Genomic DNA, 72,089 nt, shown 5'->3' with positions numbered 1-72,089 from the left:
GCTGATATATTATTTTTAAAAAAAAAACTTATTTTCCTGCTGTTTTTCCTCTGTGGGGCCCGCATCAGGTGGATCCGACCCAACCATTGGTCGCTATGGCTCAAGACAAGCCAAACAAGCCCACTATTCAAGGTGTTTTGGTGTACAAAAATGCCAAGGGGTATTTCAACGGTAAAAACTCTATTTGCTATGCTATGGCCCACCAGAAAATCGGATCAGCTTCATTTTTCGGCTCAACGCCTAAAATGATTTGGTAAATGGGATGGACGGCATGGATGGGATCCATACGCCAAGGTGGGGCCTGCATGATCAACCCTCTCCAAAGCTTGAGAATCATGCTAATATTTTTGTTTTCCCAGTTCACGTCCAACGTCCCTGGCGCTGGATGGTTCAAGCATAAGACATACATTTGAGGTGGGCCCCACCTATAGACTTGGGCCACCAAAAGGTTGGATGGCGTGAGTAATACGTACATCAAGATGGGGTTCATCCAGGTGGGCCACACGGCCACATCATCACATAACATCCGGGTGGGCCACACGGCCACATCATCACATTAAAAAATGAAAAAGAGAGGGAGAGAGAGAGAGAGAGAGAAAGAGAGAGGGACACGTGTGATGGAGGGCTCCGCCACTATGAGCCCTCCCTTACATTCAATCATACATCAAGTGGGTCCCAAAACATGTGGGCCCACCAAATCAAAGATCAACAGTGGAGATTTCTTCTCCACCAAAATGGAAGGTCTAGATGACTTCTATTCATGCAAGGAAAAATAAACACCATGATGGGATCCATGGAGAATGGCCCCATCATGGTATGATTATGAGAACTAAGGTGGGCCATCAGCCACACCTAAGGTCCAAAATGAGATCCATACCATCAATTGGCAGGCCTCACTTTGCCCATCATTAAAACAAGAAATATAGGCCTATAGAAACACCCACTGTTCGATCTTCTTGATCTGATGGAACGTCGATCTCCTTGTGCTTCACTTTAATGGAGGGTGATGAGAGATGAACGACTAAGATGAAGGATTTTTAAGATGGGAAGTGGGCCACACACACTCGCTTTCTCTCCTTAGAATGCATGGACGTCTACCACTCTCTTTGGTCTTTGTTGCTTGAAAAATGTGAAGAGAAGGAGAGAGAATGGGTGGTTGTAAGAGAGGTGATGTGTGATGGGGTGATGGGCATATACTTGACATGTATGGGTGTGTAAGAGAGAGAGAGGGAAAGAGTTGACTTTGGGGTTGCTTTTAGGGATGGGACATGTACTTGACATGTGAGGTGATTGATTGGATTGATTTGACATGTCGTAGAGATTCTCTTGGGATTGCAAACGCGTGGTGTTTCCTCAAACTGAACGTGGGTCCACATCTCCCTATCAGGGTATTGGATCGGTATGCAAGATGCGGCGTTGGAACCGCGGTGACAGTGCAGTCGCAAAGATACAAGTTTCGAGTTGAGCCGACTCTGATATATGGGATATGACTTAGGGTCAAGCGCAAACGTTGATCATCGGTCGCAAGTTGCCGGAATTTGACGGGAAGGATCGCGGGAGTCTATGGAACAGTACAGATTAGGATACGGGCCTTGCATTGGTTGTGAAAGGGTTCCAACAAAAGGCATGCATCGACTTCACCAAAATATTTTCACCAGTGGTGAAAATGTCTACGATTCATATAGTCTTTAGTATAGTGGCTACAGAGGACTTACATCTAGAGCAGCTAGATATTAAGATAACCTTTCTTCATGGGGACCTTGAAGAAGAGATATATATATATATATATATATATATATATATATATATATATATATATATATATATATGCATCAGCTAACAGGATACGTAGCCCCAGGAAAGGAGAGCAAGGTGTTTAAACTGAAGAAGAGTCTATATGGCCTGAAGCAGGCCCCGAGGCAGTGGTACAAGAAGTTCGACAGTTCCATGTTGGGAAACGGTTTTAGGAGATGTCATGCAAACCACTGTTGTTATTTGAAGAAGTTTGATACATCCTACATCATCCTTCTTCTGTATGTTGATGATATGCTTGTAGCCGGTTCAAGCATAAATGACATCTCATATCTCAAAAGACAACTGTCTAGAGAATTTGCTATGAAGGATTTAGGAGCTGCAAAACAAATCCTAGGCATGAGGATAAAGCGTGACAAGGAAAATAAAAAACTAGTTTTGTCACAGGCAGAGTATATAGCCAAGGTACTTGATCAATTCAATATGGGAGGTGCTAAGCCGGTTAGCACTCCATTAGCCAACCACTTCAAGCTTTCTAAGGAGCAAGGTGCAAAGACACAGGAGGAACGGGACTACATGGCTAAAGTCCCATACACGTCAGATATTGGGAGTCTCATGTATGCTATGGTGAGCACGAGGCTAGACATTGCTCAAGTAGTGGGAGTTGTTAGCAAGTTCATGAACAACCCCAGGAAGGAACATTGGGAAGCTATGAAGTGGATCCTCAGATACCTGGTAGGTACTATGGATATAGGGTTGTACTATGGTGAATCGAAAATTAAGCTACAAGGCTACATAGATTCATATTTGGCAGGAGATATCGACAGTAGAAGAAGCACTACAGGTTATATCTTTACTCTGGGTAGTGCTGCAATTAGTTGGGTCTCTCAGTTACAGAAGATAGTATCTATCAGTACGACGGAAGCAAAATATGTTGTAGCTACAAAAGCGTGCAAGGAGATGGTGTGGATGTAAGGTTTCATGGTAGAGTTGGGTAAGAAGCAAGCAAATTGCAAGCTATATAGTGACATTCAGAGTGCAATACACTTGACTAAGAATTCAGTCCTTCATTCAAGGACCAAGCATATTGACATCAGATATCACTTCATACGTTCATTACTAGAAGATAGATCGATTGCTTTGGAGAAGATTCATACAAGTGAGAATCCTGCGGAAATACTGACCAAAGCGGTCACACGGGAGAAGTTGAAGCATTGTTCATCTTTGATTGGTCTTCAGGTTTGAAGACGGGGAGGTGGTGTACTCTGGATATAGAAGACGAAGGTTTATGGTGATGTGTCTCCAAGTGGGAGATTGTTGAGATGTGGAGCCACATCTGGACAGGGCCGCTCGACCAGTCGAGTGCCCTACTTGACCAGTCGAGGGCTGGCTCGACTCAAAGTCCAGTGAGCATCAGTTTTTTAGTTCTGAAGTGCTTGACCGGTCGAGGCCCATGCTCGACCAGTCGAGGTTACACAGATTCGTTTCCGAATTTGATACGGACTGCGGATTTTTGAGACGGATTTCGCAGAGGTGCGAAAGGGAAGTTACCTAAACTATAAATAGGGGTCCCTATAGGTTTTCTAGGGTTATGGGAGTTATTCTAAATTGTGGGCAAAGGGTTTTCTCTATACATCCAAGGGAAAAGGTTAGTATATTGCTTGTAATCTCGTTTTCTTCTTCATAGTGGAAGTTTACACCCGTGGCTTTTTACCCTTATTTGGGGTTTTTCCACGTATATCTTGTCTTATGGTTTGTTTGGTATGCTTTGATTCTACTTCTAGATTATATTTCTTTCTGTTTATCGTTTGTGGGTGAGACCAGAGATTGGATCTCGGTTCACTGTGTTGGCGTGCTCTGCAACAAAGAGGCCTTTAACACTCATAGATTTCTATGCAGGATAGAAGTGGGACGAGGAAGGACTTGGGGATGGAAAAAACTCACCTTATTGGATATTCTTTACTTGTTATTTTACAATGAAGACCCCTATATGTATATATAGGCCCTTGAGGTCCCTTCTACATATTTCTTTACATTTAATGAGATTCTACCTATTCCAACTATTCATGTCATTTTCCATTATGAAGCTTTTCGGTGATTTTCTTGAAGCTTCTACTCTTACACTATTAGTTTACTGCACCATAACAATTTTACAAAATTTATATTTATTTCTCAACATACTTTGTGAAAGAACCAATTCTTCAAGACATGGAACAAGAAAAGGCCTTTTCGATGGTCACATGGATGGTGAAGTAAATGAAGAAACTAATGTGTTGAAGAGTCTTTTCGATGCTCATGGGATTCATCTTAGATTTAGATTAGCTGCTTCCTGCTTATCACTTTGCACTTTTTAACTCTCAAATGATCGTAGGGCTAGATTAATTTGTGTATGTTCACCATTTTATGTACACGTGCAAATAAAGTTAACTCAGATTGTCCAAATTGCATGCACATTGTAGATGGAACATCCCCTGAAATTCACATTGACAAGCTAATTTATCCATCTAATATTGACAGTTGGTATTAGGGCCACTAACCCTTAACTTTTTTGTCGATCCATCTTATTGGCCCCAATTGTATGGGTTAGATCATCAAATTAGTTTAATTTTGGGATGTGCTCAATTAACAATGGAAATCACACTTTAGACCATCTAGACCATAGTGAAAAATATCATTTTTGGCAATTTCTTAGCCCAAGAATTTCCTAGGAGATTTTCAGATTTGACGCATTTTTCTTGCGATATTATAGGGAAAGTTTCACTGAAAATAATTTATTTAAAAATACTTATTATAAATTAAAAAATAAATTTAATAACTAATTATACAAGAATGAACTGAATTATTTCAACTTCTAAATAAGTTTTTTGACAAAGTTTCGAAACTATAGAATTCCTGAGATTTTGAAAATTTTGTTGTGATATCATTAAATCAAATTTCCATGATTATATTGCAAGTTTTTCAAAATCTCGGCAATGTTTGTCAAAATGGTTTAGACTGACATAGATTTATGCTGACTATGGTAGATTTAGGCATTGGTGGAAAATGCAGATGTTAGTCTAGTCCATGATGGCAGGATTCTCTCTTTCTTTGATATGCTTATTGCTTAATTTGTATTCATGGTTGGAGTTTTTTTTTTTTTTCCACTAGTGCGCCATGAACCACGATGTGATTATGAATGCCAATGATGGAGAGAAGATGAGGGTTGAGGAACAACCTAACCAAGTTGCAAAAAGGGCGGTTGAAGCCATACGATAGTCATGGATGCTTCGCAGCCAAGAGGTTTATCTGTTCCAACATGGAACGGTAGATCTGGGGTGGCTGGCGCCCCATCATCTGTCTGTAAGAAGTTTGGTTCTACTGTAAATTCTCAACTTCTCAGTTCTACAAAACCATTGGAAGGTTTCACTTCAGGCAGTGGGACAAGTAAGCTTTATGGTCCAACATTCAAAAATCAAATCATTCCAACGCTCAAGTGGGCTACTACAAATGAAAGAATGATGGCTGAAGAAGATGGCAGCAGGTCCGCCATAAAGGGACCCGAAACTAGCCACATGCGCTATTCGCAGGGAACATCTCCTACAACACTTCCGCTGAAGATCTCTACAGAATATTCAGGAGATAAGGGAAAATCTTAGACGTTTTCATTCCTTCAAATCCCGGCTTGAATCAATCCTACGGCTATGGCTTCATTAGATTTCTATACGAAGAAGAGGTGAAAGCAGCACTGGATATCCTCAATGGAAAAAGGGTAGACGGAAGAATAATCATGGTGCAAAAGGCAAAGATTCAAACTCATCCGGCGCCCTCCAACCGCCCACAAGAATCCAGGCCAAGAACAATCTTCTCTACAGAGTCTTAGAGATTGCCCCAAAGGGACGACAGATCTTACTTTTCGGTGGTAAGAGGACATGATTCCATTGGCTCAGCAGCCGCTCGACGAAATGCCACAACTAATATCACTCATTCAAAAGGTCTACAACTCAACGAACACAAGGTAGGTGCTCGATAAAATGCCACTGTGGACACTACTCGTCTGGAAGGACTGCAATCCATCGAACACAGGGCAGATGCTCGACCAATTGACAAAGACAAGTTTCTAGTTAAAGCAAATAACAGAAGTGTAGCTCTTAAACTAAGGGAGCTGAAATTAACCCTAGTGGCTCACGCAGAGAATTTAGAAGTTCCAATGATCAAAGTTACACAGGAACTAAAATTCTCCGGATACATGTCCTCCGCCGCAGTTATCTCGAGAATCGGCCAGGACTGATTCCTCATGATCTTCAGAATGAGAATGGAACTCATCTCATTCTTATTAGACACTCTCCTAAATAAGAAGATGGGCCTTCTCAAAGTGGAAACATAGTCCCAAAAGCTTGTTCCAGAGCCGCGAGAAAGATGGATCCAACTGTTTAGAATTTCAGCCCATGCTTGGATGAAGTCAATGTTCAGAGCCTTGGGTAGTACATTTGGAGAGGCTGTCGAGATAGACAAGTGCTCTCTACTAGGCCTAGTCCAAGTGGCTGCTGAAATCAGAGTACTTATTCAGCCGGGGACAGATATCCATATGCCCAGGGGGCTTGAGGTGGCAGGAAAAATCTTCACGATCTAGCCAACTGTTGAATCAGAGCACAGTTTCATAGATATAAACACAACGTTCGCAAGCAGACAGGCTGAGAATAGCGAATCCACCAGGTAGTGGGTAAATAAATTATTTTTCTACCCCCCCCCCCCCCCCCCCCAAAAGAGCAGAGCCCTGTATTGCGTCCATTCCCCCTCCATCTCAACCAGGATCAACTCATAGAGAGCTGCCTCCTCCCACAGTTCAACAGTAACTTATTCAAAAATCTCCTGTCACGCCCCAAACCCGGAGATCGGATTCACAGGAATCTCAATCGCCGACCGGTGCCGACAGCCTCCGTAGTACCCCATTCTCAGCTCCTAGCCTCCATACGCCAGATTCCGATCCTGGGATCCTACAAGGAGGATTTTTTTTTTTTTTTTTGTACATTTATCTTGTAATAAGCATAACCACAAGTAGACCCAAATCATAAAGGCAACATCATCATCACATATCCACTAATATAATCATTTGAATACAATGCTGAAAGGGAAATACATATATCGAAAATCAAACTTCAGAAGACCGCTGTACACTCCAAGCTCGACAATGCTGCAACCTAACATCTCCTACACGCATCTATCGTGCATAAGCTTATAGAAAGCTTAGAGGGCGGTGTAAGTGTGTGCACAAGATAAGTGCCAAGTATTCAATACAATGCCATCATCATACAGTACCGGAAACACCGGTAATCTATAAATCATACAATATCGGAATAAACAGATATACGGACAAGATCATGAATTATCAGAGTAAGCAGAATTACTGACAAGAGCGGGAATTATCAGAGTAAACAAAAATACTAACAAGATCATAAATCATATGATAAGAGAGTAAGCGAAAATACGGACAAGTCCATGAGTCGATCAATATCAGAATACGCAATATAGGACAGCTATGCAAATGAGGAATCATAAAGAGCCAAATATCAGATGTCGAGGATGCGATGCAATATGCAATTCCTGATGAGTTCACGAATAACATCAGCCGTACCTAGACCACATAAATGCAGAAACACAGTAATCCAAAATGCTATATGCCATGGATGTAATGCAATATGCGGTGAAAATGGAATGATCATGCTGGAGTGTGAAGTCGGGATGATAATACATAATATCACAGGCTATAAGGTCTATCACAAAGGACTTCTATCCAAACTAGTCTCATACCTAAATTTAGATAGTCAGACCCAATGTGATAGACTCCTGATCTTAGGTTAGTTGCGTGCCCAACCGAAATTCTGGTCATACGAAGGTACATAGCAATTAGTTGCGCACCACCAGCCCGAGTGGATAGTGAATGAAATGAATGTATGAGTATGCAACTCCTGCTCAATAAGTCCACATATCAGTACGGTTCCTCTCTGGGATCATCATCGGGATTTAGTACACTCCAAATGGCACTACCGCTCTCCCAGCCGCACAGTTTAAGTGAGCGTAAGAAACCTCACTATCCGCCTGGCCAATAGTCTGCCAATACCTATCCGGCACGTCGATAGCGGACCCATTCACGAGCTGGTCAAACTCAGCCTAGCAATGCTCCCGCGCTAGGGCGGGTAAGACCACACCCCCTCCCAACCGACCACGACACAGTGGGAGACGCGGCCTCCTGGTATTCGGCACTCGAGCGCTCATGTATCCACTCGGTCTCGACATTGAGGCGTCCTCTGGTACCAAGAGGGTTTAGGAATTTTCACCCAGGGACATCCATGGCGCCCGTATGCTAGAACCAACATTTTCGGTGTCCCATCTAGCTATCCACAATATGCCTATAGAGGCTACGGCCTTAATGTCGCTAGGGCACACAATGCAAGATGCATGAGTCATACAATCCAGTCATACATAAATCCTGCGCATATCGTGCACTCATGTGAGATAACCTCCGCCTATCAGGGAGTCTCATAACAGCCTGCCCAATAGCATATGCAATGGTCAACCACATCTCATAACAAACATGCAAATGATGCATATGTGGATGATCATGATGCTATGCAGTCACATACTCATAATCAGTATCAATATCCGGCATCGACAATCAATCACAACAATGTGGACATTTAACCAACATTGTCCCCCAAGGAATGGTCCTCATAGATCCTAACATATAGTAGACCCATGACCTCACACAAGAGCCACATATACAACACCATGGGCCTTACTCAAGAGCTTAATACACATCACGATGGGCCTTTCACATGGGCCTAACATACATCACAATAGGCCTTAAACACGAGCTGAATACACATCACAATGGGCCTCAAATACGGGCCGTATATACATCACATAGGTCTCGATAATCGGCATCAGCAATCAAAATCGGTCTCAACAATCGAAATCAGCCTCAACAATCGGAATTGACTCTCGTAATCGGCCTCGATACTCGGCCTCGACATACGAAAATCGACAATCGGAATCGGTAATCGACCTCGGCACAAGGCGAAGTCCATAAATGGACGGCCGATGATGGATCAAGCAAAATCAATGGAGCTTAAGCGTTTGGGTTAACCCACTCGAGAACGATGAGAATGGGCCCATCCAGGCCTAAGGGAAGGTCACAATGTGGATATTTAACCATCACTACCCATCAATGTGGACATTCAACCAACATTGCTCCCAAGGAGTGGCCCACATAGGGCAGATCATACAGTGGACCCACTGCCTCGCACCAATGCCTAATATATATCATCATCGGCCTCAATCACATCGAATGGGTCGAATCAAATGGGCCGATCAAATGGTCCATTACAAATGGGCCGATACATATGGACCGAATCAAATGGGTTGATACAATTGGGCCGATCGAATGGGTCTAATATACATCACAAAGGGCCACAACCCATGGGCCTAATACATTACGGTGGGCCTCATATATGGGCCTCAAATACATCGAATGGGTCGAATCAAAAGGGTCGATACAAATGGGCCGATCAAATGGGCCGATACAAATGGCTGAATCAAATGGGCCTAATATACATCACAATGGACCACAACCCATGGGCCTAATACATCACAGTGGGCCTTATATATGAGCCTCAAATACATCGAATGGGGTGGCCCAACAACCAGTCCAACACTTTTCTGAGGTTGGGCCCAAACCATGAATATAAGACTCTTACATTGAGGCAAGTCCATGACCCAACCCAATACACATAACCTTGTGGGCCCATGGATAGGTGGCCACTCGAACAATTGTGTAGTCTTAAGCAGGTTTCAATGGTGTGGCCCACATAAGTTTTGAATCTACTTCAGCTAAGGCCCATGCCCAATGAGCGGGACACTAGCAAGGCGGGGCCACATGATATATGAGCTGAAGAGAATGGACAGAAGAATGAAGCATTCATTAGGGTGTGGTCCACTCGTCCAAGTACGGTGGATGAATCCCACAATCACGTTGGATCTCCAGCACTGGAGGCCTTGACTCGCTACTTCCTATTATTATTACTATTATATTATTATTATTATTTTAAAACAGGTTCGGATGACCTTGGGTGGCAAATGAGCATCATGATTGGCTCTGGAATGTTTGAATGGTGGTGGCCCCTGACTACTGTCTTATATGGTATGGCCCACCTGAGGTTGCATCTGGTCCGTCCTTTGGATTTCATCCTAAAATGACTTGGAGAATGGAATAGATGGCTTGGATGACAAGTACATAATGGTAGGCCCACAAGAGAATTTCAACGGTTAAGATTTCAATGCCATGTTTTCTGTGTGGTGTGGCCTGTCCTAGCCGTAGATCTATGTTGATCTTAGGACCATTACCTAATATGAGCTGGCGATACATATTGGCAGTATGGATAATACACATATAATTAAGGTGGGTCCCACAGAAACTCAATGACGTCCACAGCTATATAGCTGGTGAGAAGGTACTCCAGCCAATCCGTATACACAGAGGTGGGTCCCACGTGGGCCCACCATATAATACTAATATATTATATTATATTAAAATATTATATTATTATTATCATTATTTTTATATACGCTGAAAGGTGGGTGGACGGTGTGATAAACACATATTGTACGGGTCCCACCGTCCCTATCTGGACGGTGGACTGCATGGATGGAACACATACATCTAGTGGGCCCCACCTCCACACGTGCATCACGTGTGGAGTGGGTCCCACACGGATGGTGTTGGATACATAACACATACCTCATACAAACCCACGGAACCGGATGACGTTGCACAGCAGCTGCTGCTGCTGCTCGTCCAACAGATGGACGGTTGGATGCAACACATACCACGTGGGCCATGTGGACGGCAAGGATATAGAATACATTCATCAAGGTGGGGTCCACGCACGTGGCCCAGCACGATCAAATGGGCGGACAGTTGGATGGAATACATCCATCAATGGTGGGCCCTGCTGCCACCGTCCAGATGGTCACGCATACAGTCACGGTAGATCCCACCCGTCCAGTGGTGTGGACGGGTGGTTATACATACATACACCAGTGGGTCCCACGTGGGGCCCACCATAATGTTAATTTTCCATCCAGTCTGTTAATAAGGTCACGCACACCTGGATGTAGAGTTAAAACAAATTGCATAATGATTTAAAACTTCTGCAACCCAAAAGGGTTTCAATGGCAGACGTTCAATCCTCACTATACCTTGTGATGTGGGCCACCTTAGCACCACATGTGACCAATTTTTGGAGTGGAACTCACAGCGAAAAGGGGCCCACCAAATGTACGGTGTGATGTCCAACGCATATCACAGTGGGGCCCACAGCTGAGACCCATGGTCCCCTGGCCATTCACACCAAGCAGCGTCCGCTGCCTGCCGTCCTCAGTAGCAGCAGCAGTGTCCGGCTGCATATAATTTCATTTTATTTTTATTTTTATTTTTCTACATGTTTTCCTAGGTGGGGCCCACATCCAGTAAATTTGACCCAGCCATTGCATTTCATGGCTCAAGACCAACCAAACAAGTCCAATATTGGGTATGTTTCGGTGGGTAGAATCATCATAGAATCATCAGGTAAGTTTTAATGGTAGAAAACACTATTTCTTATGCTATGGCCCGCCAGATAATTGGATTGGGTTCATTTTTTGGCTCAACATCTAAAATGATCTGAGAAAAAGGATAGACGGCTTGGATTAAGTCCAAACATCAAGGTGGGGCTTGTATAGGCAGCTCACCCAAAACCCACTATCAGCTCACACTTCACAGTTGCAACGTCCAGCGCCCCTGGACGGTTGCTTAAAACATACATTTAAGGTGGGCCCCACCTACGGACATGTTGTCCAAGTGGGCCACCCAAATGGTTGGATGATGTGGGTAATACACACATCAAAGTGAGGTCCATTTGATGAACAGTTTGGACATCTCATAACTCATTAAGTGGGCCACACAATCACATCTTCACACACAAAATAATGAAAAACAGAAGGAGAGAGAGAGACAGAGAGGCACCCACTATGATCCAAAGGTTAAGATCTACACAAAAGAAAATCACCCATCTCGAGATCTCTTCGTCCTTCTTCCACCAATGCGTGATAGAGTCCCAAAGAGACAATTTCAACGGTGGAGATGATCATTAGATGGTGGAGATGGGAGATAGGGAGGTGGGTCACACTAGCTCTCTCATAGTAGCCATGGACGTGGGTTGCTCCATGGAGGGATTGCTTGGAGAAAAAGAGATGAGAGACGAAGTGATGTAAGAGAAGTGATGGAAGAGAGATGGTGAGGTGATGGGAAAGTTGACTTTAAGTAAGGATGATGTAAGAGGGAGATGATTGCTTGTACTTGACTTGATGGGATGGAGTACTTGACTTTTGATATGATTGATGGGACATTTCCTTGGGATTGCAACGCGCGGGGTTTTCCTCAAACTAGACGCGGGTCCACATCCCCCTACCAGGGTACCGGATCGGTATGCAAAACGCGGCATCGAAACTGCGGCGACAGCATGGTCGCACTGGTACAAGTCTCGGGTCGAGCTGACTCAGATATACGGGACACATCTCAGGGTCGCGCGCAAACGGCGATAACCAATCGCTGGTCTCCGAAATTTGGCCGGCATGACTGCGGAAGCCTACGGAACAGTACGGGCTAGGATACGGGTCTTACATCTACCCAGATAGGCACTACCCAGAACCTACCTCGAGTTTCAACTACTGATACTTGCTACCCACCTAAACTCCCCCTCTTTCAGCAAGTATCCCAGCAAATGGAGCATCAACAGAAGGATCATCATCAGACCACTACCTACCCCCATTCCCATATCCAAACAACTATCCACCGCCCAATAGCTACATATGGCCTCCTATTCCATTCCCTCTCATCCCCTAGAAAATCTCTCTCAGAAAGTAGTAACCTACTAAAAACAGGAACTAATTTCGACGAGGACCTTGACGATACCTAGGCAGATGCTTGGAACGCGACGAGACATAAAAAGAGCCCGGCCTATGGAGGTCATCTGAAGATTGACATCTCCCCGTATTTCAAATCTAGTACCCCCATCCAAGGCTCTCCTATGTTACTGCAGAGATGCTCAGTCCTCCCGCAAGCCCCACAGGTCTCTCCAACTCTCCTACAAGCAGAGCAGCCTATCGGGTCAGGGGACAACAACCCATTCTCAGCGCCCCACTACTTTAGCAACATTCTCATTAACTCCCCTCCAGCTCAGGCTCCTTCAGTAGTCAGAATTGAGGACCCAATCCAAGGAACTTGGAGGGGTCTCTGCCTGTCAGGTACTTGGGTCCCTGGTTCTAATATAAGCCCCAGCCATAGCCATGGAGAGGAAAATGCACGATGCACAATGCACCTCAATAATTGCTGGGTCAACTCTCTTTCTAGCTAAGCAGAAGACAAAGCGGACTTACGAAGTGGAAGATGTCAATTGGTATGGCAGGCTTCAAACATTGAAGCGTCAAGGTGAGATGTCAGTAAAATTTCTCAATGAATAATATCCTTATTTGGAATGCACGCGGGGTTCGGAATTCTCCCACAATTAGAACCATCAAACGCCTTATCAGACAGTTTAATCCTGCCATTCTGGTCATACTAGAACCTATGCTTAGGGATGGGAAGCGAATCCGAACATGACTGAAGCTCGGCTATCACTCCTCCTGCTCTAATGACATCCAAGGTGGGAAATTTTGGATGTTCACAACATCCTTTCTATCCACTAAACTACTCGCAGCTTTCGAGCAGTCGCTAACCATGGAAGTGGGTCTGCTTCACACTCTGGAGAAGGTTGTTATAACCATTGTATATGCAAAATGCTCAAGAATATTAAGAAGAAAACTTTGGGATGAGCTGGCCTTCCTGAGCACGGGGTGCGTCTCCCCCTGGGTTGTTTGTTGAGAATTCAATGCAGTGATCTCTCAATCTGAAAAGCGAGGATCCGCCTGCTTTAATGCCAGAAGTGCGGCAGAATTTGTGGAGGGGTTGAGCAATGTAGGCCTAGTTAATGCTCTTTTTTCTGGGAACCAATTCACGTGGTGTAACAATCAAATGAGCCAGCCCAGGATCTGGGCCAGGCTAGACAGAGTCTGCTATAACAATCTCTGGTTGTAAAAATTCCCTTCATTTCAAGTCAAGCACCTCCTAACACAGAATTCAAACCATGCTCCGTTACTTTTGGTGTTCCCCTCGCCTTAGCCGTCAGGTCCCAAAGCGTTTAGATTCCAAAGAATGTGATGTAATCACAAGGGATTCCATGATCTAGTCAAGTCAGCTTGGACAGCTCCTATATTAGGGGATCCAATCCAAATTGTCATCTCCAAACTCGAGCTAGTGAAACTAGCTCTCAAGCAATAGAACAACGTTACGTTCTCCAGCAAATCCAAGCCACGTCTGCTAATCTCAGTCGAGCAAAGCTGCTGCATAAGATTCTGCAGATCCCTCCAGCCATCAGGGTCCAGAAAGCTAAAGACACACTCTCCCGTCTAGAACTATACGAAGAAATCTTCTGGAAGCAAAATTCTAGAGTTCATTGGCTAGAAGGAGACCGCAATACAAAAATTTTTCACAATACAGCAGCAAATAGAACCAGAAGAGCCGCGATTCAAGAAATTAAATTGGAGGGTGGAGCTACCCTCTCTAACCAATCTGATATCAAAGGGGCAGCAGTGCACTTCTTTCAACAGCTCCTACAGGAGGAGGACGCCCCTGCTTTTGGGGATTCCTTAGACTCCATCTCGATATATGTCACCAGCCAAGACAATCTCTCTCTTGAAAGAACCTAGCTTGGAGGAACTTCATGCGGCTGTCCAAGCTCTTCCAACTAATGGGGCAGCAAGCCCAGACGGATTTTCTGGGCATTCTTCCAATATTACTGGGATATTATGCCAGGACCTCCTGAAAGTAGCCTACTTCTTCAGAGGCGACATTCTCCCTAGAGCTCTAACAGCCACGCTTATTTGCCTAATAACAAAGATAAGCGCCTCTTCATCTTTTTTCAGATTTCAGACCAATTAGCTTATATAATTGCTTGTACAAAGTTTTCTCTAGAATTATTGCTACTAGGCTGGGAAATATCCTTCACGGGATAGTCTCCATCGAACAGGGCGCGTTTGTGCAAGGAAGGTCCATGGCGGAAGGCTGCGCTCTGGTCCAGGAAATCTTCAGGAATATCAACAAAAAAGTCAAGGGAGGCAATCTTCTTCTGAAACTAGACATGGGAAAAGCATACGATAGGCTCAACTGGGTTTTTCTCAAAGAGGTCCTTAAAAAATTTGGCTTCCACCAAGATTGGATAGCACTAGTAGAAAAGTGCTAGTCAGATTATTGGTTCTCATTTCTTATGAATGGCGAAGCATCTGGATTTTTCCACTTCACGAGGGGCCTCAGGTAAGGAGACTCCATCTCCCCAGGACTGTTTATTCTTGTAATAGAGATCCTGAGCTGAGGCTTCATCAGCTTGTGGCGAGTGAAAGCTGCCAGCCCTTCAAGATGCACCCCAACTGACCGTCAATCTCTCATCTTCTCTTTGCAGATGACACGATTCTCTTTGTAAACGACTCCATCAAGTCTTTGAGGAAGATCAAGAAATTCTTGAGCGACTACGAGCTATTCTCGGGCCAAAAGATCAACCCCACCAAGAGCTTCTTCATTCCTTCTGTTGGGATGCCTGAATCGAGAAGCGGGGCTGCTACCTCTATCTTTGGCTTCACTAAAGTAGCGGCCCCTTTTACTTACCTGGGGGTGCCCATCTTTCAGGGTAGGCCCAAATGTGCTTTCTTCCACCACTTGGTGGAGAAAATCCAATCCAAAATTGCTAACTGACATAATAGAATTATATCTCAAGTAGGGAGGCTCACCCTTATCAACCACGTGCTGAACAGCATTCTCATCCACACACTGGCAGCCATGGAGGTCCCGATCATTATTCTAGCAGATTTAGAGAGTGCCTTTGCAGATTTCTTTTGGCGTTGGGAAGGGCCGAAGAAAAAATGCCACTGGCAGAACTGGTGCAGCCTATCTCTTCCCAAACCAGAAGGTGGTCTGGGCCTGAAGAACCTAAAATCTTTCATGCAAGCTTGCAGGAAAAAACTTGCATGGACTACCCTATTTAGAGGAAATAGAAGCAGCTGGTGCAACTTTATCAAGGCCAAATACTCGAAGGATTTCACCACTCCCAACACGCTTAAAACCGACCCTACTCCCTCTCCAATCTAGAAAATAATAGAGAAACCTTCCCTATGCTTCGTGACAGGTCCCGATGGCTGATTGGGAGAGGTAACATGGACTTCTAGGAAGAAGATTGGTCTGGGTTGGGGCCCTTGTGAAATTGGAAGTTGCAGCACCAGGATTCTGCACCAAACAGCGTCCATGACTGGATTGGACCAATGAGCTGGACGAGAGGGCGAAGGCCTTGAGCGTCCTCCCTCAAGTTGTAATTGAGCATATCACGGAAGAAGGCATTTGTACATCGGCAACTGAGGACAGACGTATTTGGCTAGTTGCAGTGAATGGCGAACTTTCAACAGCCTTGGCTTGGCAGAGTATCATGCCATCTACGCCGAGAAAAAGCTGGACAAAAGGGGTGTGGCACCCTAAAATCCCTCCGAAACTCTCCCTACTTGCCTGGAAAATTCTCCACAACGCAGTCCCAGTGGATTCAAGAATACAAAGCAAGGGCGTGAGCATGGCATCCATGTGCAGCTGCTACATCTATCCATCCACTCCTAATTGTGAATCCATTGACCATGTCTTCGCCATGGGCAGTTGTGCCAGCAGAGTGTGGGAATTCTTCAGTGGCAGATGTGGTATCCAAGAGCACTTGCATATCTCTGCAACTGGCCGCACCATCCAATGGTGGAATGCGTCCCACACCTCCTCAACCCTGCTTAAGGTCTGATTCCCATCTTCATTTTGTAGGAATTGTGGAAGGCCAAGAACACAAACTGCTTCGATAATGGAGCCCTTAAAGCCTTAGAGATTGTTCATAGCATCTTTTACTGGATTCGAAGCGTCAATGCCACTTTTCCCGCCCCCAAAATCCTCAGCAAATCAGCTTCTGTTATGAATAAAGCCTGGTGAATCCTTATCCCTCAGCCCAACACTCCAAAATTTTCGATTGTGAAGTGGATCAGACCTCCTATGGGCTTGGATTAAACTGAACGTAGATGGTTCAGTCAGTGGGAACCCGAGTCTCTCACAGGGTGGCGGTATAGCGAGAGATGGTAAAGGCAATTTCCTGTTCGGATTTTCGCGTGGCTACAACCTTGGCTCGAATACTAGGGCCAAGATTAAAGCCATCCTAGATGGGCTCATTCTGGCGTCCCAACTAGGATTTTCTATAGTGCAGGTGGTGAGCAACTCGAACGCGATGGTGAGGGCTCTATCCAATCCCTCAAACTCTTGCTGGTCCATCTCGTACTAGAAGGTGAGAATCAATCTCATCTCCTACGACTTAGATGTTCGAATTGCTCACACACCAAGAGAGGTGAACTCGGTCGCTGACGGCTTGGCTAGGCTTGGGAGCAAAACCCAGCTTAATGCCATTTTCCACTCCCGGGATTCCCTACCAGCCCCCATCAAAGGGCTCCTATTCCTCGATAAAGTGGGCCTAGGTAACCTATGGGTTGCCTAATCCAGTCACAGTTCCTAATCCTTCTAGCATCTTTCTGTCCATATGATAAGAGGGCCCATTTCCTTTTTCCTATTGGCCCACCCCAAATGTAGCCTTGTAAGCCATTCTCGACGCTTTTCTTAGAATATAAAATCTCTTTGAAAAAAAAAAAAATTTTATTAGGGAGGAAGCCCCTGTAGTGGGGGAACTTGTAGGCGCTACCGATGAGATTCATGTCGTCGGCATTCAAGCAAGCGTCGAGCTCTTCCCAGTCCCTCTTTGGCCACTGTAGCTACGAGAAACTGGCACTCCTGCCGCCATCGAGAGAGGATCGAAGGGGAAGGGATTTGATGGATTTCAAGAAGCAAAGTGTTTGGGCAAGGTCCTTGTCTTTGACGGCTTCTTTGTATTCTTGCCAACCTGTGAGAGCTCTTGTGGTGGGACTCTTTCTTGTGGAGGATTGTGAGAGAGGACGATGGAGGTGTTGAAGAAGGGGGAGTTTTGGGGACAGATGAATGGACAACGGAGAGGAGAAGGAGAGGAACATTGAGGATATCGTCATGAGAGAGATCTGCTGAGAATTAAAAGAAAAAGAAAAAAAAAAGTAAGCTTTATGTTCTCGCGACTGGAGCCTCTATCGATAAGGCTTTATCTTTGGTTGAACTATTCGCCAGAATTTGAGGGACCCAAGAAAGAGCGGTGCGTGATGGGCTTGAACATCAGGTCGGGTCGACCTCTGATTCTAATCATCGAGCACAACCTCCAACAAATGGTGACGCAAGGAAGGAAACGAGATTGAGCACCGTCTTCCTCAAAGGGATAACTGTTTTGAATCCACGGAACTCCTCCGAGCGACTTCACGAATCCACGAGAAATAAACAAGCAAAATATAAATAAATTCTATTAAATTCATAATTTGATTGATGAATGAAATAAACGACTTCACAACCTTCCTTAAAAATAGGGATATTAAGCCATAGGAGAAGTTTCCAAATCAAACTACAACTAAAACTCCTAGAAATCGCGAGTTCCTATAAATAGTAAACTTACTATTTATAGCTGGTCATGATGTCTACCGGTGCACATGGCTTTCGGCCAAAAATAGTAAGTGTCCCATTTGGCCGAACCATGATTTTCTCCTAATTATTCTAAGCACTTTTCATGTTGGGCGCAACTCCTAAAGCCTAATGGATGTAAAAATGAAAATAAAACAGGATTTTAACCATTGATTTGATGGTATTTCGCAAATTCGGCGTGGGCAACCCAGCATAGTAGGTTGGGTGGCTAAAGTAGCTCGCCCTATCCTAAAATCATATATGGTACGTCTGATAGCTCATTCCGGTTTGCGAGATACATCCGTTTTGAATGCTGACGATCTCGATCACTTTCGCTTGTGATCGGGCCTCTTCTGGTCCATCTTGGCCATAGAACCGTCTGTGACATGCTCTACATCATATGACGGGCCATCTAACACTATAAGAAAATGGGCCTTTAGCCTCAGTTCAAAACTGTGGCTAAAAAGGTTAAAAACTGAGGCTAAAAGCCTTTAGCCTCAGTTTTGCCTCAGTTATCCAAACCGAGGATGAAACCCCCATGGCTAAAGGCTTTAACCTCAGTTTTAGCAACCGAGGCTAAAATGACTTTTATAGCCTCGGTTCTTCAAGTGAAGCTAAAAGAACCTTTTTAGCTTCAGTTTTCTCGAAATGAGGCCAAATCAAAATTTTAGCCTCCATTGTTTCCAACTGAAACTAAATCCAAATTTTAGCCTCAGTTGCCTCCAATTGAAGCTAAATCTATTTTTAACCTCAGTTCTCAACAACTGAGGCTAAAGCCTTTAGCCACAGGAGTTGCAGTCTCAGTTTAGGTAACTTAGGCAAAACTTAGACTAAAGATAGATTTAGCCTTTGTTGGCATCAACTGAGGCTAAATTCAATTTTTTACATCATTTATCAATAACCGAGGCTAAATCTAGTTTCTATCAACAAAAGCTAACAATATTATAATCAACCAATGATTGAACCTTTGCATGTTTCACCCATTTAACATCCATCAAGACAACAATCAGCACAATACCAACAAAACAATTAATGGTCTATTTAAAGTTTTCAAAAAAAAAAAACTGCCATTGCTGCTGCTGGCTTCATTGAGAAAATTTTTCCTTGGTTGTGTTTTTTTTGGAATTGCACCACATGGCACTGAGACTGGGATTGTTGGAGGTCTCCTTGGGGAAGTTGATGTTTGCGACATTTTTTTCATCATGGATTCAATTTCCTGGTCATCTAGGAGTCAATTGTTCCTGTGGCCCCAATGCGAACTGAGCCTCCACCACCCTTGATGGCTTCTACTATTTTTCCACAGTAAAAATAGTTTGCACAATAAGAGAAATTGAAGACACATAAGAACAGAAGGTTATGTGTTACATGGAATGAATGGCATCTCCAGAGCATTTGATTCCTTCCCAGCTTTCTCCATCAGGGTCACCACCAACAAAATACCATCCAGAGTGAGTTGGGGTGGGAAGTTCAGGGAGATGTAAAGGCCCTGCAATGAGAAAAGAGAAGGGGTAACTCAGGAATTCCATTTGATCTGCTGAGTGGAAGTGTTAGAATTTCTGTACTAAGAAAAAGAAAGTGTGAGAATTCCATTTGGTCTTTAGGCATTATTATGCACAGTATTCTCTGGGATTTCAGTTTCTACAAATGTTGCCTTATTTCTCTTCTTTTTTTCCCCTTTTTTTTTTTTTTGAAAGCATGATAAGTATTCCATTTCATGAAACATGAAATTTTTTGAAAGCATGATAAGTATTCCATTTCATGAAGCATGAAAGCAGAGAAGTTTCACTCAAAACAATCTTAATATGGAAGCTGTATAGTATCTTCCTCAAGAAGAGAATTCCCTCCCCTAAGTAATTTGAACTGAGGCAAAACCCAAGCACTGGTTCTCATTCAAACCAGTTCAGAAACCACAACCGAAAAATGAAAAGAAAACTACACATTCAAACCCATGAGGTATATAATATAGAGAGAGAGAGAGAGAGAGAGAGAGAGAGAGAGAGAGAGTGATGGTACCAACCCAAGATCCTTGAAATATTCATGCTCAAGTGCATTCCGGGCTGTGATTATTCTGCTCGGTCAAGCAAAGCATTTTAGAAAGAAGATCGATTCCTGCTGGTTCAAGATCTGGAACCACAGTTGCCAAATCCTAAGTTCCAGACCTTCATTTTATGGCCTGAAAATAGGCTGTCGAGGACAAATACAAAAACAGCCCGCATATTCATCTGAGTGAGGGTGTTAAAGTCTTTAACCCTTCCAAGTCAGTATATTCTCCCAAATGATCTATCAAAACTTTCACCCAAAAATAAAATACAAACAATAAAAGGATAAGCAATAAAAATATTCAAATTACCATGCAAAGGATCAGTGATTGCAGATGTTTCAGAAAACAGTACTGTCCAGAATAGAAATACAAAGAGAAGCAACATAATGTGTTGTTTGGCCATCGATATGAGATATGTGTCTATGTTTGCCTGAAAATAGAAACACAAAATTGTAAGAAGATAGACATAAATCAAGAGAGATCATACAAAAGCGTGATATACCCCAGAGATTGCACAAAAAGAAATCAAACAAACAGTCTGCGGTGAATTTAAAAGAGAAAATAAAAAAAGAAAAATCAAATGAAGAACCTACTGATTTTGAATAAAAACAGAGCTTATCAACAACTAATACTCGATATATTAAAAAATTCAAAAAAAAAAAAAAAAGAAAGAAAGAAAGAAAAAGAAAAGAAGCAGAATCATGTAAAGATTTTTGAAATTCCATTTCCAAGGAAATCAAAATATTAACAACTTGAAAGTACACTTTTGAACTTCTAAGATGAGGTATTTTTTCTTGTGCAGATTCCTCTAACATCTCTACCCACCAGGGGATTCCCCTTTTTGAAAATTCGTTACAGCTAAAATCAAACTATTAACAAAGAAGCTACTAATTGCCGGCAAATGGTTTTCGAAATTCTGTTTACAAGAACGGAAATCAAGAAAACTCAGATGCTTTGAAATGCTTCTGTCAATAGATTCTCTTGGATTCGGTTTCAAAGGACAGTAATTAAGATCGTTTGCAGCTAAAAATTGCTGCGGTGAATCGAATAAATGATTATTTTTAAAAAGAAATTATTCAAACAGAAGTATTATAAGATCGGATAATAGAGAAGTATAAGAAAAATCAATCAGTCGAGATAGCTTTCAAGAACTAGTATCTAACCAGTCACAGCTTGAAATCGCTCAAATAGATTGAAGATTATCAGTAAACCATCAAAGATCATTCAATTCAATGAAAGAAGAACACAAGTATTCCAAGATCAGATAGAAGATGGAAACAAGTATCCCAATCAAAGGTTGTCTTACATAAATCCCAACATACTAAAACAGGATGCGCTGGGATTCTAGACATAGGATTTGGGCCTCGTTCAATGATACAAACCGTTTATACAAAATGCTTGGTAAGCATAAGGTCACCTGAATCAGAAGAGCTGGCATCCACAATGGGTAGAAGCTTCTTCATCTCATTCTGGCTGATCTGGCTTTAGTTGACCTTTGTAAACAATCGTCATGCAAAATCAGAGCTATCTAGTTCTAGTAAACTCAAAAACTATAACAGCTTCAGAAAATGGAAAATGGAAGAAAAAACATAACTCCTCTTTGTTGATGTAGGTTTTGAGTGAAATAAGAGCTATCTAGTTCTAGTAAACTCAAACCCACAGTGATGGCCACTCACCCAACTTGTTGTTTCCCAAAATCATGAAGTTTTACCAATAATCCATTTGCAAAAAGACTGAATGGCTGATTACAGTGCTCATGTCCATAGGTAAACGATACAAGAATTTTTCAAAAAAAAAAAAAAAAAGAAAAAAAAAAGAAAACAAACTTATTGAGTGCATCAGAAAGACAGTGATGTAACTAACCTTTGCACACAAATTACAGGCTTGATTCCAATCTACTCGTTGATACAAGGTCATGTAGAGCTCCTTTCTCAATGACAAAATTAATGGTGTGATTAGACCAACAAACCTCTTCCCATACAAGTACGACATGGGCAGATAAACCATTCGGCAGTGACACCACATCCTTCCTGCGCAGTGAGAAATTGAAGGATTTTATAGGATGCTCTTGTAGACTTAGAAAAGAAAGAAAAGGAAAGAAAATTCGAGAAACTTTAAGTAATCACGCCTGCAAAATGTTTGAGAGTCAAAGAAAGAAAAAACCAAGTGCATAATTGGATTTGAGTAGATTTTGAGTTTTTACAGTTTGTTGTCTATTTGAAGTTAACAAATCGTTATTCATGATAACCCAATTAATCTTTTTGTTTTCTAATTTTAAATTTAATGTTCTCATTTTTTTTTTCTACTGTCCAATTGGAATCCCCAATCTCCAACCTAAATCTGATCAGACATCAAATGTTTGAGCAGTAATCAGGATTTCCAACTGTTGACGTAGTATAAGCATGAATTGCACGGAGATAAAAACTATATACAGCTGAGGGGCAAAAAATCACTATAAACGTGGATGAATATGTAGAACATAAGGGAGTAGCCATATCTCTGGAGGCAATGGATTATTGCCAGACTATTCAAATGCTCCAAGAACCTGTGAACCATATAACATGCAAGCAAAACAATATAAATGGCTTTTGTTTTTTGTTTTTGGAACCATTAATCATGCATTATAAAGCACAAAGCTGCCCACAACAGTGATGTTCACTAACTAATAAATGTACATAAAAACAAAGCCTCGACGAGAATTTTTTTTTTTAAAAAAAAGACAGGAATTTCATTTTCATACTTCAGGACAGGCTTAATGGCATCAGTGATGGTGCCTTACAATCAATAACTCCAATACAGCCACAACAACAACTTCATGGAATTAACAAGGGAGAAATATGTTCCTATGGTCGTGATAACATTTTCAATGCCATAATATGCAAGAGGGCAAGTGTAGAATCACCTGGTTGATCATGTTCCATTGCCCCACATGAGGATGCAAGTTGGACTGATGTACAGCAAGTACATATGCACGAACTGATGTTATAAATGAAAAAGAAATCTAATATGGATACATGCAAGCAATAACATGATCAATCATCTTTCTGTTTTAAACTGATTTGTTTGGCTTCTAAACTCATATGCATGTTTGGATGCACATGTGAATTGTATTGTGAACATTGAGTTTAATCAGGAAGAAATGACAAAACCTAATGTTGTTTCTGAGTACTCATACTAAGCAAGTAGCCTCAAATAAAACATTTCTTCCAGGTCCAAATCCAACTTTAAGAGTAAAACAATTGCAATCAGGAGCAAAGTCCCTTCATGTGAATGCAAAATTGGAATTTGGCTCTTTCTGCTTTACTAATAATCACAATCCAAATAATAGTGCATCCAAATGCAACCTTAAGTGGGAAAAAATACTGCTTACTACACTGCAAACAAACCATACATTGTTGAATTGTATGCCTTTCATCAAAATATTAGTACTCTGGTTCTAAGAACCAAGAAAGCATCAGAGAACCTTAACTTCAATAAAGCTAAGCCCTTCTTCAAACATTCTGATTCAGAAATGAAGTTAACATAGCCTATCATGAAAAAACCAGCTTTCTCTGTCGGTTTCTCTATTAATGGCTTAAATTTTCAGAAGTATGCATTAACAGCCTCAATCCTAAACAAGCAGTCCCTCAGAAGTGTTTGTTTGAGAATTCTGGTTTTGCGTTTGAAATACACAGCTCCAGATCTGATTTTCTACATCAAGATGCATCGACTGGGTATCAAAGGAAAATTACTCAGACCCACTAAACACCCAAAATTCATCAGAAATTTACACAAGCTAACACATTTCCAGAAATAAACGACAGATCCTAGAATAGCAAAATCGATTCAAACCACCTAAAATCAACATTATTTAAAAAAAATTTAAAAAAAAAAAAGTAAAAAAATTCCACATCGAATCTACGAAAAGCCCACTTCCAAAATTTTTACGACTAAATAAGCAGAACTCATCATATAAAAAATGAAAATTTTCACCCAGTATCAATCCAAAACCAATTTTTTCCAAATCAAACCAACATGAAATCCAAAATTCCTGCAACCGAATAGATATCTTCCCAAACGAAACCCTAGAAATAAATGTCCGTACCTTCTATGAAGTACGCCGACGAAGGCCAGCCTCGTACCATTGTCAGAGACATCGCTTCCTCCTCCGACAGCGGATTCGCCAGCCTTCCGACCAATTCAGAAATGCTGTGTGGCCGCTTACGAGGTGGAATCCAACACGAGGAGTCGGGCATAAATGGGAGCCAGTCCGGCGCTGATCGACGGAAGATTATGCAGTGGATGGCATCCTCGAGCCTGCGCATGCCAAGGATGTCTCCATTAGATCCGTCGGGATCGAGATAAACCTCGATCAGATGCGATTTATCCGACTGATTCGATCGGTTTCGGAGATTTAGGAGGCGAGAAGGAGGAGGCGAGATGGAAGGGCAATGTGGGGAGGAGAAAAACGAGGATGAAGAGGATCTTATTAGGTTTTGCGAGAGGATTCGAGCCATGGAGGGAGAAACCGAAATACGGGCAAATGCCATTTATAGGTTTTTCAGGACAGAAAACTCCGGACTCGGATCGCGTAGCCTACATCACGGCGCCGAGGTCGGTAGTGTGTTTTTGGTGGGCCCACCATGATGTATGTGTTATATCCACACCGTCCATCCATTTTTCCATATCATTTTATCTTATGAGCCAAAATTTGAGAAAGATCAAACGCTAATGTAAACCACACAGCATAAAACAATGGCCACAATGAGTTCCACCGTTGAAACTCTCTTAAGGCCCACCATGAAGTTTGTTTTTCATCCAATCTGTTCATAAGGTCACACAGACCTCGATGAAGGGAGTGCATAAATAACATCTTGATCCAAAACTTCTGTGGCCCCCAGCAAGTTTTCAATGGTAGGCGTTCAATCATCACTGTTTCTTGTGGTGTAGTTGGTGCTTTGGATCTGCTTATTTTTGGGCTAATATCTTAAAATGATTTGGAAATTTTGATAGACGATGTGGATATAACACACTCATCATTGTGGGGCTCACAGAGCTTTGCCACGTGAACGCATTACTGAACTCGGTGCTGTGTTCGTGCCATACGTGCCCATCTGGAAAACATGTGTGAGATCCCTGCCATGAATAGAGGTGGGGTTGTGTGTAACCATGCCCGTCTTCAAATTGAATCTGATACACTCATCAGGTCGGCCACCATAATCGAATAGAGGCCAATTTCATCAGACGCGAGTTTTGCTGCAACAGTGTTGCAGAGAGCTCCTACGACACAAAGCTCTGTGGGCCCACCAAGATGTTTACGTAAAATCAACTCCATCCATCAGTTTCTCAGGATCATTTTAGGATGAGATATCAAAAATGAGTCAGATCCAATACTCAAATGGGCCACGCTATAGGAAACAGTAGGGATGGAAATGCCCACCATTGAATTCTTTACGAGCTCAGTGGAGGGAAAAATTAAAAAAAAAAAAAAAAAAAAAAAAAAAGTAGGCTTTTGGCCTCGGTTCCAATACTATTGAGGCTAAAAAAAAAAAAAAACAGTAGACTTTTGCCTGAATTCCAATGCAACTGAGGCTGGAAAGTAGACTTTTTAGCCTTCGTGCAAGGGCTCCCATAATTAAAACACATTTAGCGCCGGAGGTGACTGGCCAGCTTTGTACATTCATACAGTTAAGGGGTGGCAGTACCACTACAGCCGCTATAGTGAAGCATTTCACAGACAACATACCCTCCAAAGATCTGCCCCTGTCTAAAAATCTTCTCAAGGAGATGGCGACATTGAAAAAGGACTCTAATGGAGGTATGTGGTTTCTGAAACCAGAGTATCAACAATAGCCATCTCTTCAAGTCACAGATTTTGGGCTGATTATGATATAGTTTTCCAATCTTATCCTCCATCCTAGAAATTATCACACAGCTACGGTGTTTTACCTGGGCATTAAACTGGTTTGAAGATCTTGCAAACACCGAAAAGGCACATGACGGATGCACCTGGTAAGTTTGCAGTTGGTCTATCTCTGTGAACGAGGGAATGACCACACATATGCCAAAGTAGTACACATGCCAGACCTGTGCTGTTCATCAGGTAGGTCCTATAGAATATCAGCCCTCACAGGACAGGCTGTCCACTTGTTAGGTGAGCCAGATGTAGTACCAGAAAAATGTATTGTTGAAAACGGATAACCAACGGTTCACATCCAACATGCATGTAGGGCCCAACCTGATATCTGGACCTCAAGCAATCCAGCCTGATATTTGGGCCAGTGTGTATTCATCACAGATGAGGCTTGTGAACGGCCTGGATCTTGCGTAAGCCTGCCAATTTTGCGTAAGTGTAAAGCACTTGTGTTGTCACTTGCAGATTCGTGCACTTGTGTTTTAATTCCTGAGGTTCCCTATTCTTTAGCATTTTAGTGGGTGAAAATTTTTTATGTAAAAGGTGGGAAATATAATTCACGGGCAAGTTAAAAACCAACTAAAAATGATAAACTAAAATTATTATTATTTCTTTTACAAACTATGTACATAATAGCAACCTCTATTAAGGTTTAATTTGCATATTTTTATTAGCTTTTTAGGAAAAAGGTGCTGTATTTTTCTTTAATAGCAAATATTACATACTCTTATCTATGCTCAGCTTGTCTTCTCTATACCAGAATCAATCAATCTGCTTTTGGAAAAATTGGTTGCGACCCATGCCTGATTTTTGTTTTCTCTAGCAATTTGTTAGTTAAATGCATTTGTGTGCAACGTGTAACCTTTAGTCAAGGATTTGTGATTTTATCTTGTTTTGAAATTTTAAAATTGACCATTAATTGTTTTGTTGGTATTGTGCTGATTGTTTTGTCTTGATGGGGATTAAATGGGTGAAACATGCACATGTTTAATCATTGGTTGATTATGATATTACTAACTTCAGTTGATAGAAATCAAGGCTAAATTTAGTTTTGATTTGCATCAACTAAGGTGAAAAGTTAAATTTAACCTCGGTTGTTGAGAAATGAAGTTAAAAATTGAATTTAGCCTCAGTTGATGCCAAAAATTCATGTGGCTAAAAGCTTTAGCATTAGTTGTAAAAAAAATCGAGGTTTAAAATAGATTTAATTTTGTTTGCAGGCAATTGAGGCTAAAATTTGTATTTAAAGTTCTTTTAGCTACAGTTAAAAGAACCAAGGCTATAAAAGTTTTTTTTATTCTCGGTTGTTAAAACTGAGACTAAAGCATTTAGCTGGGATTATAGCTTTGGTTGGACAGAGTAGACATATTATACATATATTAAAGTGGACCCTACAGTCAGGGTCTCGCCCACATCGCAGGTTTTGGGATCGTATGTTGTGCTTAACATTGAAGAGCCCATATGATGGATGAAGTTGATGTACATGCACAACATGATGGGCCCTTGGAGCTCAGGTTTTTTACTAGCTGTGTAAAATAGGTGTTGTTGTAACACCCCGAACTTTTCAATACTGAATATTGAAGTGTTACCATAAGACTTAACCTAATACGTACATGTGTACGATACAAATCTAACTATCATAACCTTACATCTATTCTCTAATACAAATCTAACTATTGGAAATGATCCTCATTCATAGATCCAGCAATCTGACCGTTAATTTTGAGACAAAACCATCCATATGTGATTTAACATGTTTACCTTCCCTTAAATGAATTGGCGAATAACTCCTTATCCATAATGATTTAGATGTAAATTCTTTTGTAAGAATTGGTTAGAAAGGCGCATATAATCATGTAGAACTGTAGAAAATGCCACTAACCTAAACCCCCAAATTCTAGATCACATGGTTCTCAATATCCGTTGAATGTAAAATTTTATACCATGCCTATATATTATAAATTAACCATACACATCGAATTTCAGCCCTTATATCATTGTAAAAGTGACCTATTTGACAGATCAACCCATTAACCGTTGATTTTGGTATCCATCAAGTGAAGAAACCTCGTAGTTAGCCATAGATGGACATTTCCCTTCATATAAACGGAGCGGATCCCTCGCAAACATCATAAGTAGACCCCACCTGCAATGCGTGTGCACAACGCGCGCGCACTAGCTATGCACCAAGTGAGAAGTCGGGTCAAACTCTGTTTAACCCGACGTTATTCGAACGGAAGAGGAAAGAACCCTCCTGCCACATGCAAGGAATGGACAAGGTCTGCTAGATCGTGTTGGGCCCACCATCAGGGATTGGACGGCCAATCCAAACCGTTCATTAGGTAGCCCGGACGAAACCGTCTCACACACAAGTACATGGATATACAAGTGATCACTAGCAGAAAGAGGGCCTCTACACTGTAATATAAATGGACAGTGTCCGTCTGGAGTGATCATGACCCATCATCATGATCAATCTAAAAGATCTGAATCGACCATTGTGTACAGGGGACGATTCCAATCGAACCCCAACTCTAACTCGTTAAACCAGGGACACGGTCAAACAGTGTTTGATCCAAAAAACTCCACTTCTCACTGTACGATATCCAAACGGACAATGTTCCAATAGGATGAGTTGTGGGCCATTTTTATGATCGATCCGGACGATCAAAACCATTCATCTCATTCCTAGGTTAAATCCAACCAAACCCCTACCTTTCCATACGCAACCCAATTGTATTACCAAATGGAGGCTGTCCGCAAAAACCCCTCCACGAATGACACCAAGAATCCAAGACGATTATAACTCTTCGATATAGGAAACCCAAATACGGTTACCTGGCTTTGATCTGAGTTGTTCAAAACAAGGAGGATGGACCTTCGATCCTCTCCACGACGCTAAAAAAGAAAGAAGGAACCAAGAAGATCGGGTTTTGCTGATCTCACACATGGAAAAACCACACCGCAGCCCTGTTTTTCCGGTGGCGCAAGTCTGCTGCGTAAGGTTTATGCCCAAGCTTCGTGCTGAATAACTTCTTCTTACACAGAAGTATACCTAGGTTCAGACAAGCTATAAAAAGTCTGTCCGTCCTACAAGAAAGAAACAAGAATGGGAGAGAGAGAGAGAGAGAGAGCCAACTCTAGCCAAACGGCCGGCTCCTGATGGACGTACCAGCAAGAAAAGGAGAAGAAAAAAAAAGAGAGAGAAAGAAAGAGGAAAAGAAAAGAGAAAGAAAGAAAGAGGAAGAAAGGAAAAAAGAAAGAAAAGAAAGGAAAGAAAAAGAAGAAGAGTGCCGATTTGACTCGCCGATTGCTGGAACAAGTCAGGGCCAGGTTTGAGTCAGTTTGGGTCTTATAAGTGCTAAGAACCCTGGTGAGAAGTTGTAACATCCTGGATTTTTACTGTTTTGGATTTCCCAAAAATCCTTGAAATTTTTTTTCGTGTAATTAACTTATAATATCACTTAATGACCATTAGCACTCAATGTTAGTATATACAAGGGTGAAACTAATAAAGAACCACACAAGTTAAATTAATCAATTGTAGGAAGCCAACGAATCCGCCCGATCACTTGAACATCAGGTGTAGCCCCATGATTTACTCACATAGGACCCAAATCTAACCGACCCATCGCTAACTAATCAAGACAATCATGACTAAATTAAAAGATCTAACCAGAGCCGAATCAAATAAGGCCTGGATCTTGACTAATAGACCAAATCAACCCCCTTACTCTTTTAGCCTAAAACTGACAGTTTAGAGTAATCATGACTAAATCTCCACTTTCACTAGTTATAAATAGGCCACACTATGAACATAGTTAATCCAAACCCTAATCATCACCCACGAGAAATCTCAATACCTAATTCATTCCAGAAATGCCCCGATTTTTCGAATAAGCTCTGGACCGTTCGTTGGTGGGCCACTAGTTATAAAATTATAGAGTAATATTCGTCTTACTGGGATTGACGTCTATCGCCAGAGTCGGACCTAGGAATGGTCCAGAACCGCTCAACTTGAGCCAAAGGACGAGTGCATGAGAAGTGCAAATACCCTAAAAGAATAAGCTGAAACTTAAGTGAATTAGGTCGTCTACTCTTATGCAAAGTTGAGAGTTTTGGACCGTCAGTTTGCAACTAAACTTCACACGTGGAGTAAAGATATTTCCCTTCTCATATCCGTATAGCCGCGGCCCCGATTGACCATCGGTGACCGTTAAACAGACTTCCAATCATATTCATTGATTGGCACATCCAAATGGGGGGCCGAACGTATCCATACGTAGATCATCAATAGGGCTAACTATCTTACGATGTATATCGACTTGTATAAACCATAGTGGGACCTAAAGGCTAGAAAAACCCTCTCATAGGGCTAGTATAGTAAAAACCCAACACTTGGGGCCATTTGCACCAAATCTGACATTATAAAAGGAGCTTCTTTTAGGCACCCCTCTTCCCATACGATTTTGCCCTAGAAAAAAGGAAAGAGAGAAGAGATAAAAGGGAGAAAGAAGAAAGGAAGAAGAGAGGAAGGGGGGTGAAGAAGAAGGAAGGTAGGCTATAGATCCAATGGGGCCCAAAGGAGACCGATTCTTGTAACTCCTCACCTCTTCCTCAACAAATCCTTCACCCACAACCGGAAGAGCTTATCTCCACCGATTGAGTAAGTAAACCCTCATCTCTTAGAAATCCCTCATGTTGAGGGTGGATTCATATGAGATTCTAATATGCAAGTACGTTGTCTTAGGATTCCAGCCGATCGACACCGAGTTCGACGTTCGTAGGTTGTTTTCCTAGTCTTTAATGATCCATAGGTGTAGACTATTATCCTTAGGTGGCCTAGCACCAATTTTATTATGAATCTAATGATTTTGATTGCTTGGATGATGTATTTGGAGAATTTAGAGGAAACCTAGGAAAGACCTTACCCTTGATCCTCTCAATTTACATAGAATAGTTAGAGAGTGTTTACTGCCTCTCACATGAATTGGTATAAATGGATGATTGCATGTTCATAGCTTGTTTGGTTCCTATATAATGTTGCCTTATGGTATGTATGATTCATTAACTCTTGTGCAATTTGGTTCTATAAGATATATGAAATGCTTAGCTTCCTCACTAACCCACACACCACATATGCACATTTGTTTCATAATATTGTTAGCTTGCTTTGTAGGAAAAATCTGAATTGTGTGTTAAGAAATATGGATGCATGATATTGTTTATGTTAGTTGATGACCCTGACCGTTGGCATGTCGTGGATTACCATCAAACCCTTGGGTTGGTCAGGAACATGAGAAGAGTGTAGGTGGTCCCGTTAGTAGGACTATCCTGAGACTAAACCCATGGATTTAGGCGGGTGTATATGGGCGGCAATAGTTCGACTACATGAGTTGCTCGTACCCGATGTCGTCTGTCACGTACTCGCCTGAATTCATGCGGCCTAGTCTATTTACTGACCAACCTTGTTTGTTAACCCTGCTTGGTCACATATATATGGAACCTGGAATACCCTACAACTGTTATAGCCCATTGATAACCAATTGGAGCCGATCCACCGACTCGTGAACCAGACATGGTGGAATGGGACACTGTAGCCGAGCTATCGGCCTACATTGGGTTGATGAGCCTCCCCGTAGTGACCGTGAGTAATCCCTTTTCTTAGCACTCCCCATGTACTTGAAGTCAGGGATGGGGAACCCGACGGGATCAAGGATCGCGGAGCCCTGGCCTCACATGTTGAGGGGCTTAGGATTCGCAACTAGTTGAGGGCATTGATACGTGGGGTGTATTAGTTTTCCAGTCTGCTGGAAGAACGGAATTAACTAAATACCCGGTTAACATTATTCATGCATCGCATTAGTTAGGGTGACGTGTTGAGGGTCAAATATTGCATATCAGACCCCAATTATTACTCGAATTTACAAGTATGATACTGTTTAATAGCTCGTTTAATCGTATTTGTGATGCAGGTTGTATTTACGAGCTTGGATCGAAATAAGGTGCTAAAAGTATGGAGTTAACACTCAGAATTCACCAAGGCAAGGTACAGACTCCATGGGACCAAGATCAACGGATTTACACACCAGAGATCCAAGAAAATTGAGAAGTTGAAGCTCAAGTGACCTAGAAGTCAGCCAGAATGCAAGATCACAAGGTTTCACCATCCGTTTAGCTCAAAACTCCATATGTGGCCTGAGGATCATAAATGAACCATACAAGTAAAATTTGAACCATCGGATCCCTCTGGAAGTGTCCCAACGGACAGATCAGCCTATAAATCAGTGAATTAGGGCCCACCTGCTGTATGAATGCGCTTCATCTTCAGTCCCCACGGTTAAAATGAGATGAGTGAACGGATGGACGGATCAGATTTTACACATACATCACCTTGGAACCCAAACACGTGACGCGTGTATACGGGGTGGTATAGGGCTGGACGCGCGCCATAACTCAAGAAATCGGTCAGCGTGCGCTGACCGATATTTCTTTAAAGAAATCTCAAACTCCAGCGCCTTCACCGCCGATTACTGTTTTTAGCTTGTGGGACCCACCCATCATGAATTCTGATGATCAGAACCTTCCATTGTGTCCAAGGGGTACCTATAAGCCTCACTTAGGTGTCCTTTTGGACCCATGAACGTAATAACAGGAAGATTACCGTCCAAATAGAAGATGGACGACGGAGTAGAAGAACTTGTGGACCACATTGAAATCAGCTCGGTCTGGGTCTGTCTGCATGATTTTTCGTCCTAAATACAATGGACGGTATGAATTTTCCATGAAACATCTTCCTGGGGCCCGCCGATCATCACAGCGCTAAAACGCGCAGGCTCTGTTTCGCAACAGAGCCTGCGGGCGAATCTCGTGGGCCACCATCACTCTTCAAAGGACCAATCCGGACCGTCCATCAGGAGCCCACGGTCCCTATCATCTAAGCCTAGGTGGCAAAATATCAAGAAACAACGAAAGATCGGTTTTCAACCGTCTAAACGGAGGACGAATGGTGCAAAGAAAAGTTATGTGGGCCACACCGAAACCAATTGAAAACCGTCACTTCCTGAATGGTTTTGCGAGGTAAAACTACTGAACGGATTGGATCTTGCGAGAAACACCAGGATTAGGCCCCACCAGTGCAACAGCGAAAGGGATTCGCATCCCTGTTGCACATCCGGACGCCGCCGACTATTGCGGGCTGTGGTGTGGTCTCGGTGATGATCATACAGTTGATCTGATCCGTCCACCGTGTAGGCCACTCAAAAACGTCCCAAGAGACGTTGATCTTCTAGAGGAACTACCAGGAAAAGTGGAATTATGAGGCTAAGATTTTTACTGCGTAAGGGGCATATACGCACCGACTTTGCTGCGTAAAGACCTCTTCCGCAGCCTATTTCTTTTGGGACTCCACAGCAGCTCTAGGAGGAAGCCTTTCATCTTTAAAAAGGAGGAGACGAGAGGGAGAGGGGGGACGTGGCTGGACGTGAGGCTGGAGGAAGTGATATATGTTCTTTTCTTTCCTTCTTGTTCTTTTCTATTTCTTTTTGTTTATTTACTTTGTCTAAAGGGTCTAGCCCATTCATGTGTGGCTAAACCCCTTAGCTAGGGCTAAGGGGTGAAGCTTGTAGCATGATGGGAAGAATTTTATGCCTATAATTCTTGTTTAAACTGAATGGATTTGGTATTGGGTTGATTGGAATGGAATGTTTTCAGTTTTTAATGGTTTGTTGTGACTAAAATTACAACAGGTCTGCGATGGCTTTGAGCATGTTTCTTTAATTTTTTCATGTTTATGACGTCAGGAAACCCAGTTGTTCACCATAGTCTCATGGGCATGGTCGGATGACGGTACCCTTCCTAACCCTCATAACATGTTGATTGGTTGGTAATTAGTTTAATTCTGTTGGTTACTTTGTCTCATGGGCATGGTTTGGTGATGGAATCCATTCTAATTCATATACCTTTCATCTCTTGAAACTTATATCAGGTAAGTTCAGTTAAGTTCTATGATTCTTGAAGCAGGTGTAAAATCTCCCTGATTTCTACAAGTGGATCCTCGGAATCCCTAGTTTCCTGTCTCTGATTTCTCTTAAGTTTTAGATTAATCTCTCACCATTATTCATCACTTTATATTGAATTTAGATTTCATCTTAAGCTAGTTCTATTTCTACCTAGTTTCAGATAACGTACAAGTATCAGTCCCTTGGGATTCGACCTCGGTCTCACCGAGTTTATTACTACATCACAACCCTATACTTGGGGAGTGAACAAGTTTTTGGCGCCGTTGCCGGGGACTGACGGTTGCGATTTTCTGAAATTAATTAGGTTTAGAATTAGTTTAATATTAGAATTTGACTAACTTTAGTTTTAGGTTTTTAATTGATTTCTAGAACTAACTTGTTTCCATGTTTTGTAGGATCCTGACATAAGTTCCTAAATTGGTAATTCCTTCCTAATTTCTCTACTTTTTCTACTTTTAAAATTAGGGTTTAAATTTTAGAAATCTTCTAATTCTAGTATTTTCCTATTTGTAGGAAATAGTTTATTTTTAGAAATTTTCCTCTTTTGTTTTTAGAAACTAGGTTAGTTATTTCCATTTTTAGAAATTAACTTTCTATTTTTATTTTTAGTAACTTTCTAATTTTAACTCTTTTAGAATCTAACTTTGTTTTCTAATTTATTTTTAGAAATTTGCTACTTGTAGACTTTTTGTTTAGAAACTAACTTTCTTATTTTGTAGGCCTTTAAAATAGAAATTTCTAATTCGGTGAGTTCTTTCTCTACTTTCTATTTTTCAGTTCTCTTTTAGTAATTTACTTTCTAGTTAGACTTTTCTTCTTTTAGAAACTAATTTACCTCTATCTTTCTTTTTAAGGATTTTCATTCTAAACCTTCTCTTTCGAAACTGACTTGTTTGTTTTCTTTTGCAGGTCTTTAACTTAGGGCCTCCAATTTGGTAACTTCTTTCCAACCCTCTCTTTCTTTTTAGATTTTCTTTCTTAGGATTAGGTTTCAAATTTGATTGAGGGCTGCGAGTGTTTCATGCCCAAGTGGGCCCGTGACGACACTCGACGTCTCTTGACTGAAGGAGGATTGGTTGAGGGGTTGACTATCCATCGCAGGACTAGACACCGCTCGAAATCTCCTAAGTTAACTGAAGTTATAGCTGAAGACCAACCTCCTCTACTTCTACCCAGGGTGGAGGATACCCAAGATGAGAATGAGGTGCATCAGGTACCCTCGCCTCGTACTTTATGAGATTATCTACAACCGGCGGGAGTGAGTACGCCCTCATGCATGATTTTTCCTGAAAACACAGGACAAATGGACATCAAGCCAGGAGTTATCCAACTCCTTCCCAAATTCTATGGACTTGAACCAGAAAATCCATATTTACATTTGAAAGAGTTCGATGAGATTATAATTACATTATATTTTTCTAATGTGTCTAAGGATACAATCAGGCTGAAACTCTTTCCTTTTTCCTTAAAAGAGAAGGCTAAGACGTGGTTACATTCACTGCGTCCTAGATCCATTGGCACATGGAACGACATGCAGAGGAAATTCATAAAAAAATTCTTCCCACATCATAAAATGATTACCCTCAGAAAAGCAATCATGAACTTTGCCCAAAAGGAAGATGAACCATTCTTCCAATGTTGGGAAAGGTTCAAAGATTTGGTCAGTTCATGCCCACAACACGGATTTGAAACGTGGCGCATTACAAATTTCTTCTACGACGGACTGACATCTTCCATGCGCCAAATGGTTGAGACAATGTGTAATGGAGAGTTCATTAATAAAGAGGTTGACGAGGTATGGGACTACCTCGACAGTCTGGCTGAAAAAACACAATCTTGGGACTATTACTCAAAATCAAACACCACATCTAGGCCGACTCAATTAAAGGAGAAAAGTGGATTATATCTCTTGAAAGAAGAGGATGATCTCAAGTGTAAAGTGACTACGCTCAAAAGGAAAGTTGAGGCCATGGAAGGAAAGAAGGATAAGGTTAATGAAATTGTTTACGGCATCTGTGATTGCAACATTCATACAACTGAAAGTTGTCCTACAATACCCGCCTTTCGAGGAGTATTGAATGAACAAGCTAATGCCGTAAACAACTATCAAAGACCTTTTACTGGACCTAACTCCAATACGTACAATCCTGGTTGGAAAAATCATCCAAACTTTAGTTGGAGGAATGGACAAACGGCTACCCCTTAAGGTTTCTTCAATCAAAATCCAAATCAAGTGAAACCTCAAGAGGAACCGGTTCAAAATTCCATACAAGAGCTGACTCAGGTAATGCGGGGAATTAGAGATTTTATGCAAAAGATAGATTCTCGTATGACGGTTATAGAAAAGGGGATGCTTCCTGCACAACCTCTCCCCAATCCTAAACCGCAGTACGAGATTAATGATCCCAACTCTTCAAATCAGATGGGGCACGTTAAATCCATCACCACTCTTAGGAGTGGAAAGATCATTGATAAAACTCTTCCGGTTAGGGCCGAAAAGCCTCAAGAATCAGGAGAGGACAACAATGATGGATCTAGTGATGCCCCACAAAAATTAGAACCGGAACTTCTAGAGAAGCCAGTTGCTTCGTTCCCCTAACGGTTGGTTTCACCAAAACCTCTCTCTAACTCTCAGGATATCCTAGAGGTGTTGAAACAAGTGAAAGTCAACATTCCCCTACTTGATGTCGTGAAACAGATACCTTCATATGCCAAATTTCTGAAAGACTTATGTACGACCAAACGACGGCAAAGTATTCAAAAGAAAATCTTCTTGACTGAGAAAGTGAGTGCCATCCTGAAGCAAGACGTGCCGCAGAAATTCAAGGATCCCAGTAGCCCAACTATATCATATGTAATCGGGAACCATCGAATTGATCACGCACTTCTTGACTTAGGAGCGAGCGTAAATCTGATTCCCTACTCGGTATACAAACAGTTAGGTTTGGGTGAATTAAAACCCACCCTGACTACACTACAACTTGTTGATCACTCTGTTCGTGTACCAAGAGGGTTAATTGAGGATGTGTTAGTCCGGGTCGATAGATTTTACTACCCTGTAGATTTTATCATCCTGGACATTGAACCCATCAATAACATGAGCACTCAGATTTTCGTCATTCTTAGTCGCCCATTCCTTGCCACGTCAAATGCAATTATCAATTGCAGGAATGGTGTCATGACTATGTCTTTTGGAAATTTGACATTGGAGTCAAAAATCTTTTTCAATAACGGCAGCAACTCAGAGGATGATGACGATTTCCATGACATTAACATGATTGACTCTTTCGTGGAAGATACGACACCTCTAATCTTATCCTTCAACCATCTAGAGACGTGCCTGGCCCACTCCCATGATTTTGATGATGACATGATTAGGGAGACGTGCGCCTTGCTTGATACTGCACCGGTACTTGAAGTTAACCGGTGGAGGCCACAATTTGAAGAATTGCCACAAACCGATGTAGTGCCTCTACCGTCTAACCTCAAGCCGCCGAAGCTTGATCTAAAACCTTTGCCCTCTGATTTGAAATATGCCTATTTAGGTCAAGATGAGACATACCCGGTGGTGATCTCTGCCCACCTGGAGAAAGAACAGGAGAGTATGCTCATATCTACTCTCATTGAGCAAAAGGAGCCTTGGGATAGACGATAGTGGACCTCAAGGGAATCGATCCCTCGATTTGTACTCACCGCATATATCTTGAGGATAATGTAAAAACCGCTCGGCAACCATAATGTAGATTAAATCCAAACATGAAGGAAGTGGTTAAGGCCGAAGTTCTTAAACTATTGGACGTGGGTATCATATACCCTATATCTGATAATCAATGGGTGAGTCCAACTCAAGTGGTCCCTAAGAAGTCCGGAATCACCATCGTAGCCAATGCTAATAATGAACTCGTGCCAACTAGAGTCACTACTGGTTGGAGAATGTGCATTGACTACAGGAAGTTGAATACCGTCATGAGGAAAGACCACTTTCATTTACCATTCATTGATCAGATCCTGGAAAGGTTAACTGGTCATTCCTATTACAATTTCCTTGACGGGTATTCGGGCTACAACCAGATAGAGATAGCCCCTGAAGACCAGAAAAAGATCACATTTACATGTCCCTACGGCACCTTTGCCTATCGAAAGATGCCATTCGGACTATGTAATGCCCCTGCCACCTTTCAGCGATGTATGCTTAGTATCTTTTCTGATATGGTGGGGCAATATCTAGAGGTCTTCATGGACGATTTCTCTGTTTACGGTCCATCTTTCAGCAAGTGCTTGGAAAATCTTAAATGTGTGCTGAAAAGATGTGAAGAAAAGAACTTGGTATTTAATTGGGAGAAGTGTCATTTCATGGTTCAGAAGGAAATTGTCCTTGGACATATTATCTCGTCCAAAGGAATCGAGGTGGATAAGGCAAAAATCGATCTTATCTCTAACCTACCTCCGCCTAAGAACATCAGAGATGTGCGATCCTTCTTAGGACACGCAGGATTTTATAGACGATTCATAAAGGACTTTAGTCTCCTCTCTCGTCCCTTATGTAATCTTTTGTAAAAGGATGCACCATACGAGTGGACTGAGCAATGCCAGGAAGCTTTCACCAAGCTTAAGGGCATGTTAACCACTGCACCCATCATGCAGCCACCCGATTGGAGCCTTCCTTTTGAGCTTATGTGCGACGTTTCTGATTATGCTCTTGAGGCGGTTCTAGGCCAGAGAAAATATAAGAGGCCCTACGTCATTTATTACGCAAGTAGAACTTTAAATTCTGCCCAAGTGAACTATTCGACTATGGAAAGGGAACTCCTAGCCGTAATGTTCGCTTTGGATAAATTTAGGTCCTACTTGATCGGATCCAAGATCATTATCTACACAGATCATGCGGCACTTAAGTATCTTCTTTCTAAGAATGATTCTAAGCCCCTCCTGATACGATGGATCCTTCTACTCCAAGAATTTGATTTGAAAATTAAAGATAAAAAGGAAGTAGAGAACGTAGTGGCCGATCATCTGTCTCGCCTTAATACCTCTGATTCCCTTGAGATGACCCATATCAACGACGTGTTCCCTGATGAACAACTGTTCAGAGTCTCCCATTTACCTTGGTTCGCTGATATTGCTAATTATCTTGCTACAGGTGCCATACCGACACAGTGGACTGTGCAAGATAAGAAGAAATTCTTCACCGAGGTGCGCAACTTTTTCTAGGATGATCCTTATTTATTTAAATATTGCCCAGACCAAATCCTAAGGAGATGTGTACCAGATGATGAGCATCAGAGCGTCATCTCCTTCTGTCACTCACAGGCCTGTGGTGATCACTTTTCTGCTAAAAAGACCACGGCCAAGATTCTGCAGTGTGGCTTTTATTGGCCCACTATTTTTAGGGACACTCATGAGTTTTGCAAAGCTTGTGAGCGTTGTCAGAAATTGGGAGCATTGTCCCGTCGAAATACGATGCCTTTGAATCCCATCCTTATTATTGAAGCATTTGATTGCTGGGGCATAGATTTCATGGGACCATTCCCCCAATCATTTGAAAATCTATATATTTTGCTCGCTGTGGATTATGTCACTAAATGGGTCGAAGCAATTCCGTGTCAAACTAATGACCATCGTACGGTCATTAAATTCCTAAAAGAAAACATCCTTTCTCGATTCGGAACGCCTCGAGCTATCATTAGTGATGGGGGCTCATACTTTTGCAATAAACCATTTGAGAGCTTAATGAAGAAATACGGTATCTCTCATAAGGTGATCACCCCGTACCACCCACAGACAAGTGGGCAAGCCGAGATTTCTAATAGGAAAATTAAACACATCTTGGAGAAAACGGTTAACCCTGATGTAAGGATTAGTCAATCCGATTGACCGATGCCTTATGGGCATACCGTACTGCCTTTAAAACCCCTATTGGAATGTCTCCCTTCAGACTTGTCTATGGGAAAGCTTGTCACTTGCCTGTGGAATTGGAACATAAAGCGTACTGGGCAATCAAAAATCTTAATTTCAACTTGTACAACGCTGGCTCGCCACGCAAACTTCAATTAAATGAACTTGAGGAAATCCGGAATGATGCGTACGATAATTCGAGAATTTACAAGGACAAGATGAAAGAATTTCATGACCAACACATTTTGCGAAAATCATTCACACCTGGTCAGAAGGTCCTTTTGTACAATTCTCGATTACATCTCTTTCCGGGTAAGCTTCGATCTCGTTGGACCGGCCCTTACATTGTTGTTACTGTTTTTCCTCATGGGGCCGTTGAGATAAGAGATCCCGACAATGGCAAGGAGTTTAAAGTCAATGGACATTGATTGAAACCATTTGTCGAGAAATTTGATTCAGAGGACATGTCCATGCCCCTGACTGCTCCTGTTTACCAGGATTGATCTCCTAGTCTGATAGAGGTATATGTAGGTTTATCGCTTTCATAGGACTAGGGTAGTTGCTTTATTTGTCTGGCTGAAGACGGTAAACTTAGCGCTCCTGGGAGGCAACCCAGCTCTTCATTTCAGTTCGTTTTTATCATTAGTTAGTTCAATGTTTGTGGGTAACATTACTGCAAACCCTCACGAGACTACAACTCATCCACTAGGGGCAACCTAGGGGTTTAAAGGCTTGTTGCATACGCTAAATGCAATCGAGAGCACCTACGAAAGTGGTATAGGTAGGATTTTATTTTTGTTATTTTTGTGTTGCCTTCTCTCTCGTGCTGACCGATGCCCATGCTGCGATCTCTTGGAAAGTGTCTCTCGACTCATCATCCAGGTATTATCTTCCCATCACTTCATATTTACTTTTCGTTGTCCCAAGTGCATTGCAAGCTCATATCTTTTACATTGAGGACAATGTAAATTTTAGGTTGAGGGTGGGAGATTAGGTGACCTACTCAGCATTTTCTTGGTCTTGAACAAAAATTGTGAAAATTTTAAAATTTTTCTGGAACTTCTTGTGAATGCGAAGTGATTTTGATGGCCGTCTTGAATTTAGACTTACAAGATACATGATGTTGGTAATTTATGTCTCTTGGATTTAGTTGTCTAATAAATTTCACGGTTGAGAGTGACTTATCAATCCATGATTAGAAGTTTTAAACATTGACTGAATCATAATTTTACATGTCACATCTCGCTTAGACATTGAGGTTTCAGTTCAATATTGAAGGACTAACTTGGTAATCCCTAAACATGAAAGGAACGAACTTGGAAAATTGAATGGATTGGGCGAACAGTCTTTACTATAGGTTTGCTCCCTATAAGTGAGGATTTGATTCCCCTTCTTGGTATTACTTAGAAAAAAAAATAAAAAATTAAAAGAATGAAAAGATGATGTGAGAGGCAAGTTTTGGTTATCATGAATTCTCTTATTGGTTACCAATGATATCCTTAAATAGAGAAGTGAATTTTAATGTTGATAAGTCGAGATTAGACTATGCATCCATGGAATTCAATGTTTAGAATTGTTCTAATTGATGAACTAATACTTTGAACTTAATTATGAAGTTTACCATGTGCTTGAGTCTAAGAGAGAATTATACCTAACAATTCATGGATCTTAGATTTGTCGTATCTGACTCGTTTCTCAAAATATCACTCGGTTTCACAAGAATTGTCTCGTAATTGTCAACTTATTTTTTTTCGCATACTTTGCTTGGGACTAGCAAAATGCTGGTTGGGGGTTGTGTTGAGGGTCAAATATTGCATATCAGACCCCAATTATTACTTGAATTTACAAGTATGATACTGTTTAATGGCTCGTTTAATCGTATTTGTGATGCAGGTTATATTTACGAGCTTGGATCGAAATAAGGTACTAAAAGTATGGAGTTAACACTCAGAATTCACCAAGGCAAGGTACGGACTCCATGGGACCAAGATCGACGGATTTACACACCAGAGATCCAAGGAAATTGAGAAGCTGAAGCTCAAGTGGCCTAGAAGTCAGCCAGAATGTAAGATCACAAGGTTTTTACCACCTATTTAGCTCGAAACTCCATATGTGGCCTGAGGATCATAAATGAACCATACAAGTAAAATTTGAACTATCGGATCTCTCTGGAAGTGTCCCAACGGACAGATCAGCCTATAAATCAGTGAATTAGGGCCCACCTGCTGTATGAATGCGCTTCATCTTCAGTCCCCCACGGTTAAAATGAGATGAGTGAACGGATGGACGGATCAGATTTTACACATACATCACCTTGGAACCCAAACACGTGACGCGTGTATACGGGGTGGTATAGGGTTGGACGCGCGCCATAACTCAAGAAATCGGTCAGCGTGCGCTGACCGATATTTCTTTAAAGAAATCTCAAACTCCAGCGCCTTCACCGCCGATTACTGTTTTTAGCTTGTGGGACCCACCCATCATGAATTCTGATGATCAGAACCTTCCATTGTGTCCAAGGGGTACCTATAAGCCTCACTTAGGTGTCCTTTTGGACCCATGAACGTAATAACAGGAAGATTACCGTCCAAATAGAAGATGGACGACGGAGTAGAAGAACTTGTGGACCATATTGAAATCAGCTCGGTCTGGGTCTGTCTGCATGATTTTTCGTCCTAAATACAATGGACGGTATGAATTTTCCATGAAACATCTTCCTGGGGCCCGCCGATCATCACAGCGCTAAAACGCGCAGGCTCAGTTTCGCAACAGAGCCTGCGGGTGAATCTCGTGGGCCACCATCACTCTTCAAAGGACCAATCCGGACCGTCCATCAGGAGCCCACGGTCCCTATTATTTAAGCCTAGGTGGCAAAATATCAAGAAACAACGAAAGATCGGTTTTCAACCGTCTAAACGGAGGACGAATGGTGCAAAGAAAAGTTATGTGGGCCACACCGAAACCAATTGAAAACTGTCACTTCCTGAATGGTTTTGCGAGGTAAAACTACTGAACGGATTGGATCTTGCGAGAAACACCAGGATTGGGCCCCACCAGCGCAACAGCGAAAGGGATTCGCATCCTTGTTGCACATCCGGACGCCGCCGACTATTGCGGGCTGTGGTGTGGTCTCAATGATGATCAGACAGTTGATCTGATCCATCCACCGTGTAGGCCACTCAAAAACGTCCCAAGAGACGTTGATCTTCTAGAGGAACTACCAGGAAAAGTGGAATTATGAGGCTAAAATTTTTACTGCGTAAGGGGTATATACACACCGACTTTGTTGCGTAAAGACCTCTTCCGCAGCCTATTTCTTTTGGGACTCCACAGCAGCTCTAGGAGGAAGCCTTTCATCTTTAAAAAGGCGGAGACGAGAGGGAGAGGGGGGACGTGGGTGGACGTGAGGCTGGAGGAAGTGATATCTGTTCTTTTCTTTCCTTCTTGTTCTTTTCTATTTCTTTTTCTGTTTATTTACTTTGTCTAAAGGGTCCAGCTCATTTATGTGTGGCTAAACCCCTTAGCTAGGGCTAAGGGGTGAAGCTTGTAGCGTGATGGGAAGAATTTTATGCCTATAATTCTTGTTTAAACTGAATGGATTTGGTATTGGGTTGATTGGAAGGGAATGTTTTCAGTTTTTAATGGTTTGTTGTGACTAAAATTACAACAGGTCTGCGAAGGCTTTGAGCATGTTTCTTTAATTTTTTTATGTTTATGACATCAGGAAACCCAGTTGTTCACCATAGTCTCATGGGCATGGTCGGATGATGGTACCCTTCCTAACCCTCATAACATATTGATTGGTTGGTAATTAGTTTAATTCTGTTGGTTACTTTGTCTCATGCGCATGGTTTAGTGATGGAATCCATTCTAATTCCTATACCTTTCATCTCTTGAAACTTATATCAGGTAAGTTCAGTTAAGTTCCATGATTATTAAAACATGTGTAAAATCTCTCTGATGTCTACAAGTGGATCCTCGGAATCCCTAGTTTCCTGTCTCTGATTTCTCTTAAGTTTTAGATTAATTTCTCACCATTATTCATCACTTTATATTGAATTTAGATTTCATCTTAAGCTAGTTCTATTTCTACCTAGTTTAAGATAACGTACAAGTATCAGTCCCTTGGGATTCGACCTCGGTCTCACCGAGTTTATTACTACATCACAACCCTATACTTGGGGAGTGAACATGACGACTCGGCAGTCGAGGTCGCAATGAGAGTGTTGGTTATACGCGATCGTTAGACGGAGTCACTCGAGGGAGTGTTGTTATGAGGGCATGCATCATATCATTATACATGCACATGCATTAATAAGATTAGTAATTTTTATGAACGTATTGTCTTTCATTAAATTCATAATTTAATTGATGCCTATTGTAACTTAAGACTAATAGCACTTATTGAGTTGATCGCTCACTCCCACTCTGGGATGGTGTTTTAAAACACCAACCAGACTCTTCAGTAGCTGTAGGTGACGATGAGTTCGAGGAGCCGAGCGGCACTGGCATTGACGAGGAGAATGAGCTGTCCTACTTCCAAATGATAGGCGGCTCATCATAGACTTTTGCTGTTTATTTTGGATTGTTGAGTGGTGGACTTACCGCACTATTCTTTTGGACTTGTTATTCTTTTGTGATTTTGTTCGGCGACGCCTTGAGCGACTCATTTACATTCTTTGGACTTGTATATATTTGACCTCTTTCATTTCAGTAGACTAGTTGTGATTGTGTTTCATGTTCCAAGAAATTCCATTCTGCGTATTTAAACCTAATTAAAGGGAAATTAGTAAAAAAAAAAAATCAAAATAAGTGATACCCGAGAACTTGGGAGTCGAGTGTATGCACGACCCCTAATTTCCAGGGTGTTACAGAAGTATTCACCAGGCGGAGTTATAAGATTGACTAGATACATTGAATAAGGCAAATTATGTATTTACCTAACATCTTGATTCAAGTTCTGCTTAAATAGTTAATTAGTTAAACCCTAATATTAGATTTAATCCTAACCTTGTAAATCTTGTGATATAGGATAAAATTGAATTTGAAGGACTGTAAATGAACATCTAGCATCGAATGAGGATAATGCTACTTTAGATGTGAGGGTTTTATCTTTTAAGCTTACATTAATTTAAGTTGTTATATTTATCTTGCCTTTTTACATGCCTTCATGCTACTGTGAATTCTCACTATAATTATATGGTTTATCAACACTTATTTACCCTTTTGGAAATCATAATTCAGTTTACATTCCCTATCATTGCAAGTGATGTGTTAAAGGTATCACAACTAGTGAATCAAATATTTATTGTGGACGTAATACGTTACGGGTAGAGATTCTTTTGGTTGGCACGTAATTCCGTGGGTTGGTTGACGTGGTACACAATCGATGTAAGTAAATCGCCATACGTGTTACATTACTTCTCAGGATTGGATGTCGCAAATAGTCGCTCCATCTGCCCTTGGGGTTTGAAATACCAGCCCAAGACCGGCCTGCACGGGCCAGGACAAGAAGCCCACAGGCCTTCCCCATCCATTGACAGCCCAATTGATAAACGTGTGATCCCTAAACACGTGTTGTATGTGGGCAGATGAAGGAGCCCGTGGATGGCACGCCAGAGATGCGCATTTAGCTTTTCCCGTTGGGGAACGGGCTTTCCCAACATGTTCCTCCCTCCGCGGTCAATCAAAGTGCTTGGGTCGAGTCTTTGCTTACGAACGCGGCCGAGTCAAGTCGTTCCTATTGCGTGCCTTCTTTTTCTTTTCCTTTTCTTCTTTATAGATTTTCATAACCATTCGAAAACCTCAGCTCTCGTATTCCTCTTCTGCTCTGCCACAGTAACATTGCCTGCCCACCATTCGATTCTCGACTGTGATACTATGGCAGGAGGGGGTGGAGAGGGCACACGATCTCTAGAGCAAACACCAACATGGGCAGTTGCCGTTGTCTGTTTCGCTCTCGTACTCATTTCCATCTTCATAGAACACATCATTCATCTCATTGGCAAGGTAACAGTGACACCTCTTCTCTACTTTTCTCCACTCTCTTTCTTCTCCTTGCTAATTTCAATTCTTCTTCTTCTTCTTCTTTTTTTTTAGTGGTTAACAAAGCGTCATAAGCGGGCACTTTATGAAGCGCTGGAAAAGATCAAATCCGGTAAGGAATCGAATATATATATTATAGTTGTTCTTGTCTACTCTGATTTAATGAAACTTGAACTGTAATTAGAGCTTATGCTGCTGGGATTTATATCCTTACTCCTGACGGTGGGACAAGCTCCTATCTCTAAGATATGCATCCCTGAGAGCGTAGGCAACACCTGGCATCCTTGTAAGAGGAACAGCACTGAGGGACATCAAAGCACTAACAACAACGAAAAAACAAGTTCCGGTGATGATTCCGATGACGGGGTTGGCCGAAAACTATTGTGGAGTAGCGCTCGGCGCATTTTAGCTGGAGGGGGCACCGACAAGTGTGCAAAGGCAAGGCTATTCCCATTAAGCTCTCTCTCTCTTTCTGCACCCACTCGTTCGTTTTAATGGATGGAAACCATCCATGATAAAGCAATTAGAGTCCTCAATGTGAAAAAAAATAAATAATGATAATAATAAGGAAGCACAGACGTAACATCCGCTGTATTACACTCATATATAATCAGGGTTCAATTTGATAGTGCATCCAAACAGGGCCCACCGTCATATGGGTGTGCCATTCAACCACTCATTCCCCCCCCCCCCCCCCCCTCCTTCCTTTTTTTTTTTAAAGGACAATTTAGATCATTAGATGATCCACACCATACATAACAATGGTCAGCCACTTAAACGCACCAAATTGTGTGTTGGGTCCATCTTGACGTTTTAATGGAATCCAATCATTCAAATAGTGCATCAAAAACCTCAAAAATGGGGGCAGCCCAAAATCAGACCATCACAGGGGGTCTATTTTTTATGCAACACTATATTTTTTCCTATGGTGTGGACCATCTGAACTTTGGATTTCCAAATTATATAATTTCCAAAAATATTGTCTTATTTGGCTTCAACAATCTATTCTCCTAATTATTCTAAGCACTTTTCAACGCTAACTCCTAAAGCCATGAAGAGTCATAATCAAACTAAAACTTATTATTTATAGTAAAAATAGAATTAAAACTAAGAAATGACCGTGGATCTAATGGTATTTCGCAAATCTGGCTTATGCAACCCGGGGTAGTGGGGTTGGGTGGCTAAAGTAGCTCGTCCTACCCTAAAATCATATTTTAGGTCCCATAACTCATTCCGGTTTGCGAGATACGTCCGTTTTAAGTTTTGACGGTCCAGATCATCTTCGTCTCCGAACAAGTATTTTCTGGTCCATCTTGGCCATGAAACCATCCACTCTACATCACAATACCAGCTGGTACATATTGGGCATGCCTACTGGTACTGGGTTTCGGACGATATTTTAAAATTTTTCCCAAAAGTATATCTCCATGCTTACTGTTGCAAACCAGTTGATTCTGAAAGATAGGTGGGGTAATCTTATCAGGCCCCAAGTGTAGATCTTTAATATGAACGGATGTCAATTCATTTCAGCTGTCGATTGTATCGGTATATGTATGGCCCACACAAGCGAATGTTGTTAACCCACTTTTTTTTTTTCCCCCTCTGTCATTGCACGTTGCATATGTCTGCATATGGACTTTTCCCGTAATTGGGGGTACAAAATTCACTTTTATATTTATTTATTTCTTCTTATGTTAGCTTTTTCTACAATTCACCAACAATGCAAGAAAATGATACCTTTTTTTAAGTTGCAGGGAAAAGTTCCTCTGGTTTCTGCAGATGGCATCCATCAGCTCCACATTTTCATCTTTGTACTTGCCGTTTTTCACGTCCTCTACTGTATCAGTACCATGGCCTTGGGAAGATTAAAGGTAAACTCCATTCAGTACCTAAAGTATTCAAGCCCATATATATGCACCCACCATCAACGTGTGTAGGACGTCCAAGCTGTTTATGACGTGCGACCCAGAGTATCGATTGTAAAGAAGGCAGGTCACGCACGCACGAGCACAAACTAGCCGTCTAAAGAAGAAAATAAAAATGCATTTGTTTCCCGTGCATGAGTGGCGTGCCCGATGGTCAAACAATATCAGGTGCATTGCACGTTATTTTTTATGATGTCATGGCATTTTCGGGTCTTTATCATGTGTGACATCCATGTGGTACATGTTGTCTAGAGATTTGAAGGAGTCATCCTACAGCACCTTTTTTATGATGAGCCAATGACCCACAATTACTTTTGTGTGATGCTATTGTTGAAATTTGAGACCGTCACGTGACATGGACATTCTAACTATGATCTGGACTGCAAATTGGGTCTACCCTAATTTTCCATGCATTGCCTTCTTTTTTTATTCACCACCGTAGCCTTGCCAACCAACTGATTTAATGGTTATGGTAATATGATCAAAATGATACATTGGAAATAATTATGTTACCCGAAGTGAAATTAATGTAGAGTGGGTCACGGATAATTTCATGGCGAAGATGGACTAGAAAAGGCCTGATTGGAGATGAAAATGATCTAGACCGTCAGAACTTAAAATGAATTTATCTCACAAACCGGAATGAATTATTAGACTTACAATATATGATTTTGGAGTAGGACAGACTAACTTAGCCACCCAACCCAGCTACCCTAGATTGCGAGATACGTCCGTTTTAAGTTCTGATGGTCTGGATCATCTCTATATCCGATCAGACCTTTCCTGGTCCATCTTGGCCATGAAATTACCAGTGACCCGCTCTACATCAGAAAGACTGTTGTAAGGACTGTTCTTTCAATTGTTGAACCTTCTGTTATCCACACCGTCTCTTTTGTAATTGGATGGAAAAAAAAATATCATATGATGAGTGAATTCTTCTTGGTAGCCAATCAATGAATGGTCCAAGTCGTGTATTTGACCGGCATGACTCTTCGTGTTCCCTGCCCATTATTATTAATAAATGTTTGTTTCAATGCGCAGATGAGAAGCTGGAAATCGTGGGAACGGGAAACGAAGACCGTGGAATACCAGTTCTCTCATGGTAGTAAAAATAAGTCGAAAAGTCATTCTTCACGTACCCTTTCTTTATCATACATTGTTTAGCCCACGCGCGTGTGCAACAAAGCTCATGTACAGGCTACACGTGCCAGCTTGGCAAGGTAGGTCCAAGATCCAGTCCATCCATCAAAAAAAATGTACGGCTCTCTGAAAAGGTTGGATTAAGTTTTCTAACACTTCGCCTGTTCAGTATTGGGGACCACATGCTGATTGGAACAGATTTTTCTTCTACGAAAACAATGCAGAAGGTCAGGATGACATGATGGATGGATTAGATCTCACGCAAATGAATCATGCTCGAACATGTGTGGCGTATACACGAGCTTTATTGAACATACACGAGCTCTTAGCAAATCTCTATTTTAAATAGGCGTACAAAAATTAGATGAAATTGTCAACGTTGAAAATTGTTTGGATGGCAGATCCGGAGAGGTTTCGTTTCGCAAGGGACACGTCCTTCGGCCGACGCCACTTGAACTGTTGGAGCCACTCCCCCTTTCTTATTTGGATTGTAAGTGTTATTCATTCACCAAAGTCATAAATCTCCTTCTCAGTAATTTCTCTGCATCGGACATTTTGGAGAGATTTTCAGATCCCCTGAAAACAAATATCAAAGAAACGTTTATCATAAAATGATTTTAAAATAATAATAATAATAATAATAATGTAAAACATGGGTAAAAATAAATTAATTGGACTTAAATATTTATATTGTTATAACCTTGGAAATTAATGAATTCCGAGATTTGAAAATATATATCAACTATATTCGCCGCCGTGAGTGTCATGCCCTCCCTCCCCTCAGAAATCTATGCCCTTTCTTTCCAGCTAATGTGCCACTTGTGCAGAGATGGTAGGCCACCCTACTGCTATCACTTGGCACAAAAATCAGTCTGGTGGACCACACCATTGGAATAATTGAAGAATTGGTGGTCTAACATTCAATACATACATGTGTAGCCCACCTTGTGAGTGGATCAGTCCAAATTTTGAAAGAGCGTAATCTTCTCGTCGGGTCCCGTGGCTTCCATGGTGGAATGGATGTGCCATACAAGATGCATGTTTGCAGGGAGAAAAAGATAATACGGCAACTTATGTAAGCGGCGTCATGGGTTCAGTGCTAGTACAAGATTCAAAATGCTATAGGCCTCATGTAATCACTAATGAAAAAGCACCACATGCGGTCCACGGTGAAAAGCAAAAATGTTTCTGCATAAAATGTTGTCCTTTTTGACAGTGAGCCTAGCATCTGACATGTGTACTTGTGCTTTTTTAATTGGGCCACATGAGGAGTTTCCAAACCAAGGCTTATAAGCAAATAGGTGATGTATCAACTGTCCCACCATGGATAGTAACGAATGGAATATCCTGATTGTTCCATTAAGTTGAGGAGGAACAAGTCCCAAGGAAAAGAGCTGAGTAACGATCCAGGCATAAAATTGTCCCATTGGCACATGCACCCTTTGTAGATTTGAGTATCTAGGGTGTCAAGCCCAGCTAGCTTAACTTTCAGGCCATGGGATTGCCCGAGCCTCCTATCCAGGGCTAACAAATAAAACCCGATGGGCCTATGCTTGAGTCTGCCTGATGCCCTGTGTGTGGCCTTTGGTGTGGTATTCCCAATATTGGCTTAGCTTGTCCACTGGAACCAGAACAACCCAGCTCTAGCTCATGGCATGGGCATGGACATTCTTAAGCTGGGCCCTGCCCATTGTTCTAGAACTCGGTGAATCAATTGGAAACTTAGGTAGGTAAAATCAAATTGGCAAGATTTTGAGCCGTTGGATCAGGTAAGAACGCAAGACTTTTCATGCACTGTTTGTGAGAGATTAACTTTTTTTTTTTTAATACTAATAATAATTTATATATATCTTTTACAAATGTAATTAGAGGGGGAGTAGGCTCTCTCTCTCTCTCTCTCTCTCTCTCTCTCTCTCTCTCTCTCTCTCTCTATATATATATATATATATATATATATATATATATATATATATATTTCTTTTCTTTTCTTTCACGCATCTCTTTCGCACGTCAAATCTGGACGGGCAGGGCAACCTTCCATCCAACAGGATATGAAAAACCCATTGAATTGATTTGGAAAGCAGCCGAAATGGACCAAAGCATTGCCTATCTTTCCATACATGACCTCAGTAAAATGTAACAAACGATGGTTGACTTTTACCTTATTACCTCCAAATGCACGAACCATTTCCATTTTTTTTTTTTCTTGAAAATGGATAAAAAGAAAGTTTCCTTTTTCATCTTTTATTACTGTGCATTCTTCCCATCTCATCTCATCTCATCTCATCTCATCTGATGGAGCTGTTTCCACTTCATGTTTAGGTGTGCTTCTTCAGGCAATTTGTGAGGTCTGTTCCAAAAGTGGATTACCTAACCTTGCGACATGGATTTATCATGGTAAGTCCCTCCACTTGCCAGTTTTATTCTTTAAAATGTTTTCTTTCTCAAATCAACGACGTGGCTTTCCTGATTTCAGGCACATTTGGCTCCACAAAGCTCTATTAAATTTGATTTTCAGAAATACATCAAAAGATCACTTGAAGAGGATTTCAAAGTTGTCGTTGGAATCAGGTCACTTATAACTCTTTTACTTTTCTCCCTCCCCTCAAATTTTTTTTTTTTTTTTTTTAAACATTTTGTTCAATACAATATTAGTACAAGATGTAGACTTGTATTTGGAACTCAACACAAACCATTCAAGTTTTTACTTAGAATTAGAAATGCACACATATGCAATTCAAAAAATGAAAACCACTAATTAAAGAATTAACATGAGATTGAGCACTTACCTTTGGCCACCATGTGAGCTTTATGGTGCGTGCACACCTATTGTGGCATGCTTACTGACGTAGGGATGAACGTGATGAGGTCAATCACCGTCTTCCTCAAGGATAACTACGCAGAATTTACGGAGCTTCTCTGGACTCTTCACAGAGACTTCACGAATCCACGAGGAAAAAAAATAGAAATAATTTTAAGATATATGAAAGAAACTTGTTGAATATTGATAAAGGAGTCTACAACCCTTTAAATAGGAATAACAAGACTTGAAAGAAGTTTAAGAATTAAATTATAACTAAAACTCCCTAAAAATCGTAGCTTACTATAAATAGTAAATTTACTTTTTGTAATAAGTGTTCTATATGACTTAACCACATTATTCTCCTAATTTTTCTAAACACTTTCCATGTTGGACACAACTCCTAAAGCCCAATGGATGAAGAGTTATAATCAAACTAAAACTTATTATTTATAGTAAAAACGAAATTAAACATGGAATTCGACCGTCAATATGATAGAATCTCGCAAATTCGGCATGGGCAACCCTAATATGCCAGGTTGGTTGGCTAAGTAGCTCATCTTACCCCAAAATCATATATGGTACATCGAGTAACTCATTCCGATTTGCGAGATATGCCTGTTTTAAGGTTCTGACGGTCTTGATGACTTCTGCTTCTGATCGGGCCTTCTCTGATCCATCTTGGACGTGAAAGTGTCAGCGACCCACTCTACATCAGTCCCCTCCACTTCAAAAGAATTCGTCTTCGAGATCTCGTGCTGCCTCGGTTCTTAATACTCAGTCTAGTGCGTCGTAACGATACCCGGATCAAAAGTTATGATCATTTTACAGTCCACCTTTTGGTCGTACCATGCTAGGAATATATCTGTGACACGTTCTACATCATTCACCTTAGCATTGAACTGCCCCAATCACTTTGGTCCTTCACGCTGCTTTGAGACAAAATGTGTTATTCTAATTACGAGTGTGGAGATGATGTTTTGGCCTTTCCATTAGCCATTCAGCATTAGCATTTTATATGGCCATGGTTGGTGTCATAGGTTTGACATAAGAGCCAGTGGCATCAAATTACCTATTAGCTAGCAAGGTGTGAGAAAGTGATAATTCGTTGTAAGGAGATCTAGAGATCCATAATTGCATTTAGGAATCGTTGTTATCATTGTGGAGCTGTTGAGTATTTCAAACTCTATCTACAAATAAATGTGAATGCTTACACATCATACGCCTAAAGAAAGGCATGCTGAGTGGCTGTTATTAATATTTAAAGTCGTTACATTCCAAGATATGGTCCAACAAAGGCCCAAAATTACATCCCTAGAGAAAAGCCCTTGATTGCAAGGTAAAAACCAGAGCAGATGTCTTGCTACGTGAAGTAGAACATATTTTGGTTCTAATAGAACCAAGATGTTCATGATGGCCGTAACATACACGAGTGGTTATCCTGATAATGCCGTGGGGGCTTACATGCTAGAGATGGGTTTAAGACAGTTTTCTAGTTCCCATCACGAGATAATGAGAAGCTTTGCACTTGGCACCAACCATAGAGGAGGCTTATGTGCCTGATTTGGGGCAGGGCTGTGTGAGAGGCCCATCACAGGCTATCTGCGCTCATATCCATTCTATAGGCTAAATGAGAACTCAAGCCAATGCGCAGAAGCTGTTGGTGGGTCTGCACCTGAGCACGGAGCTTGATCCAACAGTACATGGCGCTTGGCATTGAAGCTTGCATTTTTGAATCCAGGCCCGTGGCCCAAGGCCTTTCCCTTGGCTAGGGTCCTAATGAGGCCTAAGCACGTGGCGTAAGGTCCTCCCAATGAAAGAGGTTAAGGTTTAGGCGAGTGAGGCTTAACCTTACAAGCATATGTGCCGGAAGTTCCAAAGTCAGAGTCCTATAGTCCTCGTCTTTTTCTTTTTATTTTTTTTTCTCTCTTATATAACTTTCTCTTCTCCTCTTGTCTCTATCTCAAAATAAGTGCCCAAAAGGGGTATGTATATGCATGTGGGCCCGATTTTCCCATTGCCCTTGATAGTTCGAGACATGGAGTTCTCTACACGGGGCTCAAAGCCTTAAGTTGGTTTTCTACCTCCTTGTCATGGCGTAATGACATCATCATTCATTGGAAAGCTACGGGAGTTGAGTTGATATGGCATAATGATGCCATCGGATGCATGGGGGCCCGTTTTGGCTAAGTATCAAATTCATATTTCAATAGCGCTCAACAGTCTTAGCACACCTTCTCTATCTTATATGTGAACATGCAAAGATTAAAAAAAATACCCTCCATGTTTTGAGCACATGAAAGGGGCAAGGATCCTAGACTTATTTATAAAGTTGGATGTCCTCAACCATCAAGAAAACCAATTCCTATTAGGATACATATTTCCTGATGTTAGCCTTGTATATCAACTCTTAATAAATTGAGATTTTAGAGACCTTTTAGGCAACCTAAGTTTTCTCAATCCAAAATGTTTCAGTATAGGGACTACTTAACATTGAGTTCAACAAACACGGATTCAGTACCAAGTCTCCTGGTGAAATTCCTTTCTATTGTGCTTACATGATTACATTTTTTGACCCATAAATGCATAAAGGGGACAATGAAATTATAATGAAATTGTACAAAAGAAAACTTTACTAAGTTAAAAAATATACTCAAACCACCTTCAAAATTTTCATTTGTTTCCTTTGCCATTCTACTCTTCCGTAGTGTTCTCTCATAAAATTAGTACCAATTGAATTAAATGTAAGTCTTAGTTCTGAATTGATGGCTGACTCATTATGATTCATTACTATCTAAAAAATGTAGGCCACGGTTCTTGACAGATGCTTTTCATTTTATGGGTCTTGAATGGCCAAAAAAAAGTTGCAAGAAGAGTGAGATTTTTCTAATGTGGTTAAATCCACAAATGACCTAGTCCCGTGTGTGGGCACTTGTCCCTAGCCTGAGGTGTGGGTTTGTCTTTCTATTTCTTTTCTTTCCTTAGGAGTTTTACCCTCCTTTCTGTTTTTATTCCTTTTGGGCTTCTTCCTAGATAAGTAATGAGAGAGTTAGTTCTTTCTTGCTATCTTAAAAAGAAAAATCACAAAAGATTTGACCATCAATGGTGGTATGGGTCAATAGGACATTTTGCGCCATACACAGGTAGGCGTCTTGGGAGTTGACGGTAGGATTATACATGTAATGTCCCAACATCATATAGCTTCTCTAATGATGATGATTGCATTTCATGCACCTATTTGGGTACATAGTAAAAGAAGTGAGGGTGTCTCTCGCAACAAGGGATTTTTTTTTTCTTTTTTTAAAGATCCTTCTTTCTTTTGTTTTTACATGGCCTATGAATGTGTGTTTTTTGTTACAAAAATGCTGCTTAACAATTTCTTTTACAATTATGCAGCCCCACAATATGGTTCTGCGCGGTTCTCTTCCTGCTGTTCAACACACACGGTCTGTAAATTCTCCTTAAATTAATAATAATAATAAAACGTTTCAATTGTTATTGCATTAAGTGTGTTTATACCCTTTATTGGAGTTGTTGTTGTGTATTGTATGTGGACAGGCTGGTATTCCTATCTATGGCTGCCTTTTATTCCATTGATCGTAAGTATCAATCACTCGGTATACTTTAATAGTCCTGTTGTTCATCCTCATCCTGCAACTAATCTATATTCACAAGATCTTCTTGTATAATTCAACGGTAAAAGGGGAATAATATAAATGCATATACTATTGTCTCTCCGCAGATAATTCTGTTGGTGGGGACAAAGCTTCAAGTAATAATAACAAGGATGGGGCTGCAAATTCAGGACAGAGGAGACGTTGTTATTAAGGGTGTCCCAATTGTTCAGCTCACTGATAATCATTTCTGGTTCAATCGTCCTCGCCTCTTACTCTTCCTCATCCATTTTGTTCTTTTTCAGGTGTTCTCTCTCTCTCTCTCTCTGTGTGTGTGTGTGTGTGTGTGTGTGTGTGTGTGTGTGTGTGTGTGTGTGTGCGCGTGTGCGTGCGTGCATGCACGCGCATGTGTATGTCTCTCTTTTTATCTCATGTATTCAAATGGCATGCCAGCCAAAAATAAAATGTGTCCAAGTCACGTACATGTTAAATACAGACTGCTGAATCCATCTTTACTGGACCTAACATTTTGGAAGAATGAGGATTGATCATAGCAGGATTTGGTTTCGAAATCCTGGGTGACCTTGTCATCTGGAGAAGAGTTCAGGAATAGTGAGAAGGAGAGAAACAAGGCACCTCTATCTTAAAAGCTCACTTCCAAAATTAGATGCCAAAAAGCAATTCTTAGCCCTGTTTGTGAACCACTTATTAACATCTCCCCCATTTTGTGTGTGTGTTTGTGCCTTGCATTATCACCTTTTTTTTTTTTCTCTTTACAAATGTCATTTTCGTGTTGCAGAATGCCTTCCAGCTCGCTTTCTTCGTATGGACCTGGGTAAGCGACCAGATCCTATCACATTTGAAAGCTAGCACAATTGATATAGGGTGCCTTTGGACATACATTGAGTTGAATTGGCAGTTATTAGTTAGTCTGATAAAGTGGAAGCTTTATCAGACTAATTATGCTAGTCTTAATTTGGACTTGAAAGAGATGTAACTACAATTTGAGGGCTCTCATTTTGAATACTAAGCGTAGAAAATGCAATTCACTTATACATCCAAATTCAGCCTTAATTGTAGAAAACAGATGACCATCTAACAGGCCTTTGATTTTCTTACATAAGTTGTTGTGGCTTTGACCATTTGCAGTATGAATTTGGCTTGAGTTCATGCTTCCATTCACGGACGGAAGACGTGATTATCAGAATCTCTATGGGGTGAGTGGTTTTCCATGCCAAATCGATGGTTTTAACTTTCTTTTTATTGTTTTGATGAAAAAAAATGTTCATTGTTTTTCTTTTATTCGGCCATTAAGTATGAAAGTATAACAGAAAGTGTTGTCTATGTTCTGGTGCAGAATTCTCATACAGTGCCTATGCAGCTACGTTACTCTCCCTCTCTACGCATTGGTAACACAGGTAACTAATCAGTAACAAATGGAATTTATTAATCTGATAAGAAATTTCATTGCATTCTCTTGTAGAAAAATTTATCAATTTCAAGAAGGTTTTTAGGTATTTCCATTCTAATCTCATATAATCAATCACAGATGGGATCTAACATGAAGTCCACCATCTTCAATGAGAGAGTGGCAACTGCTTTAAGGAAATGGCATCACACTGCTAGAAAGCATGTAAAGGAAAGTCGACGGTCTGGAAGTGTGACACCACTGTCCATGAGCAGGCCTGCAACCCCCACAGGTGGCCTTTCTCCAGTTCATCTCTTACGTCACTACCGAAGTGAGGTAGACAGTTTGCAAGCTTCTCCACGATTCTACGGCTCTGACAATGAGAGGTGGGATGTTGAAGGGTCAACCTCACCGTCACACCGCACTCTTGATGGCTCATCGTCTCACCACCATGGGCGTCAAGATCCGATTGAACAAGAGAGAGAAATGGAAGAGATGTCTTCTTTGCCACCACCTCTGGTGCAGGCAAACGATGCTCAACACGAGATCAATATCAACTCTGTCGATTTCTCTTTTTCCAAAAGGTGAGGAGGACTAATGGCATGCCTGGCCATTGGTTTTCGTATCACAAGCGATTACGCAATAATTTCCATTATTTGTTCATTGCATTTGATGCCATTGATGGCTGGCTTAACCATGGACAGCATGGGCATTTGCTTATAGAGATAAGGAACCGATACAAAATGGCCTTTTCTATGTTGTAATGCCTTGTATAATATAGCCTTCATTTTTGTATCGAATTCTATGAGAGTTGGATATCATGCTTCAGATGGGCGTCCGTTTAAATTATATTCTTGATGCATTCAGTGATTTATATAAAATAAATAAATTAATTATTATTATTATTATTATTTTAAAGGAAGAAAAAGAGTGGTGATTGTTTTCTTCACTTTTCTCGACCTCTACCAGAGAGCTACAAAATGTGAGCTGGTCAGAGGTATGGAAATGTGTACTATATATATATATATAACACGAAGATTGCATTATGCTTTGTTTTACTTTTACACAGGAAAAACCAAGCTGAAGACATGTAAAACAACCAAAACAGACGTTCAAAATTCCACTTGATGATGATCTTCTTTGGGTCTATGTCAAGGTTGGCTGAGCCGATGAGTTGACCTGTGTCCCACCTGAGCCGACCCTCACGCAACATCCTGTAAAAAGAGGTTTTGATCCAGTGAGGTGCCCTTCCTGTTTTTATGTCACATGAACTAAAAAGAGTTACCAATCTAACAAACTGACAAAAGCGAGTTGACTGTTGCGAGTCTTTCCCAGTCTTTCCAAAACTCAGTAACACAGCTGAGTCAGTAGATGCCCAGCTGAGTTGTCATGTCACATTGTGTCAATTTTCTCTTAGCTTTAGGTAAGACATCAAGCTAGACCCTGTGCTTAGTGACTACAGATGAGTAGACTTGACCAGCTTTACGGTAACAAACAAACTTTCACAAGGGGCTAACCCCATCCCAAATATTGCCATACAATTTGTTTATGCAAGAATAATCACATATGTAAAATTTCTAAAGATGCATCATGATTTGTACAAGTAATTCCATTTTCTTTTTGGAATGTAAAAGTTATATATTTTATAAAAATATTAAATGTACTGTTTAAATATAAAACACCACCAAGTCAAATTTTGTTGGTGGACATCAACCACATAGTTAATTAATTAAACTAGTACTACTCACACACGTTACCAAAGCTGCAACTATTCTTGACCAGTGATTCTCCTTTTCCCATTTGTTCTCCCAACACCTTATATTACATAGCCTATCATTAAAGTTATCGAAAAAAATTTAAAAAATAAAAATAAAAATCCCCTTAACGACGTTTTAAAATGTGAACTTCTCATTGCATCATCAGACTTGCAAGCATTTGAACAGAATTTTCAAGCCTGAGAAATCTAGAGAACCATCCATCACCCAACACAATTTCCAAAATACTCCCATAGAACACATCTCAGGCTTATGTTATTAACATATGCAATCTCCTTTATATGTATTACATCCAACACCACACCCATAAAACTGCTAGGAAATCTTAGCCACTTAAATAGCAAGTATCCACTCTCGCTGCCCCTGTGTGACGGTCGGACAATTGGCAAAAGTACAAAACAGCCAGGAAAAATACAGAGAACGATCCGTCTGAGCTGTGTAGCAGGTGGAACCACGACAAGGTACTATTGATAATCAGCAGTCGAAAGGTAAGGCAACTCGTGATACTGGTGACAGGAAGCCCCGTAAAAATCAGCACATGTAGCAGCGAAATCCCGCACTTTCCGAATGCAAGGTGGAAACTCTGCGATCAGCAAAATCGTCTCTAGCTGTGGTAAAACGTCTGGGCTCACAGAAAGCCCCCAAATGGCTTCTGATCTATGATAGCCCAAGTCTCAGCATCAATTATACCCCGCCGTTCATTCGACTCCATCCAGATACCCTGATAGCTAAAATTCGGTGACAGAAGCCTCCAAGCAACGTGAGACGAGAGTTGATTGCTGCCTAATTCGCGGATGTAAGGGTCGGGGTGTGGACTGTCCTGGCTGGTAGAAGAAGCCTCGCATGGGTACCTAATCCGACGATTTGCCGTCCTGAAAAAAAAAATAATAATAAAAAATAAAAAAATTGAAGCATCAGTCTGTTAGGAGCTTACTGGTTGCAGGTTTAAGGGTGAAAACAGAGAAAAATGATAAGAGAAGGGAAGGAGAAGAAAAGAGGGTTAGGTTAGAGAGGAGAGGAAAGAGAAAAGAAAGAGGAAAATTAGATTTTTCATTGATAGCTTCTTACAAATCACGTGGCCTTGTATGCTTCATTCGACGATCGGTAATTAACTCAAAAAAAAAAAAAAAAAAAAAAATCGAAAAAAATAAAATAAAAATCAAAACAGAAAAATAAATTACACTTGTTCCCGCTGTCGTTCTAGTGCAATCTTATGGAATCCCATCATCCCTCTCCCCTCCCGCTCCAGCCACGATTCCCATGTGGCATCTTTGATTGATGCTACGACCCACTTCACCGATACTTCTGTCATATCTGCATTTCCTCTTTTGATCATGCACCAGTTTAAAATTGATTCTGGCTCATTGATTATCATCATTCCGTTAAATACGAAACACCGTGTACTTTGGATATCTTCGACGCTGAGTTTTTTCTTAAGTGCATATTTGGGAGCGTGGATTTGGAACCCCCTGGCTTCGAAATCCCCCTCGATTTTAAATCCTCCTATTGTATTTGGCACCCTGGATTGGGAATCAACTTTAATCCAAAAGTAGATATACATGATATATTCACATAGGGATTGAATTTAATTACTAAATCAACTTTAATATCTCTAATTAGTGAACGTATGTAATGTTTAACATAATGGTTGCAATAAGCCCGCTAAAATATATGCTTTGCCCGAAAAAGATGAAATTATAAGTCTTGGATGGGCCACAACCACAAAATCATGTCCGAGTGACTAACCAACTATTATTAACTGTTGATTTACACGGACAATGTTTAGACAGTGTTGATCATCATATTAAATTAATTATAGTGATGCAATTGATAATCTAATTGTTTTGGGACATCATTAGTGGGCCATGTGCACAATAGAATAATAGTCCGGTGACATTCATGTTACACATGCAACTCTTGGAAGGATTTTAAATGTAATTGGAGCTCTCATCGTGGATTTCAAACCCTCACTTTGAGGGGATTTGAAACCCCCTAGATTTGAAACCTCATTTACTTTATGCTACCAAACAACCAAGGGATCCCCTCAAATCCCCCCAAATCCATGGTGCCAAACAACCCCTAAGTAATGAAACATGAAATACCAGATATATATTAGAGGTGGGTGGTAAATCTAGCTTATATGCCATCGAGCTAATCATTTTTATGATCGTGTAAGGTTTGTAAAAACATGGAGAAAGCTTTACGGATGTCCGAGCTTGAAGTGAGAGTTGTATATATGATTGTGAAATTGCGTGAATTATCTACCATGACATATGTACAAGTTTGGCTGAGCTAAAATTATAACCAAATCTTAGAGGGGTTGTGAATAGAATCACTTAAAATTTCTTGCCTAATTAATTTAATTTACCAATTCAAAATAATAAGGCAATTAATACTTGCTTCTAAGCCAAGTGGTTCCAATGACATAGACTGTGATGGCTAAAATCGAACTAACCATCCATATGAGACACATGATAAAGCACTGACAAAATAATCTCTCCAAGCCGTCAATGTGTCTACCACCAACTTAGCCGAGCTGAGCTCCGATAAAGGACTCATTGGCCATGCTGACTCGATCAACCGAGCACGGTAATAAGATCCACCAACCGACTTGATCATCTCGACCAAGCAGTCTAATCGAGGTCGACCTTAGATACCGATCTCGACCTCAAAGACCGACCTCAACCTCAAAACAGAAATATCTGGAGAGAATCTCGTATCATATAAGAGCAGGGTCGATCCGATGGGATCTTAGCCGAAAATCATGCCAATCGAGGAAAACTTGGAGATGTTCTCGATAGTAGATTTCTACTTCAATATATTCTCCTCTAGTATATTTAATAGATCTACTCAGATACGCAAATTGCCTAAAAGGCCTATAAATATACACCCTGCCTAAGGGAAGAGGTAAGTACAAAAATCCTAACTCCAACCGCATCTACTCGAAGTTCATCTACCTGACTTTGGCATCAGAGGGTCCCCGGCCATTGTTCATTGTCTTTCTATTAAGTGCAGGTGTTCATAGTCCACAGGTGGAGTTGTGGGTTCAACCAAATCTGAGCGATAACAATTTGGCACCATCTATGGGACGATAACAAAGCCATAAAAAGTTCCACCCAATATCGGCGAGCCTGACTGCCCTTCTAATTCTCCCATCTAGATGGCTAAGGAAAGAAGAAAAGCATTGGCCTCTGCCGCCGAACCAATTCCAGAAGAACAACCTGAAAACCCTCAAGCTTCCCGATTAGGCCCTTAGCCTAACCCTCCTTCTCTGATGGTCACACAGAGATCCTAAACTTGGGGAAGTTGGCTCATCTCTTTGAAAGTCAAGTTAAAGCTCTGACCGACAACATCAACCACATCATGAGAATATTATAGAGATAGCATCCTCTCCTTGATGACCAAAACAGAGAGATGCGGTTGCAACTGAGCAATCTTGTCCAATACCTCTCGAATCATATATAGCAAAAGATTGGCTAGCAAGAAGCAGGTGCATTCCCACGCAAACTTTGGGAACCACCAAGCTTGCTGAGTCAGATTTGCGACATACATTGGACAAAAGAAGACAAGCTCAAAGAAAAGCCCTAGAGGTCACGGCAGAGAACGAGGTCCCATGGGAGGCAAAACTTAAAGAAATCTGAGATCAACTCGGGAACATCCAACATGCCTGTCGGGCCAAGGCCCCTACCTCTGTGGACGCCCTACTCGAAGAAACTAAGACAACATTCACGGATGACATTATGAAGTCCCAACTACCATACAGATTCTGAATGCCCTAGATAGCTCCCTACTCATGATCATGAGATCCGGTTGAGCATTTTGTCACGCCCCAAACTCGGAAATCGGGCTCACAAAAATTCCCGATCACCGAATCCAGCGCCGACAGCCTCCGCAGAACCTCATTCTCGGCTCCCAGTGCCCATTCGCCAGGTTCCGATCATGGGATGCTACAAGGAGGTTTTCAACATCAGTTTGATTCGTAATAAGCATAACCAAAGGCATAACCCACAAACAACAACCAAAAACTCCATCACATTTCCACTATGATAAAAAACTTTACAAGTACAATGAGCATAAAGAGAAATACAATGAAGATGAACAAAAACTCCAAAATGATCTGCCACGAGTCCAACGTCACCTGCACGCAACGGTCGTGCATAAGCTTATAGAAAGCTTAGAGGGTGGTGAAAGTGTATGCAGTATCAGAGTAATGCGGAATATGCTGATGAATGCCAAGAATACCATAGCCGTACCAAGGCCATGCGGTGCAAAGGATGATGTCGGCCATACCAAGGCCATGCAATGCGAAATACAACTCAAGCATACAAATCCTCATCTAAGTCCACATGTCAATACGGCTTAAAATCTGGGATATCACCGGGGTCTAGTACACTCCAAGCCAGATTGTCGCCCCATCACGCGCAATAAGGTGAGTGAAAAAGACCTCACTATCCGCCTGCCAATATCGGGCTCGGCTCGTCAATAGCGGAACCATTCCTCGAGCTGGTCAGACTCAGCCTAGCATTACCCTCTACTCTCGGGCGGGTAAGGCCGCACCCCCTTCCAACCGACCACGACACAGTGGAAAGCGCAACCGTCTGGTAATCGGCACTCAGCGCTTATGCAACCACTCGGTCTAGACGTTGGAGCAACCTCTTGGTACCATAAGGGTTTAGGGACTTTCACCCAGGGATATCTATCGCACCCAATGTAGAACAGTATTTCTGGTATCCAATCCTGCCAACCACGATACGTCTGTGGAGGCTACGGCCCTGATGTCGCTAGGGCGTACAGTAATCCATATCACACAATGCGAATGCATGAATCACACTATCCAGTCATACAGCAATCCTGCGCGTATCGTGCACTCATGTAGGGCAACACCCCCTGTACGGGAGCCCCTAAACAATCTGCCCGAAGGCATATGCGATGATCAGTCATTTCTCATATCAAGCATACGTATGATGCATATGATCATGAATCATGGAACTAAATATGTTATATAGGATGGATGATACTCATAACAAAGATGGGCCTAGACGGCCTACACATTACATGTATGGGCCTAACAATGGGCCCTCGGGAAAGGCATAATGCGGACATTGAACTAGCACTATACTTGCAATGTGGACGTCAAACCAACATTGCTCCCAAGGCACGACTGTCATAAATATCATTACATAAATTATGTTGGGATCACACATTGCAATGGACCTTAGGTACATCCCATTGGGCCTTAAATACATCAAATGGGCCAAATCACATGGGCCTTATATTCATTAAGTGGGCCACATCAATGGGCCGCACCAATAGGCCTTATGTGCATTACAATGGACCATGACCCGTGGGCCTTAGAATGCATCAAATGGCCTAATCTCATGGGCCTTATGAGTATCAAATGGGCCACACCAATTGGGCCCCATATGTACATCAAATGGGCCTCAACCCATTGGCCCCATTACATCTTAATGGGCCTCGACCCATGGGCCCCTAATGCATTAAATGGGCCTCGACCCATGGGCCTTACATATACATCAAAGTGGGCCTCAACCATGGGCCACAAGTACTGAGATGGGCCTCCCACCACCATTATATTATATATATAATCTAATATAATATATATATATATATATAGTACATAAAATATTATATATAATATAATATTATATATATATATATACACACACACACACATATAAATACACACACGTGCACACTCACATAAACGTGCACAGATCACACCCACTGTCCCTGGACGGTGGGGATACAACACATTCACAGTGGGCTCCACTGCAGCCCACCGTCCGTCTGACGGTGCCATAAAACACATAAACCACTGTGGGCTCCATGTGGGGCCCACCGTAATGTTTGCTTTCCATCCAACCCGTTGGTAAGGTTAAGTAGACAGGGGTGGAGGGTGGGGACAAATTTCACCCTGATCCAAAACTTCTGTGGACCCCAAAAGGGTTTCAAAGGTAGAGGTTCAATCTCACTGTTTCATACGGTGTGGGCCAAGATCAGGCTGATTTTTGGAGTGGGCCCACATCAGGGAGTGGCCCACCCTATGAACGGATTAGATGGCAGATAAACATCAAGGTGGGGCCCACGGTAGGCGGCGCTGCTGCGTTTCTGACACAGCAGCAGCAGCTGCTATGATGTTTTTTTTCAATTTTTCTGAGGTTTTCACCGGTGGGGTCCACATTTTGACAATCCACTCCGTCCAATGGCCTTCCATGGCTCAACACAAGCAAAACAAGTCCAATATCGGACATATTTTGGCGTATAGGAAATCAGGGAAGGTTTCAATGGTGAAAACCACCATTTGATATGGTGTGGCCCGCCAGAACCTCGAATTGACTCTGTATTTCGGTTCAACGCCTGAAATGGGGTTGAGAAGGGAATAGACGGCGTGGATTGAATACATGCATCAAGGTGGGGCCTACATGAGTGGGCCACCCCAAAGCTTGGGAAGAAGCTGATATTTGTGTTTCTTTCCAGCAAACGTCCAGCGTCCCTGGACACTGGACTTAACATATTCGTTGGAGGTGGGCCCTGCTTAGGTGGGCCACCAAGTGATGGATGTCATGGGTACTACACATATAAGGTGGGCCCCACTTATAAATGGTTTGGATAAAATACCTTCCTCATAGTGGGGTCCATTCAAGTGGGCCACACAACCTCATTTCATAACAAAAAAAATAAAAAATAAAATAAAAGGGAGAGAGATAGAGAGTGAGACCCGCGTGATGGAGGGACCCCGGCACTATGGGCCCTCCCTTGTACTAAATCATACATCAAGTAGGTCCCATTACATGTGGGCCCATTAAAATTAAATCCAACGGTGGAGTCCCTTCTCCACTAAATTAGACGGTCTAGATGACCCTAAATATGCAAGAAAATAAATATCATGATGGGGTCCATGGAGAATGGCCCCATCATGGAATGATCATGATGATCCAAGTGGGCCATTGGCCACATCTTAGGGTCCAAAGTGAGATCCAAACCATTGATCGGTTGGCCTCACTTGGTCCATCTTAAAAACATCAAAAACTACCCTATCAAGGCACCCACCGCTTGATCTTCTTGCTCCCTTGGCTTCCTTAGCTCCTTGTGCTTCACTTTGATGGAGGAAGATGAGAAATGGATGGCTAGGATGGGAGATCTAGGGATGGAAAGGTAAGCCACACTTGCATTTTCTCACCATGGGAGGGCTCATACGTATGGACTTCTCTTGCTTAGGGAGAGTTTGAAAATGAGAGAGAGACTTGTAAGGGAGAGAGAGAGAGAGAGAGAGAGAGAGAGAGAGAGAGGGAGTGATGGGTGATGGAGTGATGGATGTGGTGGTGATGGATGTAAGAGCTTCTTTTTGACTTTTTTGGCAAAAGTTGTAAGAGAAGGTATGGGCTTGTGTAAGAGTTTTTTGACTTTGGGGCTTGCTTGGGAAAAGGTGAAAGGTGATGTGTATTTGACATGATGGGATTGATGGGATTGATTGATTGATGTGACACCTTGTAGAGATTCCCTCGGAATTCACACGTGCGGCATTTTCCTCGCACCGAACGCTGGCCCACATCTCCCAACCAGGGTATCGCCTTGGCGCGCAAGTTGCGGCATCGGAACCGCGGCGACGACGCGGTCGCTAAGGTATAAGTCCTGAGTTGAGTCAACTCGGGTTGATAGCATGAGAATCAGGGTTGGCGCAAATACCGGTTAAGGGTCGAAGGTTGCCAGAATTCGACCAGGAAGACCGCGGAAGCCTATGAAACGGTACGGTCTAGGATACGGGGCTTACACATTTAGAGTCTTTTGAGCATGAATGGAACTCCACGGTGCTTTTGGACTTATAATGTATAGGGCATTTCCCCTGACATTGGTAGGGGCCGCATAGAAATGGTATGCACACTTAAAGCCCAAATCCATCAGCTTATTCACCTAGCTCAGTAAGGCCTTCATTACTTAGTTTATCGAGGAAAAGGATGGGAGAAAGCCCACAACTCACCTCCTCACGACAACACAGAGAGAGGATGATCTTTTAAGGGACTACATTGCGTGCTTTAACATTGAAGCAATCCAAGTGGATGACTACTCCGATTAAATAGCTCTTACCGCCATGATGGTCCACTTCAAATAAGGAAAATACATTTTCTCAATCGGGAAGAATCCCCCAACCACTCTTCCTGACCTGTTCAACCGAGCTCAAAAGTATTCAAATGCAGAGGAGCTATTCAGCGCTTAAAGGGCTACTAGATGTGGAAATAGCTCGACTAGATACAGGAAATGAAAGGAAGAGGGAGAGCCACCCGTTGCTAACTCCAAGAGGAAAAAGGAAAATGACCAGAGTAGCGGCATTGACCCAACCAGTTTCTAGAAAGCCTCTTCCACAGGTACACTCCCTTAAACACTATGCCGGAACAGGTACTTATGGAAGTATGGGACAAAAGGATCCTGAGATGGCCGAGCAAGATGAAGCCTAACTCCGAGAAGAGAGATAAGAGGAAGTATTATCATTTTCATCGAAATCATGGTTATAACAAGTGCTTTAACCTTAAAGAAGAGATTAAATCCCTTATTCGGAAAGGACATGTACATGAATTTCTCTACAAAGAAAGGGAAGATTGACCGACAAGGCAATCAAATCAACACGATGAGCAAAATGATAGCGAAGCAACTGGCGAAATACGTACCATCTTTAGTGGACCTGCTGTAAAACCTGTATCCTAGACCGTGCCATTCCATAGGCTTCCACTGTCCTCCCGGTCAAATTCTGGCAACCCGTGACCTGTAATCAACGTTTGCGCATGACCCTAAGTCGTATCCCGAAGATCTGATTTAGCTCGACTCAAAACTTATATCCTATCGACCGCGCCATCGTGGCAGTTCCAACGCCGCATCTCACGCGCTGATGTGATACTCAGGCCAGGAGTTGTGGGCCCGTGTTCATTTCAAGGAAAACGCCGCGCGTTGCGAATTCTGAGAGAATCTCTACAACCCGTCACATCAATCAATCACCTTAAGTCAAGTACATATCCCATCACTCTCCTTACAACACCCATACCCTATCCATCTCTCTCCCATTCCCAAAGTCAACTCTCTCTCTCTCTCTCTCCACCCATCTCTTTGTTACAGTGCCATCCCTCTCTCCCATACATCACTCCATCCCATCCCATTCTTCACCAAATCTCAAGCCTACATGAGAAAAATATTATAAGGAGAGAAAGGTATGTGCGGCCCACTTCCCTACCCCAAAAACTCTCATCTCCACCATCCAAACTTCATCATCCACCATCAAAGGTTGAGCATAGGAGCTAAGGAGGCCAAGGGACCAAGAAGAAGGCCAATTGGTGGGTGATCCACCGTTGATTTCATTCGAGGGCCCACTTATGATGGGACCCACTTTGATGTATGTGTTGTGATCTTGGAGGGGCCCATAGTGGCGGGGTCCCTCCACTACATTGTCTCTCTCTATCTCTCTTTCTCTCCCTCTCTTTCATTTCTTGATGGTGATGTGGCCGTGTGGCCCACTCGGATGGATCCCACCATGATGAATGTATTTTATCCATGTCATCCGTCGAGTGGGCCCACCTCGCAGTCCGTTTGGATGGACTTGATTAGAGGAAAAACATAAATATCATCTTATCCAAAACCAGTGGGCTATGTCGATATGGACCCACTTGGTTCATGTCTTCTATTCAGGCCGTCCGTGGCCCACCATGATGTACGTGTGAACCCACACCGTCCAGATCCCTAGACGGTGGGACCCTCTGGGATGGATGTGTTTCAATCCACATCGTCCATCCAGCGTCCAGGGTCTGGACGCTGGATCTCTTTCAAAAAAATTATTGTTATAATAATATAATAAATATATATTATATATGTAGTGGGCCCCATGTGGGACCCACGTTGATGTATTTATAATAAATATATATTATATATGTGTGGTGGGCCCCATGTGGGACCCATGTTGATGTATTTACATCTGCACCGTCCCTCTGGACGGTGCTTGTGAAACCCACCATGATGTATGGGCATATCTCCACCGTCCTTCCATTTGCTGGGTTGAGACCCACCCCACACGTGTTGCACGTGCAGGGGTGGGCCCACCCTAATGTATGTATTTTACATCTACACCGTCCATCTGGATAGTGCATGTGCAACCCACCATAATGTGTTTCAATCCATGTCGTCCATCTGGACGGGTGGGTGGGGTCCCACCTTAATGTATTCCATATCCACACCGTCCATATCTCAAGACGGTGGGACCCACGCAGCCATGTAGCTGCTGTGTTGCGTCAATAAGAGGGACCCACACAGCAAGTTATGTGTACATGGGACCCACCCTAATATATGGGTTCTATCCTCACTGTCCAGCAGTATGGACGGTGGGATGCACCATGATATATGTGTCTTCTCCACCGTCTAGTGGTCTGGATGATGGAAACCACTGTGATGTGAGTGCTTTATCTGTACCGTCTATCTATGGACCCCACCTAGCATGTGTTGTGTCCAGCACGTGCACATGGAGCCCACTAGATGTATGTGTTGTATCTGCACACTGTCCACCTGGATGGTGTTGCATGGACCCTCATGATGCATGTGTTGTACATACATACCGTTCATCTCAACAGTGTTGCGTGGGCCACCCCATGATGTATTTTTTGACCCATCCGTGAGGCCCACTTTGATGTATTTTGTGGCCCATCCGTGAGGTCTACTTTGATGTATTTTGTAGCCCATCCATGAGGCCCACTTTGATGTATTTTGTGGCCCATCCATGAGGCCCACCTTGAGGTATTTGTGGCCAATCCATGAGGCCCACCTTGATGCAATTGCAGCCCACTTGATGAGGCACGATGTGATATATATATTGGCCCATATGATGAAGCCCACTTGATGTATATGAGGCCCATTAGTGCGACTCATGTGATGCGGCCCACTTGATGTATATGAGGCCCATTAGTGCGACCCATTTGATGTATATGAGTCCCATATAGTACGACCCATGTGATGTATATGAGATCCATATATTGTAGCCCATTTGATGTATGTGAGGCCCATATGACGAGGCCCGATGTGATGTATATGTGGCCCATGAGTGAGTCCCATCGTTATGTATATTAGACCCTTGTGTGAGGCCATGGGCCCATTATACGTTTGCCTTTATGTGGGGCCACTCCTTAGGAGCAATGTTAGTTAAATGTCCACATTGATGGGCAATGATGGTTAAATGTCCATATTGTGACCCTCCCTTAGGCCCTTTGTTAGGCCGATTATCGAGGTCGATTATTGATGTCGGTTATCGATGCCGATTATGAGTAGTGACAGCATAACATCATACATGCCCATATACATCATCTGCATTATTGTGATGAGATGAGGTTGATCATTGCATATACCTTCTGGCAAGTTATTTATGGGACTCCCTGATAGGCGATGTTGTCCCTCATGAGCGCACGGTATGCGCAGGATTAATGCATGATTGGATTATATGACTCATGCATCTTGCATTGTGTGATGTGGTTGCTATACGCCCTAACAACATCAGGGCCGTGGCCTCCACAGGCACATCGTGGAAGCGGAATTGGATACCGAAAATATTGTTACTAGCATTGGGGTGTCATAGATGTCCCTAGGTGAAAATCCCTAAACCCGATGGTACCAGAGGATGACTCCAACGTTAAAACCGAGTAGATACATGAGCGCACGAGGGCCGATACTAGTAGGTCACGTCTCCCACTGTGTTGTGGTCGGTTGGAAAGGGGTGTGACCTTACCCACTTGAGTGAGGGGGCAATATCTAGGTTGAGTTTGACCAGCTTGAGGAATGTGTCCGCTATCAACGAGCTAGGCCCGATATTGGCAGGCAAATAGTGAGGTCTCTTCCACTTACCCAGTTGTGCACTCGAATAGGGGCGACAAGCTGGCGTAGAGTGCAATAGACCCTGGTGATTATCTAGAGTGAGAACTATACTGATATTTGATGCTCTAGTGATGAGCTGCATTGATATGTAGATTCGGATGAAGATTGGTATGCTTGAGTTGCATCTCGCATCGCATGGCCTTGGTATGGCCTACATCATTCATGCCTTGCATCACATGGTTTTGATATGGCCGATAGTGTTCATGTCTTGCACCGAATAGCTTTGGTATGGCTGATTGCATTCATGGACTTACCAGTATATTTCGCGTTACTCTGATATTGCATTTTGAGCACGCTAATATTACGCACACACTTACATCAGTTGGGTCCCACAGACCATGCTGACGTCATAGTAGTGGGACCCACAGAGCTGCTGGCGTGCAGCTGCTGCTGTCTAGGCCCCTGGATGGCTTGGATATAAAACATATATATCAAGGTGGTCCCCACCGTCCAGACCTCTAGACGGTGTGGATGTAAACCATACATTAAGGTGACTACTCAAAGCTCCTACTCGTCCCAGTTAAATGAATGGACGTTGTAGATATAACATACGCATCGTGGTGGGGTCCACACACGTGGCCTGACAAATATATAATATAATATAATATATTATATATATATAAAGGGGGGTCTCCAGCGTCCAGGAAGAGATGGACAGTTGGGATATAAAATACATACATCAAGGTGGGTCCCATCCCACACGTGCAACACGTGTGGTGTGGGCCCCACACATCTGCTGGATGGACGGGTGGAGAACCACATACATCATGGTGCCACAGAGCTAGTTGGCATCAAAGCAGCAGCTTTGGGCTCCATGGGATGTACAGATGGAGGGTCTAGATAAAGCACATATAACATGTGAGTCTCACATCACCACGTGGGCCACACACAGAGGGTCCCACATTATGTGGGTGGCATTGATGAAACACATACATCACGATGGATCAGCACCGTCCAAACATTGTCCATGTAAATCAACACCATCCAGATCTGCTGGACGGTGTGCATACGCCACATACATCAAGGTGGTCCCACACCTCCCGTCCAGATGGACGATGAGGGATGAAAACATACATCATGGTGCGGTGAATCTCCACCGTCCAGCATTATAGTGGACCACACATCAAATAAAAAATGGAGAGAGAGAGAGAGAGAGAGAGAG

At 42.0% G+C, this 72,089-nt stretch overlaps 2 protein-coding genes, 1 long non-coding RNA gene and 1 other non-coding gene across 5 annotated transcripts; 1 reads left to right on the top strand and 3 right to left on the bottom strand.

Annotated features, from left to right (window-relative positions):
* Positions 1-19,368: 19,368 nt before the first annotated feature.
* On the bottom strand, positions 19,369-22,198 carry LOC131253280 (uncharacterized). Of its 2 annotated transcripts, XR_009175071.1 has the most exons (4): positions 21,913-22,198; positions 20,805-20,925; positions 20,176-20,638; positions 19,369-20,114 (listed from the first exon to the last, which is right to left on the bottom strand). It is a non-coding gene; the product is annotated as an uncharacterized LOC131253280 (long non-coding RNA). The 2 variants fall into 2 exon arrangements; XR_009175070.1 differs by having other exon boundaries at positions 20,176-20,925.
* Positions 22,199-35,988: 13,790 nt separating this feature from the next.
* LOC131254456 (small nucleolar RNA R71) lies at positions 35,989-36,095 on the bottom strand. The gene has a single exon (XR_009175569.1). It is a non-coding gene; the product is annotated as a small nucleolar RNA R71 (small nucleolar RNA).
* A 9,899-nt stretch (positions 36,096-45,994) lies between these two features.
* Positions 45,995-58,085, top strand: LOC131253279 (MLO-like protein 6). Its single transcript, XM_058254231.1, has 15 exons — positions 45,995-46,313; positions 46,404-46,461; positions 46,534-46,787; positions 48,104-48,220; positions 49,316-49,376; positions 49,816-49,904; positions 51,737-51,811; positions 51,891-51,985; positions 55,611-55,660; positions 55,773-55,813; positions 55,957-56,133; positions 56,628-56,663; positions 56,978-57,045; positions 57,186-57,246; positions 57,378-58,085. Exons 1-15 carry the CDS (start codon positions 46,185-46,187, stop codon positions 57,822-57,824), a joined length of 1,758 nt encoding a protein of 585 aa, XP_058110214.1. The 5' UTR covers positions 45,995-46,184; the 3' UTR covers positions 57,825-58,085.
* A 1,173-nt stretch (positions 58,086-59,258) lies between these two features.
* LOC131253993 (uncharacterized) lies at positions 59,259-60,446 on the bottom strand. Its single transcript, XM_058255063.1, has 2 exons — positions 60,193-60,446; positions 59,259-59,883 (listed from the first exon to the last, which is right to left on the bottom strand). The coding sequence occupies exons 1-2, from the start codon at positions 60,387-60,389 to the stop codon at positions 59,640-59,642; spliced, it is 441 nt and encodes a 146-aa protein (XP_058111046.1). The 5' UTR covers positions 60,390-60,446; the 3' UTR covers positions 59,259-59,639.
* Positions 60,447-72,089: the final 11,643 nt, after the last annotated feature.

This window comes from Magnolia sinica, chromosome 8 (genome assembly GCF_029962835.1).
Source record: "Magnolia sinica isolate HGM2019 chromosome 8, MsV1, whole genome shotgun sequence".
Taxonomy (NCBI): domain Eukaryota; kingdom Viridiplantae; phylum Streptophyta; class Magnoliopsida; order Magnoliales; family Magnoliaceae; genus Magnolia; species Magnolia sinica.
Note: the sequence above shows the minus strand (reverse complement) of the source record. Positions and strands in the feature narration are given on the sequence as shown.

Excerpts from the sequence above, each read along its gene's own strand:
- LOC131253993 (XM_058255063.1), bottom strand. The coding sequence starts at position 60,389 with ATGATGATAATCAATGAGCCAGAATCAATTTTAAACTGGTGCATGATC. Across the intron at positions 59,884-60,192 it reads GAACGACAGCGGGAACAAGT|GACGGCAAATCGTCGGATTA; the intron begins GTAATTTATTTT and ends TTTTTTTTTCAG.
- LOC131253279 (XM_058254231.1), top strand. The coding sequence starts at position 46,185 with ATGGCAGGAGGGGGTGGAGAGGGCACACGATCTCTAGAGCAAACACCA. Across the intron at positions 46,462-46,533 it reads GCTGGAAAAGATCAAATCCG|AGCTTATGCTGCTGGGATTT; the intron begins GTAAGGAATCGA and ends AACTGTAATTAG. Across the intron at positions 57,046-57,185 it reads ATTATCAGAATCTCTATGGG|AATTCTCATACAGTGCCTAT; the intron begins GTGAGTGGTTTT and ends GTTCTGGTGCAG.